The sequence below is a fragment of the Dryas octopetala genome, chromosome 8 (assembly GCF_963921425.1).
Source record: "Dryas octopetala chromosome 8, drDryOcto1.1, whole genome shotgun sequence".
Classification (NCBI taxonomy): Eukaryota; Viridiplantae; Streptophyta; class Magnoliopsida; order Rosales; family Rosaceae; genus Dryas; species Dryas octopetala.
Window position 1 is genome coordinate 17426556 of NC_141373.1, and position 72089 is coordinate 17498644.

The window sequence follows — 72089 nt, forward strand, 5'->3', positions numbered from 1 at the left end:
TCCAAATTCTTCTAGAAGATTCTCTCAAGATTCTTTTTTCCATTTTTTCCATTTTTAGCTCAGAATTGCTCCATTTGGCTCATTTCTTCATCAAAGCTTCATTTAACTTACAAAACACAAAACAAAACCAAAATACACAAAAATGTCGAGTTCTTGCACTCTAGGTTAGGGAGTTAGTATCATAAAATGATGCAAAATGAACACTCAACACACCCCCAAACTTAGACTTTGTTAGTCCTCGAGCAAAGAAAAGACTCAAAGACTCGAAAACAAACTAAACTTTCCCAACAAATGATTTCATGAGTATAGCCACCAATGACATAGTAAAGTAAGACATTTATAACATTCATTCTTCAAATTATAATACTGCTTCAAACAACATACCTCACTTCTACATTGTGCATATAGGTCATCCTCAACATAAACCCAAGTGTTAGATAAGCAAGCAATAGATCAACATATACAAAATAGGTTCAACTCCAATCCTCACCAAGACATTCTCTCAACAATAAAGCACTCAAGAATTGGGTCGATTTGTGCACTCAAAGGTATATGTGAGAGAAGTTATGTAATCAAAAGCAGAATGCTCACATATTAGCATGAAAGAAAGGCACATTTGAAAGAAAATATGATCTCATGAAAGGAATATCAAAATACTTGAAATGGAATCAATAACCATATGCTCCTCTCTCATCTAGACTCCACATTAGGAACTACACTTCTCCTAAGATCAAATAGGACTTTTACAAAGGGTTATAATGTAGGCTTAGGTAAAGGTATGATATTGAAATGAAACGGATAAGCAAAGGGCTACAAACTATGGAATTGCAAATCAAAACACACTTAGAGGCATACCTTGCATAGTTGCACATCATAGCTTGAACTTTGAACACTTTTGCACAATACATTTTTTTTTTCTTTGAAACCGTCCCATCTTTCTTTCTTTTTTCTTCTTTTCATATCTTTTTTTTTCTTTTTTTTTCTTTTCTAGGGTACGGCATAAACATTTTTTTTTTTTCAACCAAATTCATAAATTTAATCACTACAACATGTTGATGCAAATTCTCGTAAGGTAGATGCAACAACTTAGATAAGCTGATCTGGCTGATCAGGTGCTTTGCTGGATGATGAAGTGGATACTGGTTGAGATTTTCCTGTAGACAAAAACAAGATCAAAGGAGATGGACCGGTGTGGTACCAGCCAAACACACTCCGATGATGAAATCAGTGGTGGTGTTTGATGGAGGATGAGGAAGAACAAAGGAAGAACTTGGGAGAATGGGAAGAATAAGGCAAATGTTCTGGGTTATTCTCAGCAAGTTGGGTAAGCTCTTTGGTGAGTGGGAATTTTGGTGTAAGTGTTTTTGGGTAGATGCGTAGATTGCTAGATGCCTCATTTTGTGCATATGTGGTGCCTTATATAGGCAAAGGAAGACTTAATGAATAAGTTACCTGCATGTGAATGAGTGGTTGCCAGAGATCCACGCACCTGGTCAGACCTAGTTGCATGTTCAGCTGCTTACTTCCTCAGCATTTAATGTTGCATTGAATGCTTCATTAAATGCAAGGTTGGAAGGTTCAGGCAAACTGCTCCAGTAGTCATGAATGCAGACTGGATATTCTATCTGTCAGAAGATTGTGTCAGGTGCATTCAAGTGTGGCGGTTCGTCCCAGCGTGATCTTCCTGGGAATGGCGGCGGAGAACCGAGCCGAGCCGATACGAACACATGTTCTCATGCGAAGACACGAAGTCCATGTGTGGTCGGATCGGACATGGGATTCCAGGCCGAGCCGGTCCCATAGATTGGGGTCTTTCCGAGCCCTAACTGGTCGACGCTAGAACTCGGAAGGAGACCATCTCCTGTGCCGAGCCGAGCCGAACCGGGATGATCGTGGGAAGATGGACACTCGATCCCTTAGAAGATCATCGGTTCGGCTCGGACCGAACATGGAGGGCCCGGTGTGGAGATCCGGTCCGAGCTGGCAGAGGCGATGCTGAGTGATGGTGACGTGGAGGTCAAAGTTTGACCACTGAGAGTCAACTCCGAGGTGGATGTTGACCAGCCACGTGTCGAGCTGTGATTGGCTGTTCGGATCGATGTGGATTTTTCCCACAAACACAACACAAAAGGGCTTTTATAGCACTCAAAAAACGCTATAAAAGCCCTTTTATAACGTTTTCCAAAACGCTATGACAGCCGACGCAATAATAGATCAAAGGCCTATTATAGCATTTTTGGAATGCTATCAAAAAGGACTATTCTATAGCGTTTTAGAAACGCTATCATACTGCTCTTTCATTATAAATGCTATCATACTACTTTTTCATAGCATTTCTAAAATGCTATAATTAAATGATTATATAACTATCCAAAAATGCTATCATATGTGCTGTTAGTGTTTAGAATACTATTATAGTTCTTTTCATAGCTTTTAGGTAGCATTTTTTCAATGTCATTTTTTTGTTTGCTTTTAAGAGTAAATTATATAATGCTGTCAATAGTAAATGGTAAGACACATCTCATTAAATGATCCTCAAAAGAATCAATTAAATATATTACACAAGGCTCCATAAGTACAATAATGTCTTATTTTTTCCCTATATAATAGTAATGCATATATTAGGCCCCTACAGTAACAAACACAACTAAATCAATTTGATACTTCTCATAAGCAAGCATCCAATTCCAATAGCTGAGTGTCCCTAAGCTGCCAAAAGAAAAGACCAATTATAAGAAACTAATAAAACAAAATTACACTAATAAAAAATCATAATGGGTAATTGAGCTAGCATACAAGAAGAACACCAAAAGTCAAGTACTTGAGTTAGCTAAATCAAAACAAGTGCTTGAGCTAGCTAAATCAACACATGTTATATCAATTCACATTATCCCTCCGTATTAGCATATCTAGATCCCTCCATATTAGCATATCTAGATATTGTGTAAGAAATCAAAACCAAACAAACGAACTGTGTTGGTCCATATCTACTTCATATATATTTAATTAACTAGTAGAATATTTTCCAATTTGGCCAAGCTTCAATTTCATACACAAGGTTCACTAAATGATAAATATATATATATATAACATATTTGGAAGACATTCAAATGACTAATGTACTTTCCAAGGTAGATAAAACAACCCATTATTTTTTCCCCACAAAAAAACTGCATTGAAAAGTCAGATTCGACAAGGCAGCATCCAAACAAGGGACAATACATAGGTCACACCCCAGGATGCACCTCCATATTCACCCCAAGACATTATAGGACATATTATTAGAGTAAAGCTAGAGAAAAATACAGTAAAGAGAAAAACAGTTACTCCTTGTTTTTCATTAATCCATCCAATTGTCATAATCTGTTAAGTAATAAAATAAGTTTTAGAGTACATGTATTTTTTACTTAATAATCATATGTCACTGTATTTGGTAGGGCATATGATGCAGGACAATCAGAGACAGAAAGAGCTAAGCATTCTTTAATAGATTGCAACATAAATGCAGGACAAATCAACTCAAAGAATGTTTGTAAAAACTTAGCAGTAATTAGGGATGTTTTAATCAAGATATAAGCATGATAGTGAACCATATGATGAATTGCAAAACATTTCCACCTCCGCAAATAGATCCATTTGACAGGATTTATAGTGTATTGATACAAATCTTAAAGGTTGCAAAATTAATATACAACAGGAAAGAACATGTATGTGTGTTGGTGTGTAGTAGAAGCAAGGAAAAGATATATACCGCCCACTTATCCACCAAACATAAACCTGAGGCAGTTTTTCTTGTCTTTAAAATACATTAAGGGCTTGCAGGATCTGTCATTGCCTGCAGGCAACACAAATGATGAAATCTCTCCCTTTACACATCCAGCAAACATATTATAATAATACATATTTAATAGGCATAGCATGACTCAAGTTATTAATCTCTCCTCTTCATTATTTTACAGCTTGGCATAGTTTCAGAGAGAGAGAGAGAGAGAGAGAGAGAGCACATATATAGTTTCTACTCAATTAATACACAACCAAACACAACAGACATGCTTAGCATAACAGATAATGGAATTTATTACCATGCAAGAAATATTAATTGGTCTTATTCAGGGAATCATTAATTTGGTGGATTGACTCCCCTACTTGGGTTTTCAAATTTAAGACACTGATATTAGATAAAATTAAGAGCATGGCATGAAGCGATGTCACCCATTTTTCAGAGAGTTGTGCATTTGAAACAAGTCCAATGAAAATTAAAGACAATTACAATACAGAACTTGTTTCTGTTAGCAATTAATCCTATAGTACAAGTACAACATAAAATCCGGATGTCAAGGTAGGACAGGAAGTTCCACCTTGTCAAAGGAAAAGAAACTCACCCACCCCTGCTCCACATTACAGAACTTCAAAGGAATGCTCCCACATTGCCTCTTGAGAGCTTCAAGGTCTGCTTTTGAGGGTGGATGGCCACAAAAAGAGAAGTTTACATAAGAATGAGACACTCAGATCAATTAATAGAACAAAGAATTTGATTTAGTACGTAGTTAGATAGAAGAAAAATTTTTATGGATTCTAAGCTCCAACTCAAAATAAACTACCAATACATATAAGCAAAACCTTGGCTAAAGAATTGTCTCCATACATATAAGCATGAGGTTGTGAATTCTCAAATTTAAGATCTCCAAATAATGATTGCAAAATGAGTGACTAAAGAAAAAAAAAGTTAAGAGAATTGATGCCTTCTGCTGCACAAAAAGATTTATTAACAATTATTTCTCCAAAAAGAAACTCCATCACAGCAATACATAGTGTTTGGTGCCTCACTAAATTGCAACTTAACATGTTTTTCTAGTTAAAAAGGAAAAATTATGTTAATTACTCACAAAATAAGATTTTGAAATAATTAAAGACTAAAACCCAAATAATAGACTATCAACATTGACAATTATAAAAAATGGGGGACTCTTAATCTATACACTATTCTTAGCAAAAAATAAAAAATTATACAATATATATTACCAAATCATAATGATTAGTCTTTGTACATTTTGTAAATTAACCTCTTGGATTTCATCTTACACAAAATGTCTCTAGGCCCTTACATGCAATGCAGGTACAGTTATATTAATGGTCATCTTTAATTATAATGATTCATTGCATAACTAAAATGAGAACAATGTTGATGAGAAAGGAAAAAAGATTTCTCTTTGATGTATTCTAAATAAGGCATCTTTGTTTATTTGTCCCTCGAAATGTGGATTATACGGCAGGTTCCAAGCTTGGTTTTATTTTTAAATTGAAGGATATTTTTATTGAAAAAAAAAAATTAAAAATAGTTACAATCAGATTAAAGTTGTTGTTTAATCTATACAGGAGCTTTCCACACCCTAATAGTCTTTGGATTATTGACAGAGTAGGCATATCTTATGACAATGAGGATTGATATCTAAAAGAAAAAAATCAATTACAGCTAATCAAGAATAAAATCAATTCAAGTAAATTGTGGCAGCCGTTTCTTCCAACTCAATGGTAATCTCAATCCTCAATCTCAACAAATGAATTGGTGATAGTGACAAAAAGTATTGTTCACAAATTTCAATCAAATTTAAACACATTAAATTTATAAGCACATGTAACAGCAGAAGGAAACAAAAGAACCATCGTTTGAATTAGGACCTGGGATTATTGTATTCAGTTCAAGCTTTAGCCAAAGCCTCTGCAAATGCAAACTGACTGCCTACAGCCCTATTAGGAACCCTTTTCGAATCTAATCCAAGAAATACTCCATAGTGATAAATCCTACAAGTCACAAGGAATGAATGTCATAGACCCAAACCCCATTAGACTAATAAATCCCCTCAACCCTCCCTCATTAAACAAGTTAATTTCCAGACTTGATCCTAAAAGAGTACCTCCTATCTCATATCCAAAACTTGTCATAACAACATTCAGCTCCCACAAAATTTCTACTTTATATTAATTTTTCATAAATGAATTACTTTTTGCTTTGCATTAATTTTACAGCAGCCAATTAGTTTCTACTTTACACTAATTTTTCATCAGCCACACAAAACGTAAAAACCTCAAACAAGCATAAAATATAATAATCCATCAGTCCCACAACAACCATAGATTGCAAAAACACAAAACTGAAATTTATGTATTCAGAAATTAAGATGAATCATCCACCCATTAAAATTCCAGATACCCATTTCTCCAATCAAAGAGTTAAACTAGTTACCTCAAACCCCAAACAATGTAGCAGAGTTAAGCCTCTCTAAAGCAAAATTGACTCTACAGCACACGATTTTCCCCAAAACCCACTAACCCTAAAATCAAAGAATGGGCTTACCCATGGACGTGGTAGTAAGAGAGAGAGAGAGAGAGAGATATTAGAGGAAGATTGATAATAGACTTACCCATGGAAACGAGCAGATTAGAGAAAGATGCTCGATCGGTGGTGGTTGGCGGCAGATTGGAGGAATACGACATCAGTCGAAGCTTTTTCTCTTCCTCTTCGTCTCCAAACCGATTGATTTGAGAGCGAAAAGGCTCGGAGGGGGAGAGAGAGAGAGAGAGAGAGAGAGAGAGAGAGAGAGAGAGAGAGAGAGATCGCGTACAAACGCAGCCGGAGAGAGAGAAAGAGAGCGAGAGAGAGACAGAGAGAAAGAAGGAGAAGGAACGTTCTGTCTTGGAAGAAGAACCTGCGTGAATTTATTTTAGCCTAAAACTTCTTACAGCGTTTTTAAATCAATATGCAGTAATTATGTTACTTTTGATAACAGTTTGAAAAAAATGCTATAGTAATATGCTATAATATATACATTTTGTTGTAGTGAATGCAAAACCATAAATAAGGGTAAACTGGTGAAGGGATGTAACTCCTCCAAACTTAGGGTTTAGGTATATAGTATGGGTAAACAAAGAAAAACTATAAGGCTCAAAAGGGGTAACTAGGGATAAAACACAAAAGTTGGCTTTTTACCTATAGGTAAAACAAACATGGCCTAAAATCATCTCTTAAGATTCATGTGTTGTAAAAATGCTTTGCATAGAATAAACAAGAAGTTCTAGCTTGTCGATTCATAAAGTTGTAAATTTCAAGCATTTGATCAAAAGAATGAATAATGAGATCACACAACAACTTAAATGACAAAGAAAGAATACAGTGATGTACAAAACCAAGTGTGGTTTCGTAGGTCATGGTAAGAAAGACATGGTAAATCACTTAAAACGTGCCCATTTGGCAAGAAAGACATGGTAAATCACTTTCTCATGTTAGAATTTGCGTTTTAGACCTATTGAACCACATTTGGTGTTGAGAACGCACGAAAGGATCATTTCGGTGCATACTTGGTCCAATTTTGTCCTAATTGCACCAAACCGTTCACGGTTGGTAAGAAAGACATGGGGAATCACTTTCTCAAGTTAGGATTTGCGTTCTTGACCTATTAAACCACATTTGGTGTTGAGAATGCACGAAATGGCCATTTAGATGCATACTTGGTCCAATTTCGTCCAAATTGCACCAAAACATTCCCGGTTGGAAAAAAAGACATGAGGAAGCAATTTCTCATGTTAGTAATAGCATTCTTGAAGATATTGAACCACATTTGGTGTTCAAAACGCATGAAAAGGTCATTTTGATGCATACTTGGTCCAATTTCTTTCAAATTGCACCAAAACGTTCTCGGTTGGAAAGAAAGACATGGGGAAGCACTTTCTCAAGTGAGGATTAGTGGTATAGACATATTGAACCACATTTGGTGTTAACAACGCACGAAAAGGTCATTTCGGTGCATACTTGGTCAGCTTTCGTCCTAATTGCTCTAAAACGTGCCCATTTGGCAAGAAAGACATGGGGAAACACTTTCTCATATTAGGATTAGCGTTTTAGACCTATTGGACCATATTTTGTGTTGAAAACGCACGAAAAGGTCATTTCGGTGCATACTTGGTCCAATTTCATCCTAATTGCACAAAAACGTTCATGGTTGGTAAGAAAGACATGAGGAATCACTTTCTCAAGTTAGTGTTAGTGTTCTTGACCTATTGAACCTTATTTGGTGTTGAGAATGCACGAAATGGTCATTTCAATGCATAGTTGGTCCAATTTCTTCCAAATTACATCAAAACGTTCCCGGTTGACAAGAAAGACATGGGGAAGCACTTTCTTATGTTAGGATTAGCATTCTAAAAGTATTGAATCACATTTGGTGTTAACAAGGCACGAAAAGGTCATTTTGGTGCAAACTTGGTCCAATTTCGTGCTAATTGCTCTAAAACGTGCCCATTTGGCAAGAACGACATGGAGAAGCACTTTCTCATGTTAGGATTTGCGTTCTTGATCTAATGAACCACATTTGGTGTTGGGAATGCACGAAAAGGCCATTTCGATGCATACTGGGTCCAATTTCATCCTAAGTGTACCAAAACGTTCCCGGTTGGCAAGAAAGACATGGGGAAGCAATTTCTCATGTTAGGATTAGCGTTCAGGACCTATTAAACCACATTTGGTGCAAAAAAAAAGCACGAAACGATCATTTCAGTGCATACTTGATCAAATTTCATGCTAATTGCACCAAAATGTTCCCGGTTGGAAATAGCATGGGTAAGCAATTTCTCACGTTAGGATTAGCGTTCTTGACTTATTGAACCATATTTGGTGTTGAGAGAGCACGAAAACGTCATTTTGGTGCATACTTGGTCCAATTTCTTCCAAGTTGCTCCAAAACGTTCCTGGTTCGCAAGAAAGACATGGGGAAGCACTTTCTTATGTTAGGATTAGTGTTCTTAATCGATTGAACCACATTTGTTGTTAAGAACGCACAAAAACGTCATTTCGGTGCAGACTTGGTCCAATTTCGTCTTAATTGCACCAAAATGTTCCCGGTTGGCTAGAAAGGCATGGAGAAGCACTTTCTCATGTTAGGACTAACGTTCTTGAACTATTGAACTAAATTTTTTGTCATAGTTGGTCCAATTTCTTCCAAATTACACCAAAACATTCTTGATTGGCAAGAAACACATGGAAAATTACTTTCTAAATTTAGGATTCGCGTTGTAGACCTACTGATGAGTGTGCATTTTGCATCATTTGATGATGCTAATTCTCTAACCTCTAGAACTCAAGACTTTTGTGTATGTTGTCATGTTTTTGTGTTTTTAGGTCAAATGAAGCATAAATAGGAAAAAGGAGCAAATGGAGCCATTTTGGGACATTTCCTGGTCAGACTAGGAAAAGAGCAGAAATCCTAGTCAAGAGGAAACATGAAGCCTAGAACCATCATTGTCAAGCCAGAAATGAGAAATCCTAATTGGAACAAGAATTCCTAGTTGAATTAGGAAATACCAGGGAAATGAGTCCTAATTATGCTAGGAATCACTAGGGCAATATGGTCATTATGAGAAGTTGAAATGGACAAGGAATCCTACATCTACGAGGAATCTTAGTGGGACTAGAAAATGTTGGTGAAAGTCAACTGAATCAAGTCAAGGTTCCATAAGCTTCTAAAAAGTATTGGACATCCATGGAATCAAGTGGGGTGAAGAAATGAATTTGAATCCAAGAGGGAGAGAGGGGCGAAATTGGAAGTCAAAGTCAATGATCAAGGGTCAACTATGCCATGTCATGAAGTCAAATAGGCGATGGCCTAGGAGAAGTCAAAGGGACAAGATGGTGAGGTGGCAGCCCATGCACACATGCATGCAGCCATGCGCCAACCCTAGCAGCCCATGCACAAGCCATGCAGCCTTAAAGCCCATCACGCCAAGTCTACAGTGGTAGCCCATGCGCATGTTTAAGTGAAACCCTAAAGGGCCATGTGCATGTGCATGTCACTTAAGTACATCTCATTCTCTCATAATTCAGGGATCCATTAGTTCACAAAATTTAGAAAGAAAGAGAGCAGCCGAAAGAGAGAGAGAGAGAGAGAGAGAGAGAGAGGGAGAGGGTGGCATGACAAGAGAGAGAAAGAGAGACCCCTGTGCCGCAAGCCCTAGCTCACCTTGCCGTGAGTCTCTTTTGCTTGTGTAGGTCTCTCTCTTCTCCTCTTCCTTGCCACAGCCCCCTCCCTTTGTGATGTTGATTTTTTTTTTTTGGAATTCTTGTTTCTTTTGTTTGATTCTAGTTAATTAGTTTAGTTAATTTGATTTTCATTATGGATTGAGATTTTATTTATATATTTCAGTTTTGTTTCTCCATTTAAATTATGTAGTAGTTTATGCTATCTTGCATGTTTAGCCATAGGTTGATTTTCAAATATGCCATGCTCTAAGAAATCGTTTATCCGTCTCTTGATGATTTGATTTAATGTTTGCACTTATCAAATTCTATTTATTTATTAGAACCCGCTTGCTAGCGGTATGCACTCTTTGACTGATCACCTTAGGGTAATTGTATCTAATTTATTTGTTAGCTTTAGATGTGAAATAGTCAAAGACACTAAATCATAAGTAACAAGGGAATAAAAAATTATTCTTGGTAATGGTTTTGTAGGACCTCTACAAGGAAATAATCAAAGCTTGTATGTTGTGCATGTTTGACGTTCTCATAATTCTTAATGACTCTTGCATGGGTAACAGCTGCCTTAGTTTATTACTAGGGAACATGTAAGTTAACTGAGTAAGGGAGGCCTAAGAAGCTCTTAATTATGTCTTAGGGGAACAATTGCGAGAAAGTAACTAGCCAAACCTTTTTAGGAGTCAAACTTTAATATGTTGTGTTTAAATTGATTTATTATTAGCCTTGGATGATTAGAGTATGCTTATTTGAATTGATGGCTGAATGCTTAACATTTCAAGATAGAGTAGTGTGTGCATGCGTGTGTTTCCAACTCCCAAACCCCCTGTTTAGTTATTCTAATTGATGAATTAAATTGATTTGTTGTTTATTAACCATTCTATGTGGGATCGACCTCGTGCTTGTATGCTTTGCTACTGTTGCGATTCGTTCACTTGCGAGTTGTTGAGTGTCCAATTTGCATCATTTTATGATACTAATTCCCTAACCTAGGGTGCAAGAACTCGATATTTTAGGTCTTGTTAGTTTGTTTTAGTGTTTTGTAGGTCAAATGAAGCAATGATGGAGAAAGAAGCTAAATGAGGCTATTTTGAGCTAAAAATGGAAAAAATGAGAAAAAGAATCTTGAGGAAATCTTCTAGAAGGATCTAGAATCTAGAAGGAATCTTTGAAGAATCTTAGACAAAATCTTTTGGGGAATCTTTTTGGTCAAGGTTGACTTTTGGTCAAAGTTAAAGGTCAATGGTCAACTATGCCACATCATCACATGACATGGACCACACATGCAGCCCATGCACTATGGGCCATGCGCATAACCCTAGCCCAAAGGACCAAGGCCATGCGCCTATTGCTGGCCCAAATGGAGGAAGCCCAAGTTGGGTTATCCAAGGTCCAAGAGCCCAAGTGTATGCCGCACCCACTCAGCTGATCCAAGGCCCAAGGAATGAATCCTTCATGCTTAAGGAAAATCTCACAAGATTCAGTCAATGATCACAAGGAATCCTAGTTGAAGAAGAAGTCAAAACCCTGGAAACTGGACACTAAATTTCGACAGTGATTCTGTATCTCTACAGATCGAATCAGGTATCATGCCATATATGGTTGGAAAGCTACGGATGTTAGCTTCGCAGGGAATTTTACGGATTTCGATTCCAAGTTGTGTAGCTCAAGATATAGCTATTTTAGTGGAGGTAGCGCAGAAGTTCCGCGAGCTGAAAAGGGAGTTACGCCCAAAAAGAGCCCAAATCAGCCCAAAGCCCAACTCTTTGCTGAAAACCCTAGCCTTGTAGGACAAGGAAAGCTTCACCTCCTCACTCCTATATAAGGGCCCCATTCTCTCATAATTCAGAACTCAATTTAATTTTAGCTTTGCAATACTTTTCAGATTTCTAGAGAGAGAGTAGTCGACATTAAGAGAGAGAAGAAGAGAGCCACTTTGCCGCAAGCCCTAGCTAACCCTAGCCGTCTCTCTCTTTCTCCTTCTTGTGCCGCAGCCCTCTCTATGTTTTTTCTTAATTTTCTATTATTTCAGTTGTTTAATTAGTTTAGTTATTTGTTCGACAATGGATTGAGAATTTATATATGTTATGTTTCTTTTGTTTCTCAATTTATTTATGAGTTAGTTTGATTGTTCTTGCATGTTAAGATTATGATGATATCCATATTATTTGATTCAATGTTGATTTATGGTTAATGAAATAAAGCCATGTGATTTTATGTGAAGTTTGCATGTGATTAATTCCTATTGTCTTGTTAAATTGATTCTAGTTGTTTTCATTCTTTGGCTGGCCACCTTAGGTATGTTTGCATCTAGTAAATGTTATGAAATTGAAAGATGATAATCAAGCTAATCAATTCAGTAGGTAACAAGAAGATAACCCAAGAACTTATCTTTGATAAATAGGTTTCATAGATGTCACCTAGATCGATAATCAAGATTCTATCATGCTCTATGTGTTTGCTGTTTCATAAGTTCTTAATGACTCTTGCATGGTTAACAGCTTAGGTAGACGATAATCAAGCTTCCTAGGAACATGTGAGTTAACTAGGTTAAGTAGCGATAATCAAGCTCTTAATTTATGAATAAGGAAAACATAGTTAGAGAGTGTCCGATAATCAAGGCCTTTCGGCTAGTGTTGATTGTTTTCTTAGAACAAATTAAATAACTCAATTCTAAGTATACTCGCAAGTGCACGAATCGCATCAATAGAAAAGCATGTAAATACGAGGTCGATCCCACGAGGAATGGTTAAATACACATCAAATCAATTTGATCTATCCACTAACACACACACGATATGGGAGGTTGTAAGTTGTGAAACGCACGCACACCACCAAACACTTGCACACACCCGATTGTCTTGCAATGCTAAGATATCCGAATCCATCACATATTAAAAGATAACAACTATTATGGTGACATGCAATTCAATGTAAACACACATAATTAAGTTTGCTAGCCGAAAGGCCTTGATTATCGGACACTCTCTAACTATGTTTTCCTTATTCATAAATCAAGAGCTTGATTATCGCTACTTAACCTAGTTAACTCACATGTTCCTAGGAAGCTTGATTATCGTCTACCTAAACTGTTAACCATGTAAGAGTCATTAAGAACTTACGAAAACAGCAAACACATAGAGCATGATAGAATCTTGATTATCGATCTAGATGACATCTATGAAACCTATTTATCAAAGATAAGTTCTTAGGTTATCTTCTTGTTACCTACTGAATTGATTAGCTTGATTATCACCTTTCAATTTCATAACAATTACTAGATGCAAACATACCTAAGGTGGCCAGCCAAAGAATGAAAACAACTAGAATCAATTTAACAAGACAATAGGAATTAATCACATGCAAACTTCACATAAAATCACATGGCTTTATTTCATTAACCATAAATCAACATTGAATCAAATAATATGGATATCATCATAATCTTAACATGCAAGAACAATCAAACTAACTGATAAATAAGTTGAGAAACAAAATAAACATAACATATATAAATTCTCAATCCATTGTTGAACAAATAACAAAACTAATTAAACAATTGAAATAACAGAAAATTAAGAAAAAGCATAGAGAGGGCTGCGGCACAAGAAGGAGAAAGAGAGAGACCACACAAGCTATTCCTCACGGCTAGGGTTAGCTATGGCTTGCGGCAAAGTGGCTCTCTTCTTCTCTCTCTTAATGTCGACTACTCTCTCTCTAGAAATCTGAAAAGTATTGCAAAACTAAAATTAAATTGTGTTTTCGAATTATGGGAGAATGGGGTCCTTATATAGGAGTGAGGAGGTGAAGCTTTCCTTTTCCCAAAAGGCTAGGGTTTTCTAATTTTCGGCCAAAAGTGGGCCTTGGGCTTATTTGGGCTCTTTTTGGGCGTAACTCCCTTTTCAGCTCGCGGAACTGCTGCGCTACCTTCACTAAAACGGCTATATCTTGAGTTATGCAACTCGGAATCGAAATCCGTAAAATTCCCTGCGAAGGTAACATCCGTAGCTTTCCAACCATATATGGCATGGCACCTGATTCGATCTGTAGAGGTACAGAATCACTGTCGAAATTCAAGTTCAATTTCCTAGGGTTTTGACTTCTTCTTCAACTAGGATTCCTTGTGATCTTTGACTGAATCTTGTGAGATTTTCCTTGAGCATGAAGGATTCATTCGTTGGGCCTTGGATTAGCTGAGTGGGTGCGGCATAGGCTTGGGCTCTTGGACCTTTGAATGGCACCACTTCGGCTTCCTCCATTTGGGCTAGCAATAGGCGCATGGCCTTGGTCCTTTGGGCTAGGGTTATGCGCATGGCCCTTAGTGCATGGGCTGCATGTGTGGTCCATGTCATGTGATGATGTGGCACGGTTGACCATTGACTTTGACCTTTGACCTTTGACTTTGACCAAAAGTCAACCTTGACCAAAAAGATTCTCCAAAAGATTTTGTCTAAGATTCTTCAAAGATTCCTTCCAGATTCCAGATCCTTCTAGAAGATTCCCTCAAGATTCTTTTTCTCATTTTTTCCATTTTTAGCTCAAAATAGCCTCATTTAGCTTCTTTCTCCATCATTGCTTCATTTAACCTACAAAACACTAAAACAAACTAACAAGACCTAAAATATCGAGTTCTTGCACTCTAGGTTAGGGAATTAATATCACAAAATGATGCAAATTGGACACTCAACACACCCCCAAACTTAGACTTTGCTAGACCTCGAGCAAGCAAAATAAAGAAAAGACTAAAAACTGACCCAACAAACTTTCCCAACAAATGATTTCATGAGTTTAGCCACCAATAATCATAGCAAAGCAAGGCATATAGGTTATGTAATCTTCTAATTCTAATACTGCTTCAACAACATACCTCACTCCTCTATTGTACATATAGACTATCCTTAACATAAACCCAAGTGTTAGATAAACAAGACTAAATGAACATAAACAACATAGATTGCACTCCAATCCTCACTAAGGCATACTCTCAACAATAAAGCACTCAGAAATTGGGTTGAATTGTGCACTCAAAATTATATGTGAGAGAATTTATGTAAACAAAAACAAATAGCTCACATATTGGCATTAAATAAAGGCACATTTGAAAGGAAGCAATGATCTCATGAAAGGAATATCAAAAACTTGAAATAGAATCAATCACTATAGGCTTCTCTTTCATCTAGACTCCACATTTTATACTACATTTCCCTTAAAATCAGATAGGGCTTTACTAAAGGTTGTAACGTAGGCTTATGGTAGGGATATGATATTGAAATGAAAGGATAATACAAAGGCTACAAACTATGGTTTTGCAACACAAAATAACACTTTCGAGGCATACCTTGCATATTTGCACTTCATAGCTTGAGCTTTAAACATTTGAGCACCTTTCATCATCATTTTTCTTTTCTTTTGAAACCGTCCCTTCTTTCTTTTTCTTTTTTTTCTTTTTTTTTTCGAAACTCTTCTTTTTTAGTTTTTCTTGGGTACGGCATACATTCTTTTCAGCACATTTCTCTTTCTTTTTGCTTTCAAGCTATACTTCAACATTTATTTTCAACCTCAAAGCCATAAAATCAATGCAAAACCATAGATAAAAGGTAAACAGGGTAGGGGTGTAACTCCCCCAAACTTAGGGTTAGGTATATAATGTGGATAACAAAGAAAAATGCTATAAGGCTCAAAAGGGGTAACTAGGGATAAAACACAAAAGGTTGACTTTTGGCTCTAGGTAACACAAACAAGGCCTAAAATCATCTCCTAAGATCTATGTAGTTATAGACATGTTTTGCATAAAATAAGAGAGAAGTTCTAGTTCAATGATTCAAATCATGTGTATTTCAAGCATTTGAACAAACGAATGAACAATGAGATCAAACAACGACTTAAATGACAAGAAAGGATTAGAGTATGTATAAACACACTCAAGAATTGAAGTACAGGGCTCAATAGCTCACTTAGGTCATATAAGTCTCCTCTATCATGCATATGTATCTCTAGTCATGCAAATCACAACTTAAGCTTATGAAAACAAGGCTTAATTACAAAGAATCATGAAATAGGTTATGAATCAACATTAGAAAAACAAGAACACATAACCTATATAATGAATGCTAAACATGCTTTTCAATGGCTATAAACAATTCATCAACTTGTTGGGGACTCTAAAACTGAAAGACTCAAAAAAACTTTATTTTAAAAACAATGTTGCAATAAAATTCTAAGGATCAATTACCTCATAAAGATGTAATGACACTTAGATGATTGCATTTTGATATGGGTTTGCCACCCTAATTGAAAACAAAAAAAAAATATATATTTTTTAAATTGCTCTAGAGGACCGGTCCTTAAAGGAGAGGACCGGACCTCCAGAGAGCATGGCTCTAGGAAGTGCACAGAAGGACCGGTCCCCAATGAGAAAGGACCGGACCTCTAGAAGCGAAGCTCCATTCCAGCTACAGAGAGGACCGGTCCTCACCTTTGAGGACCGGACCTCCAGAGAGGTCATCTTCTTCCAGCAGTGCAGAGGACCGGACCTCCAAGGAGAGGACCGAACCTCTGGGCCAAAATTTTGAAATTTTTTTCTAAAACCCTAGAAATCTAAGAACAAAAATGAAAGAACTTGCCTTTCCCCCCAAACTTAAATGACACATTGCCCTCAATGTGAAAGAAATAACATCCATGCATGCTCAATTAAGTGAAGGAAATAAAAAATATCCATAAACACACCAAAAAGAAATTAAAATTGCAATTGTCTCATAAAGCAAAGATAGATAGAAATTTGTTACTTGCATAAGCAAGCAATCGGCCTTCCTCTAGCTGCAAAGTCTCCTCGATCTCCTAGACTCGGCTTCTCCTCTTCTCTTCAAAAACTTGGGTTGCCTCCCAATCAGCGCTTGATTTTACGTCTTCAGCCAGACGTTGCCAATTCTACTACTCGCGTCCTCTCTTCCTTTTTCCTCCATTGGCCCTTGGTGTTATCAACCTCAAAATACTTGAAAATTTTCATTAACTCCTCTTTGTCTTCATCATACTCAACAAGGTCAGCATTTTGTGGGAGATCTTCAGTGACTTGAAACGCTTCAACTCGACCCAAGTGAGTAAAACACATCATCATAGTCTTTGACCTAAACTCCATCCCATTAGTGCATAGAAACGGCCTTCCAAGTATAAGTGAAGTGTCGCTTGCGATCCTTGGCACATCTAGCACCACAAAATCAGTAGGAGTAAGAAATCCTTTGCATTTGACTAACACGTCCACAAGAAAACCCACGGGCATAGCAGTAGTTGAGTTCCCAAAACCAATTTCAGCGTTAAAGTCTTGCAAATCAGCCTCTCTAAATCCAAGCTCACGGAACACACTCAAGGGCATGATATTGATTGCAGACCCATCATCCATCAAAGCCTTCTTGATCTCAAACTTCCCTATATTGCAAGATATGATGAATGGCCCAGGATTCTTCTTCTTCCTTGGGAGGTGAGTGAACAAATAATGCTTAATCTGATCTGAAACTTGCACTCCCTCATCTCTTACTCCTTTCTCAATTATTTTCAGCTCTTGCAAGGTTGATGGAAACTTATTGACATATTTTGGCATAGGGGGTGGCTCGGACTCACTTGAGTATTCCTCAACCATGCTTGGGTCCTCCTCCTCATCATCATCAGAAATCTCAATTACTTCTCTAGTTTCAATGACTTGGATTCTCCTTCCCCTCTTGACCTTCCTTGTAGTCCTAGTTATTGCATTGACATACTCAGCTCCTTTAGGATTGACTACCGGTTGGCTAGGTAACTTGCCTTGCTCTCTTTGCCCCAAAGCATTAGCAATCTGTCCCAATTGCACCTCCAAACTCGCAATAACCTTAGAGTTGGCTTGAAGTTGTTGCTCAGTCCTCTGCATAAAAGTACTAGTGCTTTGAGCAAGGGCTGTAGTACTTTGAGCAATTTGAGCAATTTTATCCTCCAAAGAAGTCCTATCGGCATTAGGGTGCACATAGGGCCGAAAACTCTGATTACCATTCCCTTGTTGCCCACTATTGCTTCCACTTGCTTGTTGACCATTATTGCTCCACCTAAAATTGGGATGGTTCCTCCATCCAGGATTGTAAGAATTTGAATATGGATCGTTCAGCTCCCTTTTGAAGTTCCCAACTTGATTCACTTGCTCCATGTTACACTCTTGATCATTCTCACTTACTTTCTCTTGTGCAAGGGCCAAATGCTTAACTATTGTCTTGATTTCGGCAATCTCCTTTTCTATGGCATTTGGTACAGCTGCAACCCCATACACTCCTCTTTTTGACGTTCCCCTAGTGCGATTAAAGTTCCATTGCTGCGAATTCAGTGCCAATGACTCAAATAATTCCTTAGCCTCCTCGTTGGTCTTGGCCATAAATGATCCTCCACATGCGGCATCAACCATTGATTGGTCCCTCTCCAACAATCCTTGATAAAAGCAACTCATCAAGTACCATGGCTCAAAGTTATGATGGGGACAAATATTCAGAAACTCATTGAAGCACTCCCATGTCTCATGAAACGGTTCATCAGCCCTTTGTACAAACCCAAGAATTCTTTCCTAATCTCATTCGTCTTGGCAGCGGGAAAGAACTTCTTCAAGAACTTGTCAGAAAGGTCATCCCATGTCGAGATGGATGCACTTGGAAGCGAAAATAACCACTTCTTGGCCTTGTCCTTCAACGAAAACGGAAACAACCTAAGGCGATACTGATTCTCATCAATCCCCCTATGCTTGGCAGTCTCACTCACCCCTCGGAATTCCTTCAAGTGGTGGATTGGATCCTCCCCATCTAGTCCATGAAAGCTCGGCAAGAGATGGATTGTCCCACTCTTGATCTCAAAATCATTGGTCACGGGAGCATAGCTGATGAGTGTTCATTTTACGCTATTTTATGATACTAACTCCCTAACCTAGAGTGTTAGAACTCGATCTTTTTGTGTCTGTTGTCTTGTTTTTATGTTTTTAGGTCGAATGAAGCATAAATAGGAAATAGGAGCAGATGAAGCCGTTTTGGGACATTTCCTGGTCAAACTAGGAAAATGGGTCAATTCCTGGTCAAACCAGGAAAAGAGCTGAAATCCTAGTCAAATGAGGATTCCTAGTCACACTAGGAAACATCAAGTCCAGAACCATCATTGTCGAGCCAGAAATGAGAAATCTTGATTGGAACAGGAATTCCTGGTTGAACTAGGAAACCTAACCCTACTAGGGAAAAGAGTCCTAATGACACTAGGAGACTCCAGGGGCAATATGGTCATTACGAGAAGTCAAAATGGATAAGGAATCTTTCATTTACAAGAAATCCTAGTTGGATTAGGAAATGTTGGTCAAAGTCAACTCAATCAAGTCAAGGTTCCAGAAGCTTCTAGAAGGTGGTGGACATCCATGTAATCAAATGGAGGGAAGAAATGAATTCGAATCCAAGAAGGAGAGAGGGGTAAAATTGGAAGTCAAAGTCAATGGTCAAGGGTCAACCATATCATGTCATGAAGTCAATTGGGCTTTGGGCCTAGGTGAAGTCGAAATCCACAAGAATGGTGAGGTGGCAGCCCAACACATTATTTGCATGCTTGCAGCCCGTTCAGCCCAAGTCATACAGCCATGCGCAAGCCATGCATTCCTAAAACCCATCACGTCACTTGCTTGTTGCAGCCAGCCCATGTTTTTTTAAAGGAAACCCTAGCCCATCACGCCTACAAAGAGAAAGCCCAAGGAATCCTAGCTGAAAAAGAAGTCAAAACCCTGAAAAATAGAGCACCAATTTCGACAGCAATTCTTTAATTCTCCAGAACGAATCAGGTAGCATGCCATATATGGTTGGAAATATACGGATGTTAGCTTCGCAGGGAATTTTACGGATTTCCATTCTGAGTTTTCTAGCTCAAGATATGGTCGTTTTAGTGGAGGTAGCGCAGCAGTTCCGCGAGCTGAAAACGGAGTTACGCCCAAAAAGAGTCCAAATCAGCCCAAGGCCCATGTTTGGCCGAAAATTATAAGTCTTGGTGTGCAAAGAATGCACTTATCCCACATTGAAGAGAAAGAGAAATCTCAGCCCCACTCTCCTATATAAATACATCTTTATAACTCAAGGAGAGGGAACTCTCTCTGAAATTTCAGAAACCCTAGCCTAGTCTCTCTCTCTTCTTGCCGCACACCCTAGCCTCCTTTCTTTCTCTTTCTTTTCTCACGCACCCTAGGAACCCTAGCAGCCCCCATTATTTCTCTTCCCTTGCCACAGCCACCATCATCTCTCTTTCTTTATTTTTCTGCTGAACCGAAGGAGGAGGAAGAAGTCGAGCTGCTGCCACCTTGTGCCGCCGCTGCCACCTTGTGCCGCTGCCACCTTGTGCCGCTGCTGCCACCTTGTGCCGCCGCTGTTGCCACTCTCTAGGGATGTTCTTTTATTTTTGTTTTGGTATTCTTATTTCTTTTGTTTGATTCTAGTTTTTAATTGTTTTGTTTAATTAGTTTGCTTTCCAACATGGATTGGGAATTTATTTATATTATTATGATTTTCTTTTCTATTTTAATTATGTAGGTTTATTTATTCTATCTTGCATGTTAGTTGTAGGTTGATTATTGGATTTGCATGCTTTAACAAATCGTTTATCCGTCTCTTGGTCTGTTAGTTTGATGTTTGCACGTATTAAATTTCCACTATCTATTAGAACCCGTCACTAGTTGTTTGCATCCTTTGACTGGCCACCTTAGGGTAATTGCATCTAGTTTAATTGTTAGGTTTAGCTGTGAAATAGTCAAAGACACTAAACCACAAGTAACAAGGGAATAAGGGATTATTCTTGGTAGTGGGGTTGGGCGACCTCTATAAGGAAATAGTCAAAGCTTATATGTTGTGCATGTTTGACGTTCTCATAAAACTTAATGACTCCTGCATGGGTAACAGCTGCCTTAGCTTGAACTAGGGAACATGTAGGTTAACTGGCTAAGGAAGGCCCAAGAAGCTCTTAGTTTATGCATTAAGAGAACAATTGCGAGAAAGTAACTAGCCAAACCTTTTTAGCAGTCAAACTTTAATATGTTGTGTTCAAATTAACTGTCATTAGCCTTGGATGGTTATTGCATGCGTATCTGATTTGAAACTGAAAACTTAACATTGCAAGATAGAATAAAGGGTGTGTGCGTGTGGTGATGTGTGCGTGTGTTTCCATCTTCCAAAACCCCCCATTTAGTTATTCTATTGATTAATTGAATTGATTTGTTGTGTATTAACCATTCCCTGTGGGATCGACCTCGTGCTTGTACGCTTTGCTACTGATGCGATTCGTGCACTTGCGAGTAAACTTAGAATGAGATAATTGTTTATTTTGTTCTAAGAAAACATTCAACAATAGCTAATGCATGACGGCTGCGTGGGCAGAGATGGTGATGAAAAGTAACTCAAAGGGCGGCTTGGGTTGACTTCCTCCTCATTGTGATCAGCCATGTCTTCCGAATCTGAACTGACAATACTAGGGCTACATACACGCTTTCTTGATGCTATGAGAGCTTGTGCTAGGGCTTCTTCGTATCTACTTTCAAAGTTAGAACTCATAAACAAGTACCTACACAAGGACAGCCACGAATTAGTATATAAAGAAAAACACTTGTGAAGAAATTGGCATTTATTAAATCCTAAAAAAAACTAACATAAAGAAAATCCTATTCTAACTTAATTACAATGACAAATCAAACTAATTCAATGATATTTAGCACCATTCCCCGGCAACGGCGCCAAAAACTTGTTGATTGTTTTCTTAGAACAAATTAAATAACTCAATTCTAAGTATACTCGCAAGTGCACGAATCGTATCAATAGCAAAGCATGTAAATACGAGGTCGATCCCACGAGGAATGGTTAAATACACATCAAATCAATTTGATCTATCCACTAACACACACACACGATATGGGGGGTTGTAAGTTGTGAAACGCACGCACACCACCAAACACACGCACACACCCGATTGTCTTGCAATGCTAAGATATCCGAATCCATCACATATTAAAAGATAACAACTATTATGGTGACATGCTATTCAATGTAAACACACATAATTAAGTTTTCTAGCCGAAAGGCCTTGATTATCGGACACTCTCTAACTATGTTTTCCTTATTCATAAATCAACAGCTTGATTATCGCTACTTAACCTAGTTAACTCACATGTTCCTAGGAAGCTTGATTATCGTCTACCTAAACTGTTAACCATGTAAGAGTCATTAAGGACTTACGAAAACAGCAAACACATAGAGCATGATAGAATCTTGATTATCGATCTAGATGACATCTATGAAACCTATTTATCAAAGATAAGTGACAGGACCGCCCCCGGATTCCACCCTGAAACCCGGAGAGGTCCTGCGGGAATCCAAATTCAAGGAAAATCCTACCGAAAATTCGGCAGAACCTCCCCTGAAAATGGACTAACCCAGAAATTTCAAACCTGTAGAAAAGCACTTCTAATCATCAACCACCTCTACCACAACCAAATAGGGTCTCAGACCCAACATTTTAAAATAGAAACCATTTTACAAAGCTAGAATAACGCCTACAGGGTTGGAGTAAGGATATGGACGCAAATGCCTCGACGTTATTGGCTCGACCTCCACCAAAGCTACTACCTGGGGGGAACAATGTAAGACAAAACAAAGAAACTGTGAGATAGGCTCAGTGAGTGGACAGTTAAACGGAAATGAAAATCATAGTTTGAATACTTTTTTCAGAAAAACCCTTTTAACCACATTTAACGCTTAAACCTTACGATGTCCTTTGAAATCCCCCAAATTTTTAAAATCATAAAGTTTATTTAAACTTAAGAAATCCCATAAAACAATATATATTTCTTAAAACAAACAAACTAAAAAAAACATCGTAACAACAACCTTGATAAAATTCAAAAGAATCCCTCATTTAAAATCATATTTAATAATTTCTGAAAATAACCAAATTCATTTTCCACCATGCTATATACCCTGAATAATCCTGGCCATACACCTGTGCGGAATTCCTGCATCGCACAGGCAGGCAATATCCTGGCCATACACACGCGTGGAGTGAAATCCAACACGTGCAGGCAATATCCTGGCCATACACACGCGTGGAGTAAATGTAAGACCCCGTATTTTTCAAAGATTTATTTTAAATGTTTTGAGAATTTATTTTAAGGATTTTGGGAGTTTATTTAGAATTTAAAGAGGTTTTGGATTAATTTTTAAAATTTTGTGTTAAATTGGGCGCGACAAAAAGTTGACTTTTAAAACTAGTGGCCTTTTGCCTTGGACTTTGGGCACGTTGGAAAGGTTTCGATCCCACGAGTTCGTAGACACGCGGCATGCATCGATTGGAGTTATGGTTTGAAAGTTACGAGCTTTTGAAGTAAAGGGCAAATTTGTAATTTTTACGAAAGTGGTTTAAAAACCCAAAATTTCAGATTTTTATAACAAACACTCTCTCTCTCTCCGCGCGTCTGCCTCTCTCTCGCCCCTCACCCTCGCCGTTCCTGCCACCGGCGCGTGTCGGCGCGTCCGGCGGCAGTTGGGCTGGGTGTTTAGCCCATGCTGCTCGCCTCCCTCCTCTCTCTCTCCCAGTGGCCTTCATTTTTCCGGCCGATCATCCACGACGGAGAAACGACGCAAAACAGGGCCGAGCCTCTCGTCGGCGATCTCGCATTTTCCGGCCAAATCGCGGCGCTGGACCACCTGGGTTCTCTTTCCCAGGCCACAGCGAGTCTCCCAGTGTTTACCCCATGCTCCGATGACCTCAAACGGCGGTGGATCGAAGATGGTTGTCCGATCGTCTTCTCCGGCCAGTTTCGGCCATTTCCGGCGAGAATTGGCTGTCGACCCAGGTATCGTTTTGGCTCCTCTCGACGTCTCCTTCGTGTCTGAGTACTTAGTTTGACCCATTTGTGATTCGATTTCGATGCCCCTATTTTGCAGCCGCGGCCACTGTAGCTCCGCCTTGTGTGGCGGCGACTTTGGTGGTTTTTCTCGATCGTTGTGCCTCTTCGGAAACTCCTGGAGTCTTTTCAAGGTTCGTCGTTGTTTTTGGTGTGAATTTGTGTGTTGTTTGGGGTGGGGCAGCCACCGTGTGTGGTGGCGGCCGCCCGTTTCGGTCGTTCAGTGGCCCAATTGTGTTTCTGAATTGTATTTATGGATTGCCTGGTCTTAACAGGTACACGGGCTTGGGAAATCTCATTCCCGATGCCGTTATGTTGCCGGATTTGAGATCCGAGCAAAGGAGCCAAGAAGGGCGTTTCGGTCTTTTCGCGTGGTTAGACTGTGAGTGAAATTAGATAGTCTATTTCGTTGCTTTGTGTGCTTGTGTGCATTTGTTTGCTAGGATTTGATTTGACTAGGACTGGGTAAGTCTAGGCTTGAATCTTGAGGATGGAATTGATGAATGATTTATGCATTGAGGTTATGAGTTAGGATGTGAACGATTCGAGATTGAGGTTAATAGTTGACGTTTAGGCAATTGATTTGCCAGAATGAGGATTATTATTTATTGATGGGATTTAAGATGTGAATTTGAGGAACTATATTTATCTTGATGCTTGAATATTTGTTGATGAATTTGTGATGTGATTGAGTAATTATGGATACTCTTGTGGATTATTTTGAGTATGGAAATTGAGGATATTATTAAGGTTAATTATTTCGTTATTTCACTCATACGAGCTCTAGTGAGCTTACCGGGTTATTTGTTCGAATGACCCGGTGTACCATGGATATGGTGCAGTGTGGTTATTGGTGTTTTGCAGGTTAAGCAGGCTGAGGAGGCAGTGAGGAGAAGACGAGGCAGTGGGACTTATTTTAATTTTGATTTAACTGATTTTATACAGTCAATTTTACATAAATGTTTTGGGCTCACACTCTGATTTATTAACGTATTTATTTATTATATTAAGTGCATGGCTCATTCTTTGAAAAGAGGTTTAAATGTCAAGGTTTCAGTGCATTTATGGGCCCGAGGTTCGGGGTGTTACAGTAAATCCAACACGTGCAGGCAATATCCTGGCCATACACACGTGTGAATAAATCAGCACGTGCAGGCAATCCTGGTCATACGTGCACGCAGAGCAGCCCCCAAAGGGCGAGGCATCCCGACACACGGCCCAAAGCCTATATGTGCATCGTGATGGGTCCCAAAGACCTATTAAATCTGATAACCTGTAGGGTACTGCAAAGGGTGGTTTTGAAAACCAATAACTCAAAAACACATAATGCAAATCTCAAATCCTTTAATTTTTCTTCCAAAACTCTTCTTAACAAAACCAAACTCATCAACTCGCTAAAACTAGTATGAAAATATATGGTTTTAAAACTTATTTATGAACACAGTTGAAATTCGAAATCCATCACCATTGATCAAATCCCAAATTAAAATCAACATCACGGAATAATTAAAATGATACAATTTTCATTACTTATTAAGGATTAAACAACCAACTCAAAGATTTTTATTTCTCAAACAATAATTAGAAATCAAGTATAAATTAAATTATAAACTTCCATAAACATTTTCAAAAATAAAAGTTAGTCCACTCACAGTGGTAGCCCTAGCTTCGATCCTCCGCCGGATCGTCACGAACCACGGTCGTGTCGCCTATAACACAACGATAAAATATGAAATTAGTCTCGACTCCAATACGTTTAGAGTGTGTATAAAACCTAAGCGTCCCACCCGACTCTCGCTTAAACAACAATTAATAACTACTCTTCTTAATCCATTAACGTCCTCTCATTTCCCTGAAAACTTCCCGGCTCAACTCAACATCACCCACACTTCCCAAAACCAGTCATAAACTTAAAAAGGAACCTGCGTATGGCTTATCTCGATCAGGGAAATCGTCCTAGAGTGATTTCAGTATCAGCGAAGTCTCAAATTACAGTCCGAAACACCTTTCGGTTTCTCCAATCACTTCCAACATAACCAAGTCCAACAACCAATCTAAAATAGGCTCTAAGATAAACATACATCCAAAAGGTGACTGTAGGGGTCGAGGTCACCACGGGTGCCGCCCAAAGCGGCGGCTCTAAAACCAATTTAACCTAAAATGCCCTTTTTCCCTTAAACCCACACAAAAATCTCAAGGATTTGAGGTGAAAAATTGACTGAAAATGAAGAGGAAGGCCGGCGGTCTGTGTGGCTTTTCTGAGCAGAACCAGCGTGCAGGGGGGCTGGGTTGGCTGGAGGAAGGCCGGGCTGAGCTAGTCGGCGTCGGGGGAAGCTCGCCGGAGGTTGGCGACTGCGAGGGGAGGCCGGAGTTGATGGCCGGTGCTCCGCACAGAGGGAGAGAGTAGAGAGAGAACACGGGGAGAGTGAGAACGAAGAGAGAGAGTAGGCTGGAATGGGGTGGTCGGCGCCTGGGGGTGTGCTCGCCGGAGGTCGAGGCCGGCAGGGTGGCCGCCGATGGTGAGTGGGGGTGGCTGGGGTCGTGGCGCAGAGGAAGGTGCAGGGGGTGGAGAGTGGGTACCGGGGAGAGAGAGAGAAATAAAGGGAGAGAGATGTTTGTAGAAGATTCTAGAGAGTGAGAGAAAAATCAGAAAAATTTTCTGATTTTTGGGTATTTAAAACCCACTTTTATAAATTTACAAAATTGCCCCTCACTTCACATGTCCGTATCTTTCAGACCGTAACTTGAATTGGCGCGTGCCGCGTGTCTATGAAATCGTGAGTCCGAAACCTATCTAACGGACCCGAAGTCAAAATCGAATTCTCATTCTTTTTAAAAGTCAACTTTTGGTCAAGCTTAAATTAAAACAAAAATAAATAAATCAAAACCCTTTTTATTTTCCAAATAAATATCAAAATCTTTAAAATTCAATTCCACATCCTTAAAAAATCTCTTAAAACATATTTAAATAAAAATTTAAATTTCTAGTGAAAATTTGGGTCGGGTTGTTACAACCTTCCCCCCTTAAAAAAATTTCGTCCTCGAAATTTAGTAGAAAACTTAAATTTAAGTGAATTGTAGTTGCAACTTCTCATCACCCATCAAATCAAACCTCCTTTTAGCAACCATAAGTAAAAAAAATATGCGTGACTTTGGCATTTCCTTCCGTTTCAAGAAAACCAAGGAGATTTAAACTCAGGAAATCGCTCCATAACGAACCTAAATAATTTAAGCCTCAAAATAAAAACTTGAAAATGTGATAGAAATGCCAAACCCTAAATAAAGTTTTCAAGAATAAAATCATTACGAAGTAAATTAATTTAAAACCTTTAAATCATTTGAAAACCACTCTAACTCACGAATCGAGAAAGTTCATCTTTTATCGTCAATCAAAACGAGAATACGTGATACGCAAAGTGTGTGTGTGTCCCATAGTCTATAAAAATATTGTATTATGCCCAGAGATGGATAACGTACCCATGATGACATCCGGTGAAGCCAAAGCGTCCTGCTGCGTCACGGTGAAGACTCTGCCCTGGACTCTGGGGCGTCCTGGCTGACCCCTCTGTTGTCCTCCACCTCTACTGCCATGGCTGGACTGGGCACCATTACTAGACGTAGCACCCGCAGTCTCCACTGCTCTCTGTCCCTGAATTTGGGCCCTTAAAGTCTGTCCCTGATGGGGGGCCGATCCCGAAGATCCTCCATCACCCGATTGTAGCATCGAGCACTCCCTCATAAAATGGCCCGTCTGTCCACAATGATAACACCCAGGGCTGCCCATATGACACATCCCATCGTGATATCTGCCATAAGAACTACACAGAGGACGACCTGTCCCACGAATCCGACTACCCTGAGATCCACTCAATCGTGCTGTGCTACGAGCTGAGCTACCCGCTGACTAATAACCGGAATTATGACTGTGTCCAGAACCTCGACTACCCCCTGAGTCATGTCTAGCTCCTCTGAAACCACCACTACCTGAAGAACCTGAACTGAAACTGCCTCTCTTGGATGGTCCCTGACTAGGGCCACCCATCGAGGTACTCTGAAAATGACGACGCCTCGCCTCGCCTTTACTCCGATCAGATAAAGACCTTTCGACCCTCATAGCAGCATCTCTCAAAGAACTAAAGGTGGAGTGGTTAGCTGCGGTAACCACCGTGCGAATAGAGTCTCTCAGACCCTCCTCAAATCTCGAGCATCTATCCGCCTCGTCTGCCACAAGTGCTGGGCAAAACCTGGAAAGCTCAGTAAACTTTCTCTCATATTCCGCTACTGACATAGATCCCTGTCTAAGCCTCAGGAATTCGGCTCTCTTCTCATCACAATAAACCCGCGAATAGTACTTCTCGTAACAGACTCTTCTAAATCTGTCCCAAGTGATCTCCGCCGCGGTGAGTCCTAAACGCTCGGAATCCCACCAATGATAAGCGTCACCCACTAGCAAGAAAGTAGCCAAGACTAACTTCCGGTCATCGGGGCATCCCATGACCTCAAATATCCTCTCGAGTTGTATCATCCACTCGTTAGCCTCACTGGGATCCGAAGTACCTGAAAAATTTGAGGCCCCGAGCTTACGGGCATGCTCAATGCTGTACTCTCCCTCAGGAAACGCCCTAGTACGAACAGCAGTAGTCACTGCCTCGGCTAACCTATCAATAGACTGCTCGAAACCTTGTGTCGTCTCATCGACACCTTCTGTTACCCTATGGTGGGTCCCCGGTGGTCGGCCACGTCGTCGAGGAGGCATAATACCTATAAGAAAATCAAACTCTTATCAATAATGGGGATGCACATTCAGTGCAGAATTGAGGAATCTAAAACCTAATGCTCTGATACCAAGTTGACAGGACCGCCCCCGGATTCCAACCTGAAACCCGGAGAGGTCCTGCGGGAATCCAAATTCAAGGAAAATCCTACCGAAAATTCGGCAGAACCTCCCCTGAAAATGGACTAACCCAGAAATTTCAAACCTGTAGAAAAGCACTTCTAATCATCAACCACCTCTACCACAACCAAATAGGGTCTCAGACCCAACATTTTAAAATAGAAACCATTTTACAAAGCTAGAATAACGCCTACAGGGTTGGAGTAAGGATATGGACGCAAATGCCTCGACGTTATTGGCTCGACCTCCACCAAAGCTACTACCTGGGGGGAACAATGTAAGACAAAACAAAGAAACTGTGAGATAGGCTCAGTGAGTGGACAGTTAAACGGAAATGAAAATCATAGTTTGAATACTTTTTTCAGAAAAACCCTTTTAACCACATTTAACGCTTAAACCTTACGATGTCCTTTGAAATCCCCCAAATTTTTAAAATCATAAAGTTTATTTAAACTTAAGAAATCCCATAAAACAATATATATTTCTTAAAACAAACAAACTAAAAAAAACATCGTAACAACAACCTTGATAAAATTCAAAAGAATCCCTCATTTAAAATCATATTTAATAATTTCTGAAAATAACCAAATTCATTTTCCACCATGCTATATACCCTGAATAATCCTGGCCATACACCTGTGCGGAATTCCTGCATCGCACAGGCAGGCAATATCCTGGCCATACACACGCGTGGAGTGAAATCCAACACGTGCAGGCAATATCCTGGCCATACACACGCGTGGAGTAAATCCAACACGTGCAGGCAATATCCTGGCCATACACACGTGTGAATAAATCAGCACGTGCAGGCAATCCTGGTCATACGTGCACGCAGAGCAGCCCCCAAAGGGCGAGGCATCCCGACACACGGCCCAAAGCCTATATGTGCATCGTGATGGGTCCCAAAGACCTATTAAATCTGATAACCTGTAGGGTACTGCAAAGGGTGGTTTTGAAAACCAATAACTCAAAAATACATAATGCAAATCTCAAATCCTTTAATTTTTCTTCCAAAACTCTTCTTAACAAAACCAAACTCATCAACTCGCTAAAACTAGTATGAAAATATATGGTTTTAAAACTTATTTATGAACACAGTTGAAATTCGAAATCCATCACCATTGATCAAATCCCAAATTAAAATCAACATCACGGAATAATTAAAATGATACAATTTTCATTACTTATTAAGGATTAAACAACCAACTCAAAGATTTTTATTTCTCAAACAATAATTAGAAATCAAGTATAAATTAAATTATAAACTTCCATAAACATTTTCAAAAATAAAAGTTAGTCCACTCACAGTGGTAGCCCTAGCTTCGATCCTCCGCCGGATCGTCACGAACCACGGTCGTGTCGCCTATAACACAACGATAAAATATGAAATTAGTCTCGACTCCAATACGTTTAGAGTGTGTATAAAACCTAAGCGTCCCACCCGACTCTCGCTTAAACAACAATTAATAACTACTCTTCTTAATCCATTAACGTCCTCTCATTTCCCTGAAAACTTCCCGGCTCAACTCAACATCACCCACACTTCCCAAAACCAGTCATAAACTTAAAAAGGAACCTGCGTATGGCTTATCTCGATCAGGGAAATCGTCCTAGAGTGATTTCAGTATCAGCGAAGTCTCAAATTACAGTCCGAAACACCTTTCGGTTTCTCCAATCACTTCCAACATAACCAAGTCCAACAACCAATCTAAAATAGGCTCTAAGATAAACATACATCCAAAAGGTGACTGTAGGGGTCGAGGTCACCACGGGTGCCGCCCAAAGCGGCGGCTCTAAAACCAATTTAGCCTAAAATGCCCTTTTTCCCTTAAACCCACACAAAAATCTCAAGGATTTGAGGTGAAAAATTGACTGAAAATGAAGAGGAAGGCCGGCGGTCTGTGTGGCTTTTCTGAGCAGAACCAGCGTGCAGGGGGGCTGGGTTGGCTGGAGGAAGGCCGGGCTGAGCTAGTCGGCGTCGGGGGAAGCTTGCCGGAGGTTGGCGACTGCGAGGGGAGGCCGGAGTTGATGGCCGGTGCTCCGCACAGAGGGAGAGAGTAGAGAGAGAACACGGGGAGAGTGAGAACGAAGAGAGAGAGTAGGCTGGAATGGGGTGGTCGGCGCCTGGGGGTGTGCTCGCCGGAGGTCGAGGCCGGCAGGGTGGCCGCCGATGGTGAGTGGGGGTGGCTGGGGTCGTGGCGCAGAGGAAGGTGCAGGGGGTGGAGAGTGGGTACCGGGGAGAGAGAGAGAAATAAAGGGAGAGAGATGTTTGTAGAAGATTCTAGAGAGTGAGAGAAAAATCAGAAAAATTTTCTGATTTTTGGGTATTTAAAACCCACTTTTATAAATTTACAAAATTGCCCCTCACTTCACATGTCTGTATCTTTCAGACCGTAACTCGAATTGGCGCGTGCCGCGTGTCTATGAAATCGTGAGTCCGAAACCTATCTAACGGACCCGAAGTCAAAATCGAATTCCCATTCTTTTTAAAAGTCAACTTTTGGTCAAGCTTAAATTAAAACAAAAATAAATAAATCAAAACTTTAAATCAAAACCCTTTTTATTTTCCAAATAAATATCAAAATCTTTAAAATTCAATTCCACATCCTTAAAAAATCTCTTAAAACATATTTAAATAAAAATTTAAATTTCTAGTGAAAATTTGGGTCGGGTTGTTACAATAAGTTCTTAGGTTATCTTCTTGTTACGTACTGAATTGATTAGCTTGATTATCACCTTTCAATTTCATAACAATTACTAGATGAAAACATACCTAAGGTGGCCAGCCAAAGAATGAAAACAACTAGAATCAATTTAACAAGACAATAGGAATTAATCACATGCAAACTTCACATAAAATCACATGGCTTTATTTCATTAACCATAAATCAACATTGAATCAAATTATATGGATATCATCATAATCTTAACATGCAAGAACAATCAAACTAACTCATAAATAAGTTGAGAAACAAAAGAAACATAACATATATAAATTCCCAATCCATTGTTGAACAAATAACAAAACTAATTAAACAATTGAAATAACAGAAAATTAAGAAAAAGCATAGAGAGGGCTGCGGCACAAGAAGGAGAAAGAGAGAGACCACACAAGCTATTCCTCACGGATAGGGTTAGCTAGGGCTTGCGGCAAAGTGGCTCTCTTCTTCTCTCTCTTAATGTCAACTACTCTCTCTCTAGAAATCTGAAAAGTATTGCAAAACTAAAATTAAATTGTGTTTTCGAATTATGGGAGAATGGGGTCCTTATATAGGAGTGAGGAGGTGAAGCTTTCCTTGTCCCACAAGGCTAGGGTTTTCTAATTTTTGGCCAAAAGTGGGCCTTGGGCTGATTTGGGCTCTTTTTGGGCGTAACTCCCTTTTCAGCTCGCGAAACTGCAGCGTAACTCGGAATCGAAATCCGTAAAATTCCCTGCGAAGGTAACATCCGTAGATTTCCAACCATATATGGCATGGCACCTGATTCGATCTGTAGAGGTACAGAATCACTGTCGAAATTCAAGTTCAATTTCCCAGGGTTCGACTTCTTCTTCAACTAGGATTCCTTGTGATCTTTGACTGAATCTTGTGAGATTTTCCTTGAGCATGAAGGATTCATTCGTTGGGCCTTGAATCAGCTGAGTGGGTGCGGCATAGGCTTGGGCTCTTGGACCTTTGAATGGCACCACTTAGGCTTCCTCCATTTGGGCTAGCAATAGGCGCATGGCCTTGGTCCTTTGGGCTAGGGTTATGCGCATGGCCCTTAGTGCATGGGCTGCATGTGTGGTCTATGTCATGTGATGATGTGGCATGGTTGACCATTGACTTTGACCTTTGACCTTTGACTTTGACCAAAAGTCAACCTTGACCAAAAAGATTCTTCAAAAGATTCTGTCTAAGATTCTTCAAAGATTCCTTCCAGATTCCAGATCCTTCTAGAAGATTCCCTCAAGATTCTTTTTCTCATTTTTTCCATTTTTAGCTCAAAATAGCCTCATTTAGTTTCTCTCTCCATCATTGCTTCATTTAACCTACAAAACACTAAAACAAACTAACAAGACCTAAAATATCGAGTTCTTGCACTCTAGGTTAGGGAATTAATATCATAAAATGATGCAAATTGGACACTCAACAGCTAGCAAACTTAATTATGTGTGTTTACATTGAATTGCATATCACCATAATAGTTGTTATCTTTTAATATGCGATGGATTCAGATATCTTAGCATTGCAAGACAATCGGGTGTGTGCGTGTGTTTGGTGGTGTGCGTGTGTTTCACAACTTACAACCCCCCATATCGTGTGTGTGTGTTAGTGGATAGATCAAATTGATTTGATGTGTATTTAACCATTTCTCGTGGGATCGACCTCGTATTTACATGCTTTGCTACTGATGCGATTCGTGCACTTGCGAGTATACTTAGAATTGAGTTATTTAATTTGTTCTAAGAAAACAATCAACACGAGTATACTTAGAATAGAATACATTTTTATTTTGTTCTAAAAAAACAATCAACACCTACTGAACCACATTTGGTGTTAACAACGCATGAAAACGCTTTTTCAGTGTATACTTGGTCAAATTTTGTTCTAATTGCTCTAAAACGTGACCAGTTGGCAAGAAAGACATGAGGAAGCACTTTCGCATGTTAGGATTAGCTTTGTTGACCTATTGAGCCACATTTGGTGTTGGGAATGCACGAAAATGTCATTTCGCTGCATATTTGGTCCAATTTTGTTCTAATTGCACCAAAACGTTCATGGTTGGCAAGAAAGACAAGGGGAAGCACTTTCTCATGTTAGGATTAGCGTTTTTAACCTATTGAACCACATTTCGTGTTGAGAACGCACAAAAAGGTCATTTCGGCGCATACTTCACTACTACAAAAAGGTGCATTCTTGGCGGACAATGCTGGCGGATTAGAGGTGTCCGCCACAAATGCTTAAGCATTCCTGGCGGACGATATTATCCGCCAGGATTAATCAATTATGGCGGTTTATTCCGCCAGTATTGATCAATACTGGCGGACCAATCCGCCAGAATTGATTAATCCTGGCGGTCCAAACCGCCAGGATTGAGTGCTTAACCTAATCCCTCTTTCTTCTTCTCTTTTCTTTTCTCTTCTTCCTCGCGCCGCATTTCCTCCTTCTTCCTCTTCTTCTCTTTCCCTTCTCTTCTTCCTAGCTCGCGCCGATTCCTTCATCTCCTCCATCTCCTCCATCTTTCTTCTTCCTTCACCTGCCACCACCGCGCTCAGCTGCAGCTCCACGTCCACGCTCCCCACCAAGCTCCGGTAATCTCTCTCTCTCTTTCTCTCTTATTTCTGATTTTATTTTCAGATTTTGTTAATTAAGTTTGTTTTATAATTTGTTAGGTTTATCCAAATCTTCTCAAATTTCTTGTCTCAGAGGCCAAGATCCACTTCATTCTTGAATTCTTTGGGGGTATGCCGAATTTGATAAGTGGTGATATATGTGATTTTTTGTATATTTAATTTGATATGCCGAATTTGATAAGTGGTTATATTTAATTTAGGGTTTTGTATATCCATTTTCATTATTGTTATATATGGGATTTTTTGTGTTTTTTTTTTGCAGGCCAGATAAGTGGTGATTTTGGTGCAGCAAGATTTAAGTGTTGATTTGGATTTTGCAGCAAGGTTTTTCTATGACTAGCTTGGATGTTTTTTTTTTATATGTTGATGTGTTGAAATATGTTAATATATGTTAGATATGTTAAAAATTATATATGCTTGATTTAATTGATATATATATCTATATGTTAGATTTGTGTTCATTTTTTGCATTGTATGTTAGTGTCAATATATTATTAGGGTAGGGAGTATAATATTAATTATTTAGCTAACATACAATTATTAGGATAGTATATATAAAAAATGTTAGTATTATGTTAGTGTTCATGTATCAATGTTAAAAATAAAAATAATAGGAGAAATAAAAAAATTCAAATTTTTGGTTAAATAGATAAATAAAAATATAACATATTAGTGAACTTAATTTATTCATTTGTTCTATTTCAAATTAAAAATAAAATTGACTGAAAATTTGTAAAATTTGGGTTAATTAGATAAATAAGTATAGAACAACTTATTTGTAGATATAATTTATTTGTTACAGTTCAAATAAAAAAAAAAGGTTAAGTAGATTAACAAACATACAACTTATTTGTGAATATTTTGTGAATTTAATTTATTTGTTTGACATATATAAATAATCATAAATTATTATTGAATATTTTTTGAATTTAATCTAATAGGTATGAATAGGTACGCCTACATGATAGGGATTGAAAGATTGTAGGCGTCAGGGTCTAGAGTTTTCATCTAAGAGGTAAAGCATGGATAGGACTTGGTTGACGATTCCGCGACAGTTAGAGGCATACGTAGATGGAATTAATTTTTTTTTGGACCAAGCAGCTGCGAATGGTGTTGGGCCAGATAAATTCAAATGTCCGTGTAAAAAATGTTGCAATAGATATATTTTTGGAAGACAAACTATTGTGGATCATCTTGTTTGGCATGATATGGATAAAGATTACAAAAAAGCTTGGTGGCGGCATCATGGGGAGCCTAATATTGGAGAGCCAAATTTAAGGGAGATAGAAGATGACGTAGGAGGAGAGATGGATGGTATGCATGATTTTCTTAATGACATATTTGTTCAACCAGTAACGGAAGAAGAGGTTGGGTTATCGACACAACCTACTATCGTGGATGGGCGTCCAGCAGAGGCCGAAAGTTTTTTCAAGTTGCTTGAAGAGGCAGATCAAGAGTTGTATCCTGGTTGTCAAGAGTTTAAGAAATTGGAGGCCGTTGTAAGATTGTACCAGATCAAGTGTTTAGGGAGTTTGCCGGACAGTTTATTCACTACATTACTAGAGTTGGTTAAAAGAATGTTGCCTGATGGAGATTGTTTGCCTGACTCGTGTTATAAGGCAAAGAAACTTATAAATGGGTTGGGTCTCACATATGAGAAGATTGATGCCTGTCCCAATGATTGCATGATATATTGGAAAGACACCTCAAAATTGACTGCATGTTCGGTTTGTGGCAAATCAAGATATAAAGATAACAAAGGAGATGATACTTCTAGAAAGAAAGTCTCAGCTAAGGTTATGTGGTACTTCCCTTTAAAATCGAGATTGAAGAGGTTTTATATGTCGAAGCATATTGCTGAACATATGAGGTGGCATGCAACTAAATGTCCCAAGGATGGGTTTATGAGACATCCGTCAGATTCTCCAGCATGGAAGCATTTAGATAATTTGTACCCTGACTTTGCGTCAGAAATTCGAAATGTGCGTTTAGGGCTGGCAAGTGATGGATTCAATCCTTTTGGCCATATGAGCAATGCCCATAGCACATGGCCTGTGGTGCTTTCTGTTTACAATTTGCCTCCATGGATGTGTATGAAGCAACCAAATTTATTATTGTCCTTGTTGATTCCAGGACCGAGAAGTCCTGGAAATGACATTGATGTGTATTTGCGACCATTAATTGATGAGTTGAATGAGTTGTGGGAGGTTGGCACTACCACGTACGATGTATTTTCAAACCAAACTTTTACGATGAAGGCTGCTGTGTTATGGACCATTAGTGATTTTCCAGCTTATGGAATGTTGTCTGAATGGAGTACGAAGGGATATAAAGCATGTCCGCATTGCATGGATGATAATGTATCTGAACATTTGCCTGTGAGTCGTAAGATTTGTTATTTGGGGCATCGAAGATTTTTACTAATTGGGCATAGGTTTCGAAGGGAACAAGCAGCATTTAATGGTCATCGAGAAGATCGTCAGGCACCAAGACAGTTGAATGGGTTACAATGTCTTGAACAACTATCTAGTTTGAGGTTTACTTTTGGAAAGCATGACCAAAATGCTCCTGTTGGACAAAGAAGACGAAGGCCTTCAATTTCTAGAAGTAATAACGGTCAGTGGAGAAAGAAAAGCATATTTTTTGAACTACCCTATTGGAGGCATCTTTTGATCAGACATAATCTCGATGTCATGCATATTGAAAAGAATGTATGTGATAATGTGGTTGGAACATTGTTGGATATTGCGAAGAGGACAAAGGATGGATTGGCTGCACGTGCAGATCTTGAAGTTTTGAATATAAGACATAGTCAACACCCTCGTAGAGAAGGAGATAAAACATTTTTGCCCCCGGCAATATTCACATTGAGCAAAGAAGAAAAAACCTCATTTTGCAAAGTGTTGTCTACTATTCGGGTTCCTGATGGGTATTCAGCAAATTTGTCTCGATGTGTGAATGTGAATGAGAGGAAAATAAATGGGTTGAAAAGTCACGATTGTCATGTTCTAATGCAACAATTACTCCCGCTTGCGATACGTGGTGTGTTACCCAAATCTGTCACTATGGTTTTACTAGAGTTGAGTGCTATCTTTAGACAGTTGTGTAGCAAGAAGGAAACTGAGGCAGCATTCAATCAACTAAACTCTAGAATTGCATTGACCTTATGTCAGATGGAGAAGATTTTCCCTCCTTCATTTTTTGATGTCATGGTGCATCTCCCAATTCACTTGGCAAATGAAGCTGCTATTGCAGGACCAGTTCAATATAGATGGATGTATCCAATTGAACGGTAATGGTCATTTCCTTATGCTTAATTTGCATTAATTTTAGTTTTGATTTTTTAATATTTTTTTTTCATGTTGAATATTTAAGGTATTTGCAAACATTGAAGCGGTATGTGTGAAATAAGAGTCGTCCTGAAGGTTCTATTGCTGAAGGGTATTTGGTTGATGAGGGTTTATCTTTCTGTTCCATGTACCTTAGAGATGTTGATACTCGTCGTAATCGTAAAGGTCGAAATGCAGATGGTATTGGACGTGGAATATGTGGGGGGTTATCAATTTTTGACTCCACAGGCCAATATTTAGGTTCAGGTGAAAATGTGGAGCTTGATCTAAATGATAGGAATCGATGCCACAGATACATTCTTGATAATTGTGATGAAGTGATCCCTTTTAGAAGGCAACATGAGGACTTTTTGAGAGATAAACATCGAAGGGAAAGGTTCACTAGGCGACAAATCATGGAGATAAGTAAGAAGGAATTTCCTGAATGGTTCAAGAAACATGTAAGAATTCAATTACTAAGTTTCTGCATCATGTCGCTAATATTAGTTTTTACCTAATGTTTCTACATCATCTTTTTCACAGATTAATGCAAGGTTTTATGCTAATGATCCGTTAATATCCGACGACTTGCATTGGCTTGCTAATCCTCCTCGCACACTTGTGACGAAATACAAAAGCCACGTTATTAATGGTTTTAGATTTCGAATAAAATCGGTGGATGATAAGCATAAGAATCAAAATTGTGGTGTATTTGTACCTGCAAATATTCCGGGTGGTGTTGGGCAAGTTAATTGCTATGGTGTTGTCACAGATATGTTTCTGGTTAGATATCGTGGTCCTACCGAGGCAGAAGATATGGGTCGTTGTGTGATGTTGTTTAAGTGTGATTGGGTTGATAGTGGAAGTCCTAGGGGTATGAAGACAAATCAATATGGTTTTACCTTGGTGAACTTCAATCGATTGAGATTTAGGGATGACCCTTTCATACTGGCTTCACAAGCAATGCAAGTATTTTATGTTGCAGATTTGATTGAAACAGATTGCATGTAGTGGTCCGAACGCATCCGAGAGATTTTTTTGATGTATTAGAGGATAAAGACACAATTGATGATTATGCCATACCAAATCTGGATGATCGGGTACTTGACAATGAAGATATGCAAACAAGGGTTGGCGTGGAAGAGACACCTTTTGATGAAGCATTACCTTTGCCCACTGAATTGGTTAATTCAATTGCTGACAATGAGCTTGATGATGATATGGATGCTTAAATTATTATTATTATTATTTTTTTTTTGGTGTTGTTTTGTAATTAAGAACTCTTATGTAATATTTTTTTATTAGTGAAATTTTTTTGTGCTGGACTAGGTCCCGTGGTTTTTACCTTTCGAGGGTTTTCCACGTTAAAATATATTTGTGTGTTTATATATTGGTTTTATAGCAATTTAATTTAATTTAATTAATTAATATTTATGTAGTATGTATTTGGTGGTGTATATATATATATATATATGGTTAATTATAATTTATTTAGATGAGTGATAATGAAGAACATATGGACGAGCACCACGATGAGCAAGTTGAGACTAGTTCAAATGGTAAGCTATAGTTTGTTTATATAAAGTTTTTATTTATTCTATTATTTACAATATTTTTGTCATTCATGTATATTAATTTGGATTAATATGTAGCAATGCCTCAAAGGAGAAGACGTGGTCCTGGAAAGATTAAGTGGGCTGGTAAAGATCATAGGGGCAAAGAGTATTGTGAATTTAGTACGAGCGGGAAGTGTATTTCCCAAAACAGTATAGAGTTTTCGAAATTTATATCTTCTGAAGTAAAAGATCCCAATAATGTTCCTCTAGTGCATGATTGGAGATTGGTTGATGAAGAAACAAAGAACACTTTGTGGGACAGAATACGGGTATCAATTTATTTTTTTAAAATGATATTAAAAGTAAAAATGCCTATAAATATTTACTTATAATTGTTTTTTGTATGGATGTAGGGCACTATCACTTTTCGTGATGAGGATTTGGTAAAAATGCCCGTGATTAAGACCATGACTTTGCACATTGCTGAACATGCTTATAAAGAGTACAGAGCATATTTGAAAGGGAAGTACTACACTGGCAGGACAGGTCAGCGGCGGGTGAGATGTCCCAATAATGTAGATCCTGTGCAGTGGGCAAAGATGGTGGAACATTGGGATAACCCAAAAACTCAGGTGACAACTTTTAATCAAATATTTAATAATACTAGTATGTGCAATTATAACTAATTTATATTCTGTTTGACCTTTTAGGAGATTGCTGAGAAAAATAAAGCTAATCGTGCTCAACAAACGATGAGCCATACATCAGGATCGTGGACATTTGAACGTCTTCGTGAAGATTATGTGAGTATAGTTAATTTTTTTTCATCTTATTGAGTTACAATTTTATTTAATTAGGGCACATAAATATATTCTAAATTATTTTTTTTAATGGTTTAAATTTTTAGAAGAAGAAGCATGGAGTTGAACCCGATCCTGTTACTTTCTTTCGTGTCACCCACACGGGCAAAGACAATAGTTGGATTGATGTGCCATCGGAGGAGAGAGGGGTAAGTATTATACTAGTTTGTTTTTTTTTTTTTTTTTTCTATAATGTGTATTATATGTTCTGTTGATGTGTTTTCTTAGAACAAAATAAACATCTATTTCATTCCAAGTATACTCGCAAGTGCACGAATCGCATCAGTAGCAAAGCGTACAAGCACGAGGTCGATCCCACAGGGAATGGTTAATAAACAACAAATCAATGCAATTAATCACTAGAATAACTAAATGGGGGGTTTTGGAAAGATGGAACACACGCACACATCACCACACGCACACACACTTTATTCTATCTTGCAATGTTAAGTTTTCGGTTTCAAATCAGATAAGCATGCAATAACCATCCAAGGCTAATGACAGTTAATTTGAACACAACATATTAAAGTTTGACAGCTAAAAAGGTTTGGCTAGTTACTTTCTCGCCATTGTTCTCCTAATGCATAAACTAAGAGCTTCTTGGGCCTTCCTTAGCTAGTTAACCTACATGTTCCCTAGTTCAAGCTAAGGCAGCTGTTACCCATGCAGAAGTCATTAAGTTTTATGAGAACGTCAAACATGCACAACATATAAGCTTTGACTATTTCCTTATAGAGGTCGCCCAACCCCACTACCAAGAATAATCCCTTATTCCCTTGTTACTTGTGGTTTAGTGTCTTTGACTATTTCACAGCTAAACCTAACAGATAAACTAGATGCAATTACCCTAAGATGGCCAGTCAAAGGATGCAAACAACTAGTGACGGGGGTTCTAATAGATAGTGGAAATTTAATACGTGCAAACATCAAACTAACAGACCAAGAGACGGATAAACGATTTGTTAAAGCATACGAATCCATTAATCGACCTACAACTAACATGCAAGATAGAATAACTAACCTACATAATTAAATAAAACAAATAAAAGTAAAACAGCAACCAATAAATAAAATCCCAATTCATGCTTGTTAACGGAAATCAGAAACGCAAAATTAAAGAAATTAAAAGCATAAACAAATGGAACTTAGCAACATGAATTGAAAGCAATAAAGAGATAACTAAATAAAATCAGATTGCAAAGATTAAATAACAATTAATTAAAATCAGAACCAAAGCTATAAACTAATTAAATTCAGAAACTTAAATTAAATAAATTCAGAAACCAATATCCAACATTAAATCTGAAACTAGAATGAAAAAGAAAACAAAAATCAGAGGTGCAAGCACATGGGGGCTGCGGCAAGGAGGGAGGAAGAAGGAGGCACCTAGCACAAGCAATTGGCTCACGGCAAGGTGAGCTTGGGCTTGCGGCAGCAGGTGGTCCTTCCCTCTCACTTGTCACGCCACCCTCTCTCTAAGTCTCTCTCTGAATTTGGCTCACCTTACAAGAGAAATAAAAGCTGAAAATAAAACCCTAAAACAGAAAAATAAAACTAGGAGGGGGAGAGAGTGATTTCGGCTGGAGGAGGAGAAAAAGTGTTGTTCTCTAAAAGTCTGAATGAGGGGATTTAAATAGGAGAAGCCTTCCTTGAGAGGCAAGGAAGAGCAAGTTGCGGCTGGCTAGGGTTTGCTCTCCTAGTGCCTTGCGGCTTCAGCTAGGGTTAGCTGATCAGGCCTTGGCGTGATGGGCTGCTCCCTTTTGGGCTTGAGTGGCTCACGCCTAGCCTAGCTAGGGTCCCTCCTTGGTGTTTGGGCTGGTAGTCTTGGGCTTTGGGCTTGCATGTTGGGCTTCCATGTTGGGCTTCAGTAGCTTGCACAAGATGGGCTAGGGTTTCACTCCATGGGCTTCCACCTTGGGCTTGTCACCTTGGGCTTGCGCATGGCCCCTTGTCTTGCTAGGGTTTGCATGGCATGCATGCGCATGCATGGGCTGCCATCTTCCTCCTTGCGTGTGGCTTTTGGGCTGCTAGGGTTTGGGCCCATGCATGTGCATGCATGGCCCACTTGGTTCGGCATCCCTAGGGCCCATGGGCCCTCCACTTTTGACTTCCCATTTTGCCCCTCATTTCCATTTGAATTCAAATTCATTTCTTCCCTCCATTCATTTCCATGGATTTCCACCACCTTCTGGAAGCTTCTGGAACCTTGAAAAACATTTCCTGGTGCAACTAGGATTTCTTGAAAATGAGAGATTCCTTATCCATTTCGACTTCTCGTAATGACCATATTGCCCCTGGGGTCTCCTAGTGTCACTAGGACTCCTTTCCCTAGTTGGGTTAGGTTTCCTAGTTCAACCAGGAATTCCTGTTCGAATCAGGATTTCACATTTCTGGCTCCGCAATGATGGTTCTGGACTTGATGTTTCCTAGTGTGACTAGGAATCCTCATTTGACTAGGATTTCTGCACTTTTTCTGGTTTGACCAGGATTTCACTCGTTTTCCTGGTTTGACCAGGAATTGTCCCAAAATGGCTCTATTTGCTTCTTTTTCTCATTTCTGCTTCATTTGACCTGAAAACACAAAAACAAGACAAGAAACACAAAATAACGAGTTCTAATACTCTAGGTTAAGGAATTAGTATCATAAAGTGATGCAAAATGCACACTCATCACACCCCCAAACTTAGATTTTGCTAGTCCTCGAGCAAATAAAGGAAAGAAAAGACTCAAGACTGACTCCAACATCCCAACAACTGAATTCATGCGCATAACCATTAATCACATAAGAAAGCAAGGCATATAAATGGCATTCTTCAAATTCTAATAACATTTCAAATAACATACCTCGCTCCTCCATTGTCATATAGGCCATCCTTGACACAAATCCAAGTTTTAGACAAACAAGACTAAATCAATACATACATAACAGATTCAACTCCAATCCTCACTATGGCATACTCTCAATGATAAACACTCAAGAATTGGGTTGATATGTGCACTCAAAAGTATATGTGAGAGGAATTATGTAACAAAAACAATTAGCTCACATATGTACATGAAATAAAGGCACATTTTAGAAAGAATACTGATCTCATGAAAGGAATACAAATGCTTGAAATAGAATCAATAGCCATAGGCTCCCTTCTTAAATAGACTCCACATAAGTATAATACACACTCTTGAGATCAGCTAGGACTTTAATAGGGTTATAATGAAGGCTTAGGCTAGGATAGGGTACTGAAATGAAAAGGAAACACAAAGGGCTAATTTCATGGAATTGCAAGCACCAATAGAACATTCTGAGGTACACTTTGCTTCTTTGCACTTCATAGCTTACTTTGAACTCTTTTTGCTCACTTTTTTTTTTTTTTTTTTTTTTTGAAACCGTCCCATCTCTTTTCTTTGATTTCTTTTCTTTTTCTTTTCTTTGGGCACGGCATACATACTTTTTTGACACATTTTTGTATAAGCTATGCATTTTCACTTCTTTTTCACCTCAATCAACATATAAACAACTTGCAACACCATAAAGGGGTAAAACGGTTGAAAGGGGTGGTACACCCCCAAACTTAGGGTTTGGTATGGGGTAACAAAGAAAACGGCTTAAAAGGCTCAAAATGGGTAACTAAGGATAAAACATGTAATGGGTAGGCTTTCAGGCTATGGGGTACACAAACAGGGCCTAAATTCATTTCTCAAGAGTTATGCAAATACGGCATGATTTGTGTACACAAGAAAAGAGTTCTAGCTCATTGATTCAAGATTATGCATATTCCAAGCAAATGACCAAATGAAAGACAATGAGATCAAAACAACGACTTATATGACAATGATAGAATCAGAGTGGCGCGCAACACTCAAGAATTGAAGAACAGGGCTCAAAAGCTCACTTAGGTCATGCAAGTCTACTCTATTATGCATATAATCATTAGTAATGCTAATCACAACCTAAATTCATATCAACAAGGCCAAATGACATAGAATTGCAAGATATGTTATGGAACACTATTAGAATGAAAAGAACACCAAATATACACACAATACTAAAACATGCTCATAACAATCATGCACACTCAAATCAATTAGTTGGGGACTCAAAACGACCTGAAACAACCAAAATGACTCAAAAAACTTTTTGTTTTTAAAACAATGTCGCACACTTCAAAAGAATCACATCCATCACTAACGTGAATGAGATCTAATGAAAACGTGCATTTTGATGTGGGTTTTGACACCCTAAGTTTAAAAACAAAAGAAAAAGTTTTTTCCTAACCTAAAAACACTAAAAACGAAATTTTTTTTTTCTTTTTCTAAAAACACTCAAAAACACTTAAAACACTCTAAACACTTGTTCTAACCTAAAAACACTAACAAATGACAATTGCTTTTCCCCCCACACTTGAATGATACATTGCCCTCAATGTATATGAAATAAATGCAAGAATGATCAAATTAAGCGAAACAGGAAATTGCAAACATCCAAAACCAAATAAACACACCAAAATGAAAAATTGTCTTATGAAGCGAAATAAAGAAACTGTTTACTTGCGTATGCAAGCGTAGACACTCCAAGGGTAGGCGCGGCCTCCTTGGTCCTCAATGACTCCTCCTTCATTATTCGAAACAAAAACTTGGGTTGCCTCCCAATAAGCGCTTGTTTTTCTGTCTTCAGCCTGACATTGCCATCTCCTTTACTTGCGTCCTTTCCTCTTCCTCTTGCCATTGCTACTCTCGGCATTCCCTAGGAACGAACTGAGGAAGCTCTCCATCTCGGACTTCTCCTCTCCATAAAAAGTGACCTCCTCGTTTTCTGGCATCTCGGAAGTGAGCACATACAGCTCTCGCTTTGTGTAGTGCCGAATTGTCATGGCGCTCTCCAATGCTTTGTACTCCATGTTAGAGGTGCACAAAAATGGTCTTCCAAGAATAATAGAGACATCGCCCGGAATTGTCGGCACATCTAGCACTATGAAATCAGAGGGGATTAGTAATTTACGACATTTAACCAAAACATCCACAAGCATACCACAAGCTTTTTGGGCTGAAGAGTTGGCGAAGCGAATGTCCACATCAAATGGTTGCAAATCAGCCTCCTTAAATCCAAGCCTCTCGAACACAACCAGCGGCATGACATTGATAGCTGAACCACTGTCAACTAAGGCATTGGCGATCTTATGCTCCCCTATGCTGCATGGTATGACCAACGAGCCCGGATCCTTCTTCTTGCTTGGAAAAGATGCAAAGAGATAACCACAAATCTCCCTAGGAACATTGTGACTATGCCCTTGCTCCTCAACCTTCTTCTCAATAGACTTCAATTCCCTCATGGTTGCTGGAAATTTGGTGATGTCAATGTCCGGAATGAGGGGAATCACACGTGTATCAGCTTCCTCTTCAATCATTTCTGGATCCTCCTCTTCCTCACTATCACTGATCTCAATCACTTCCTTCACTTTCTTAGTCTTGACCACTCTAACTCTTTTTCTTGCAGTAGTCCTCAAAATAGCATTTACATGCTCCTCATTCTTCGGGTTGACGATGGGCTGACTTGGCAACTTCCCCTTCTCTCTCTGACCCAAAGTAGTGGCAATCTGACCCATTTGACTCTCCAAGTGTGCAATAGCCTTCGAATTGGCTTGCATCTGCTGCTCGGTACGGTTCATGAAGGCATTGGTGCTTTGGGCAAGGGAAGTGGTGCTTTGAGCAATCTGAGCAATCTTGTCCTCCAAACTAGACCTCTCGGCATTAGGGTGCACATATGGCTTGTTGGTGCTCCCACTAGCTTGCTGTCCATTGTTGTTGCTCCACCTGAAATTCGGGTTGTTCTTCCATCCAGGGTTATAAGTGTTAGAAAATGGATCATATGGCACCCTAGGATAATTCCCAACCTGGTTTACTTGTTCCACGTCACCCCCTTGTCCTTGCGCACTCATCATCTTCTCTTGAGCCAAAGATAACTTCTGCACCATAGTCTTGATTTCCATAATCTGTCCCTCCATGGTGTTTGGCACATCAGCTACCTCATACAACCCTCTCTTTGGTCCTCCTCTTGCACGATTGGAATCCCATTGTTGAGAACTCAAAGAAAGCGACTCAAACAATTCTGTAGCCTCATCCTCCGTTTTGGACATGAATGCACCACCACATGCCGAATCCACCTTGGCTTGGTCTCTCTCCAACAATCCCTGATAAAAACAGCAAATCACATACCAAGGAGATAAGTTATGGTGTGGGCAGCTAGTAAGTAACTCATTGAATCTGTCCCAAGTCTTATGGAATGGTTCGTCCGCCTTTTGCACAAATCCAAGGATCTTCTTCCGAATCGAATTAGTCTTGGAAATGGAATAGAACTTGTTCAAAAACTTGCTCGAAAGATCATCCCATGTCGAAATGGAACCACTGGGCAGCGAATACAACCACCTCTTTGCCTTGTCCTTAAGCGCAAAAGGAAACATCCTCAAACGGTACTGATCGGCATTCAGGCCCCTCAATTGTGCGGCTTCACAAACCCCGAAAAACTCCTTCAAAAAGTGGATCGGATCCTCCCCATTCAGCCCATGGTAACTCGGCAACAAATGAATCTGACCACTCTTGATTTCGAAATCAGTGGCTATGGTGGCATACCGAATGCACGATGGTTGAGTGGGCAGCGAAGGTGCTGAAAAATGGCTCAGGGGCTGCGGCACTATCTCGTTCGCTTCAGCCATGTCGACACTCTCAGTCTCTTCACTACTCGAATCTGATGCACTAGGTTGCGGGCTGACTTGTGATGCACCTAAAGCTTCGTCCTTGAGCCTCTCCAACCTAGCAACAAGCTCAGGGTTCATAAAACACACCTAATCAAGAGAAAAACACACAATCAGTAGAAAGAATGCATATAAAGGCATGGCATTTATTAAAAACTAAAAATTAACAAAAACTGAAATCTAGGTAATATAACCTAATTCTAATGACTAATTACACCAATTCATTGATATTAGACACCATTCCCCGGCAACGGCGCCAAAAACTTGTTGATGTGTTTTCTTAGAACAAAATAAACATCTATTTCATTCCAAGTATACTCGCAAGTGCACGAATCGCATCAGTAGCAAAGCGTACAAGCACGAGGTCGATCCCACAGGGAATGGTTAATAAACAACAAATCAATGCAATTAATCACTAGAATAACTAAATGGGGGGTTTTGGAAAGATGGAACACACGCACACATCACCACACGCACACACACTTTATTCTATCTTGCAATGTTAAGTTTTCGGTTTCAAATCAGATAAGCATGCAATAACCATCCAAGGCTAATGACAGTTAATTTGAACACAACATATTAAAGTTTGACAGCTAAAAAGGTTTGGCTAGTTACTTTCTCGCCATTGTTCTCCTAATGCATAAACTAAGAGCTTCTTGGGCCTTCCTTAGCTAGTTAACCTACATGTTCCCTAGTTCAAGCTAAGGCAGCTGTTACCCATGCAGGAGTCATTAAGTTTTATGAGAACGTCAAACATGCACAACATATAAGCTTTGACTATTTCCTTATAGAGGTCGCCCAACCCCACTACCAAGAATAATCCCTTATTCCCTTGTTACTTGTGGTTTAGTGTCTTTGACTATTTCACAGCTAAACCTAACAGATAAACTAGATGCAATTACCCTAAGGTGGCCAGTCAAAGGATGCAAACAACTAGTGACGGGGGTTCTAATAGATAGTGGAAATTTAATACGTGCAAACATCAAACTAACAGACCAAGAGACGGATAAACGATTTGTTAAAGCATACGAATCCATTAATCGACCTACAACTAACATGCAAGATAGAATAACTAACCTACATAATTAAATAAAACAAATAAAAGTAAAACAGCAACCAATAAATAAAATCCCAATTCATGCTTGTTAACGGAAATCAGAAACGCAAAATTAAAGAAATTAAAAGCATAAACAAATGGAACTTAGCAACATGAATTGAAAGCAATAAAGAGATAACTAAATAAAATCAGATTGCAAAGATTAAATAACAATTAATTAAAATCAGAACCAAAGCTATAAACTAATTAAATTCAGAAACTTAAATTAAATAAATTCAGAAACCAATATCCAACATTAAATCTGAAACTAGAATGAAAAAGAAAACAAAAATCAGAGGTGCAAGCACATGGGGGCTGCGGCAAGGAGGGAGGAAGAAGGAGGCACCTAGCACAAGCAATTGGCTCACGGCAAGGTGAGCTTGGGCTTGCGGCAGCAGGTGGTCCTTCCCTCTCACTTGTCACGCCACCCTCTCTCTAAGTCTCTCTCTGAATTTGGCTCACCTTACAAGAGAAATAAAAGCTGAAAATAAAACCCTAAAACAGAAAAATAAAACTAGGAGGGGGAGAGAGTGATTTCGGCTGGAGGAGGAGAAAAAGTGTTGTTCTCTAAAAGTCTGAATGAGGGGATTTAAATAGGAGAAGCCTTCCTTGAGAGGCAAGGAAGAGCAAGTTGCGGCTGGCTAGGGTTTGCTCTCCTAGTGCCTTGCGGCTTCAGCTAGGGTTAGCTGATCAGGCCTTGGCGTGATGGGCTGCTCCCTTTTGGGCTTGAGTGGCTCACGCCTAGCCTAGCTAGGGTCCCTCCTTGGTGTTTGGGCTGGTAGTCTTGGGCTTTGGGCTTGCATGTTGGGCTTCCATGTTGGGCTTCAGTAGCTTGCACAAGATGGGCTAGGGTTTCACTCCATGGGCTTCCACCTTGGGCTTGTCACCTTGGGCTTGCGCATGGCCCCTTGTCTTGCTAGGGTTTGCATGGCATGCATGCGCATGCATGGGCTGCCATCTTCCTCCTTGCGTGTGGCTTTTGGGCTGCTAGGGTTTGAGCCCATGCATGTGCATGCATGGCCCACTTGGTTCGGCATCCCTAGGGCCCATGGGCCCTCCACTTTTGACTTCCCATTTTGCCCCTCATTTCCATTTGAATTCAAATTCATTTCTTCTCTCCATTCATTTCCATGGATTTCCACCACCTTCTGGAAGCTTCTGGAACCTTGAAAAACATTTCCTGGTGCAACTAGGATTTCTTGAAAATGAGAGATTCCTTATCCATTTCGACTTCTCGTAATGACCATATTGCCCCTGGGGTCTCCTAGTGTCACTAGGACTCCTTTCCCTAGTTGGGTTAGGTTTCCTAGTTCAACCAGGAATTCCTGTTCGAATCAGGATTTCACATTTCTGGCTCCGCAATGATGGTTCTGGACTTGATGTTTCCTAGTGTGACTAGGAATCCTCATTTGACTAGGATTTCTGCAATTTTCCTGGTTTGACCAGGATTTCACTCGTTTTCCTGGTTTGACCAGGAATTGTCCCAAAATGGCTCTATTTGCTTCTTTTTCTCATTTCTGCTTCATTTGACCTGAAAACACAAAAACAAGACAAGAAACACAAAATAACGAGTTCTAACACTCTAGGTTAAGGAATTAGTATCATAAAGTGATGCAAAATGCACACTCATCATGTTCTTAAATTTTACTTACAAATTTATCTAAATATTTGTTTATTAGATGTCCATGGAGAATTCTGTTGAGTCACGGGTTGAGTCTGGAGCGGATGACACTTCTGATCTTCGCACAGAAGTGTATGTTGAGGAGATGGGTCCTGAGAGGAAAAATAGAGTTCGGCTCTATGGACATGGGGTGACACCTGAAATGGTGCCTTATGCTAGGGCTCAATCTAGTAGTTCTTCTCGGAGATCATCAAAGACAAGAGAAGCACTTTTGGAGGCACAGTGCCTCGAATATATGACGAAGCAGGAGGCTATGCAAGCTAAGCAGGATGCCCAAGAGGAGGCAATTGAGCTGTTAAAGACTCAGCTACAGCAGCAGCAGCAGCAGCAGCAATTGCAGCAGCAACAGATGATGATGTTTATGCAGCAACAACAGCAAGTGATGATGCAGCCACAGACACACCCGCAGAGCTCGCATCCACAACAGCCTTCTAGCCAGAGTCAGCCTCCACATTCTCCCTATGGAATGTTCTCGATGCATCCTATGTACCAGATGCCATTTATGCCTCAGTCACCTTTGCAGATGCCTATGTATCGGCCAGAGGTACCTTCTCAGCCATCTCCTGGTGGGTCACATCATTCTACGGGTGTTGGATTTTCCGGATTGCTTTCCGGCAATTTAGGTGATGATGAATTTATGAGACAGTTTGGTCCACAGGGAGGATCAGGGTCACATTCAGCTTCTGGTTCGGGTTCTGCTGCTGGACTTGAGTAGATTATTTTTGTTTGCCTACTTTATCATATCTCTATTGATGAAACAATATTATTTGACATGTATTGTTAGTTGAAAGATTTTATCTTTATTAGTATATAATTATTATTTGAAATGTTTTATATTACTTAATTTATTTTATATTAATTATTTCAAGTATAATTTTATTTTTTTTTATTTATATTCAGTAATCCTGGCGGTTGTATCCGCCAGGATAGAATTTTTCTAATATATTTTCTTATCAATGCCGGCGGATATATCCGCCACGAATTAATTAATGCCGGCGGATATATCCGCCACGACTTAATTAATGCCGGCGGATATATCCGCCACGACTTGATTAATCCCGGCGGATATATCCGCCACGAATTAAGTAATGCCGGCGGATATATCCGCCAGGAAAAGTTGAATGCCTTGTCAGCGTTAAATGATATTCCTGGCGGATTTAGACATCTGTCCGCCAGGAAAAGTGTTTTGCCTGCGGTTTTAATCCTGGCGGAGACCTTATCCGCCACTGTTATATAATCCTGGCGGATTTGGCTATTTGTCCGCCAGCAAATTGTTATTCCTGGCGATTTAGTTCCGCCAGGAATAAGTACTTTTGTAGTAGTGCTTCCTCCAATTTCGTCCTAGTTGGCAAGAAAGACATAGGGAAGCACTTTCTCATGTTAGAATTACGGTTCTTGACCTATTGTACCACATTTGGTTTTAAAAATGCACGAAAAGGTCATTTCGGAGCATACTTGGTCCAATTTCTTCCAAATTGCACCAAAACTTTCCCGGTTGGCAAGAAAGACATGGGGAAGCACTTTCTCAAGTTAGGATTAGTGTTTTAAATCTATTAAACCACATTTGGTATTGAGAACGCATGAAAAAGTCATTTTGGTGCGTACTTGGTCTAATTTCGTCCTAGTTGCACCAAAACATTCACGGTTGGCAAGAAAGACATGATGAAGCACTTTCTCATGTTAGAATTAGCGTTCTTCATCTATTGAACCACATTTGGTACTATGAACGCACGAAAACGTTTTTGATGCATACTTGGTCCTATTTCATCCAAATTGCACCAAAACGTTTCCAGTTGTCCAGAAAAACATGGGGAAGAACTTTCTCTAATTAGGATTAGCGTTCTAGACCTAATAAACTACATTTGGTGTTGAGAGTGCACGAAAAGGTCATTTCGGTGCATACTTGGTCCAATTTCGTCCTACTTGAAACAAAAACGTTCCCAGTTGGCTAAAAAGACGTGGGGAAACACTTTCTCATGCCAAGATTAGCGTTTTTGTCCTATTGAACCACATTTGCTGATGAGAATGCACGAAAACGTAATTTTGGTGGATACTTAATCCAATTTTGTCCTAATTGCACTAAAATGTTCTCGGTTGGCAAGAAAGACATGGAGAAGCACTTTCTCATTTAGGATTAGCGTATTAGACCTATTGATCCACATTTGCTGTTGAGAACGCACGAAAAGGGCATTTCGATGCGTACTAGGTCCAATTTCGTCCATACTGCCCCAAAACATTCACGGTTCGCAAGAAAGAAATGGTGAAACACTTTCTCATGTTAGGATCAACGTTCTTGACCTATTGGACTACATTTGGTGTTAAGAACTCACAAAAACGTTATTTCAATGCATACTTGGTCCAATTTCGTCCAAATTGCAATAAAACGTTTCCGGTTGTCCAGAAAGACATGGGGAAGAACTTTCTCCAGTTAGGATTAGCGTTCTAGACCTATTAAACTACATTTGGCGTTGAGAATTGTTTGTTAAATTTTAATACTCGCAGTGCACGAATCTATATATAATATAGATGGCAAGAAGGTCGATCCCACGAGGACTATTGATGATCTTTAAATGATAATCCAAATGCTAAAAAGAAACAAGAAAATAAGACACAAGTGGCTGTCCAAGTTGTTACGCCTAGGGCAGCTACTTACTTGAAATGAAACACACACACACGAGTTGGAGGGGGTTTGTATGACTTGAAAACAGCAAATTAAACCTACTTTAAAGACTAAGATGCTCAACTAGCAGAGAGTATGAAAACAACAAGTTATCTTGTGAAAATAGATTGATGATGATACTAGGACTCTAGGATTTTACCACTAGACCTCATATTCATTGTCATGGTGCAATTTCTGAAACCTTTAATTCCTATTGATGAATGCATTCACATATTCACCTATGGCATAGCATGAAATGCATGATTCCCCAAATGTACAAACTAGTGCATGGCGTCTACCCTAGTTTGGTACCCTAAATGCAACATAGGCATGGCATCTACCTAAGAATGCAGCAAGGTCCATTAACACACAAATGAGATTATGAATGCAAATAAAACCCTAAGGCATGGCGTCTACCTAGGTGCTTTAGTGATGATTCCACACAATCAGAATTCAGCCAATTACTAAATCCTAAGTTGTTTATACTTGTATTAGGAGCTGATTGGTTGTCCTCACCCTAAATTGATTAAATTCTAGATGCAATAACCCTAGGTGATCAATCAAGGATTATAAACATATAGAGAACAATGATAAAAGTGAAATCAAAATCATCAAATCAATGGAATTAAATAAACAACAACTACATCACCAATCCACTGAATATTCGGCCTAGGGTTGAACCCTAGGCCCTAGAAAACGTGATTAGTTTATGCTAGAAAACAATAACATCCAAGAAATCATGTTTATCATCTCCAAATTACAAGAAAAGAGAAGAAGAAAAGCCAAAACCCTAGGAGAGCTCACGCCTCCAAGCTGCAGCCCCTCTCTCTTTTTCTGATTTTCTTCTCCAAGTTTTCGAACCCCAAATATCATAGAATAAGATGCATATATAGCAGTCAGAGAGAAATCTTTGTGAGGCAAGCTTATGAGGGTGTGCGGCAGCTAGGGTTAGGAAACCTAGGGTGTGCGGCATGGGCTTGGTGTAGGGCCCTAGGGTTTCATTGCACATGTGCGCATGGTGTAGCTGACCCCTATAGGCTTGCATGTAGCTGATTTCCTCCCCTAATAAGCTTCCAATAAATCAGAAATTAAAAGGAGATAAATAAGGTAATTAAAAATCTGATGTTTAGAGCCCAATTAGGAAGGATAATCCTTGCAAGGTGCGGCCAGCCTTTCACTTAGCACACATGCCACTTCTCATGTGGTTTGGACTGGGCTTCTACTTCTTTCATGCTCTTGGACCCTCTCTTGGTCTTGGGCTTCTCTTTAAACATCAAATACTCATTTAAGCTCAAAATGGGCTGATTTGCATCCATTTGTTACCTATGGGCTTTCCACCTACAAAAGAGAGAAACACAATTAAATAACACAAAATATAGGGACTAAGTACTAAATACATGAAGATAGAGGGCCTAAAATGCACACATTTAAGGACCCAACAAGAATGCACGAAAAGGTCATTTCGGTGCATAGTTAGTGCAATTTCTTCCTACTTGAAACCAAAACGTTCCCAAATGGTAAGAAAGACATGGGGAAGCACTTTCTCTTGTTAGTGATGAGTGTTCATTTTGCATCAGGCTGGGGAACAGTTAACGGCTGAGGAGTGCAAGGAGAAGCGCCAAGGTCATTTTTATGATCATTTTCTAAAGAGTCAACCGTTCAAATTCTATGATAGTACTGAAGCTGATCAGACTAAAGCGGAAGTTTGGATCCAGAATGTTAAAAAGAAGTTGGATTCAATCAATGCCCCTTCTAAGTATCAAGTTTGGCTACCTACTCATGTCTTGGAAGGAGAAGTCGACTGTTGGTGGAGAACCATTTGTGATCAAGTGGGAGATGTTACTGCAATTACTTGGAGCAATTTGTGGAACATTTCTATGATCGATACTTTCCTCCAGCGTTGCAACAGAGTAAGTTTGGTGAATTTATGATTCTAGAGCAAGGTAACATGACTGTTGGTGAGTATGTAAATAAGTTTACTGAACTTGGACGTTTTGCCAAGGCGATTGTGAATGATGAGAATACAAAGGCTGTAGGTTCTTTCAAGGTCTTAAATTTGGAATCAGAAAATTTATTGTTGGTCATGGAACTAAGACTTATAAGGACATTGTTGAGTCTGCTTATGAGATTGAGCAGGAGTATTTGAACAATCAGAAGAGATAGACTTCATCTGGGAAGTTTGGTGAAAAGAAAAGGAAGTCTAATCAGGGAAATGACTCATCTTTTGGGAGTGGTACTAAGAAGAGGTCAGGACCACTTATCTGTTTTGGCTGTGGAGAAGAGGTACATTTCGAGAGCCAGTGTTGGGAGAGTTGCAGCTCCACATAAGAGGTTTGGATCAATTATTTGCTTTGGTTGAGGAGAGGAAAGACATTTCAGAAACCAATGTCCTAAGAGGGGAGCAACTGGACAATCTTTGGCTCCGCAACAGCAGCAGCAACAACCACAGACATCATCTACTAGACCTCAATAACAACCGCAAGCATCTCAGCAAGTTAGTCAAGGAAGTCAAGGTAGAGGACGACCCCAGCAAGCTAGGAGTGGTGGCAGAGTTTTTGCTTTAAGTGAAAGCAGTGGGAAAGCTACACTTGACGGTACGATTCTTTTATCCAATACTGAAGTTAAGATTTTGTTTGATACTGGTGCATCACACTCCTTTATATCTGTTTGGTTTGCTAGAGCTTTAGGATTAAGCTCTGAACTTTTGAAGAAACCTTTAAAATTCAGTGCTCCCATAAGAACATGAATCACTATAGATAGAATCTTTAAAGCTTGTCAATTGGTGATATAAAACCAAGTTTTAACTGCTGATTTGTTTCCATTGAAAATGGATTGTTATGACTTGATTTTGGGAATGGATTGGTTACAAGTTAAGCAAGCCAGGATTGATTGTGAGAAAAGTTCGATCATTGTAGTTACACCTGAAGGAGGAGTGGTAGTCATAAGGTTGAATGAGCATTTTACTTCCTTAAGCCCGTTGTGGAAAACTTGTTTTGAAAACAAAAGAGTTTTGTTGTGCTATGCCTTTATAGCATCAACGAAAGTGAAGGATGGTGAAAAGAAAGTGATACTAGTAGTAGATGATTATTCTGAAGTGTCTCCCGAAGAATTGCCAGGTATCCCACCGCAGAGGAAAATAGAGTTTAGGATTGACTTGGTACCTGGTACCCAACCTATTTTGATTCCACCTTATCGAATGGCATCCGCTGAGATGGAAGAGTTAAGAGTACAATTGGAGGATTTGTGAAGGAAAGGATTCATTCGAGAAAGTACATCACCTTGGGGAGCTCCAGTTTTGTTTGTTAAGAAGCATGATGGTTCATTGCATTTGTGTGTGGACTATCGGAAGTTGAATAGTGTTACTATCAAGAATAGATACCCTTTGCCAAGGATTGATGAGTTATTTGATCAACTCAGTGAAGCTAAGCATTTTTCGAAGATTGATTTGCAATCTGGCTATCATCAGCTTCAAGTTCGAGAAGAGGATATACCAAAGACTACTTTTCATACTTGATATGGACACTATGAGTTTGTAGTAATGCCATTTGGATTGACGAACGCACCAGCAGCATTCATGGACTTGATGAACATGATTTTTCGACCTTACTTGGATAAGTTTGTTATAATCTTCATTGATGATATTCTCATTTACTCAAGGACTCAAGAAGAACATGAAGAGCATTTGAGGATTGTTTTGAAGACTCTGTTAGAGAAGCAACTCTATGCCAAGTGATGAGTGTTCATTTTACGCTATTTTATGATACTAACTCCCTAACCTAGAGTGTTAGAACTCGATCTTTTTGTGTATGTTGTCTTGTTTTTGTGTTTTTAGGTCGAATGAAGCATAAATAGGAAATATGAGCAAATGGAGCCGTTTTGGGACATTTCCTGGTCAAACTAGGAAAATGGTCAATTCCTGGTCAAACCAGGAAAAGAGCTGAAATCCTAGTCAAATGAGGATTCCTAGTCACACTAGGAAACATCAAGTCCAGAACCATCATTGTCGAGCCAGAAATGAGAAATCCTAATTGGAACAGGAATTCCTGGTTGAACTAGGAAACCTAACCCTACTAGGGAAAGGAGTCCTAATGACACTAGGAGACTCCAAGGGCAATATGGTCATTACGAGAAGTCAAAATGGATAAGGAATCTTTCATTTACAAGAAATCCTAGTTGGACTAGGAAAGGATGGTCAAAGTCAACTCAATCAAGTCAAGGTTCCAGAAGCTTCTAGAAGGTGGTGGACATCCATGTAATCAGATGGAGGAATGAATTCAAATCCAAGAGGGAGAGAGGGGTAAAATTGGAAGTCAAAGTCAATGGTCAAGGGTCAACCATATCATGTCATAAAGTCAATTGGGCTTTGGGCCTAGGTGAAGTCGAAATCCACAAGAATGGTGAGGTGGCAGCCCATGCATGCATGCGCATGCCATGCAAGCCATGCGCCAACTCTAGAGCCCAAGCCATGCAAGCCATGCATCCCTAAAGCCCATCACGCCACTTGCTTGTTGCAGCCAGCCCATGTTCTTTTAAAGGAAACCCTAGCCCATCACGCCTACAAAGAGAAAGCCCAAGGAATCCTAGCTGAAAAAGAAGTCAAAACCCTGGAAAATAGAGCACCAATTTCGACAGCAATTCTTTAATTCTCCAGAACGAATCAGGTAGCATGCCATATATGGTTGGAAAGATACGGATGTTAGCTTCTCAGGGAATTTTACGGATTTCTATTCCGAGTTTTCTAACTCAAGATATGGTCATTTTAGTGGAAGTAGCGCAGCAGTTCCGCGAGCTGAAAACGGAGTTACGCCCAAAAAGAGCCCAAATCAGCCCAAGGCCCATGTTTGGCCGAAAATTATAAGTCTTGGTGTGCAAGGAATGCACTTACCCTACATTGAAGAAAAAGAGAAATCTCAGCCCCACTCTCCTCTATAAATATATCTTTATAACTCAAAGAGAGGGAGCTCTCTCTGAAATTTCAGAAACCCTAGCCTAGTCTCTCTCTTTTCTTGCCGCACACCCTAGCCTCCTTTCTCTCTCTTTCTTTTCTCACGCACCCTAGGAACCCTAGCAGCCCCCATTATTTCTCTTCCCTTGCCGCAGCCACCATCATCTTTCTTTCTTTATTTTTCTGCTGAACTGAAGGAGGAGGAAGAAGTCGAGCTGCTGCCACCTTGTGCCGCTGCTGCCACCTTGTGCCGCCGCTGCCACCACTCTCTAGGGATGTTCTTTTATTTTTGTTTTGAAATTCTTATTTCTTTTGTTTGATTCTAGTTTTTAATTGTTTTGTTTAATTAGTTTGCTTTTCAACATGGATTGAGAATTTATTTATATTATTATGATTTTATTTTCTATTTTAATTATGTAGGTTTATTTATTCTATCTTGCATGTTAGTTGTAGATTGATTATTGGATTTGCATGCTTTAACAAATCGTTTATCCGTCTCTTGGTCTGTTAGTTTGATGTTTGCACGTATTAAATTTCCACTATCTATTAGAACCCGTCACTAGTTGTTTGCATCCTTTGACTGGCCACCTTAGGGTAATTGCATCTAGTTTATTTGTTAGGTTTAGCTGTGAAATAGTCAAAGACACTAAACCACAAGTAACAAAGGAATAAGGGATTATTCTTGGTAGTAGGGTTGGGCGACCTCTATAAAGAAATAGTCAAAGCTTATATGTTGTGCATGTTTGACGTTCTCATAAAACTTAATGACTCCTGCATGGGTAACAGCTGCCTTAGCTTGAACTAGGGAACATGTAGGTTAACTGGCTAAGGAAGGCCCAAGAAGCTCTTAGTTTATGCATTAGGAGAACAATTGCGAGAAAGTAACTAGCCAAACCTTTTTAGCAGTCAAACTTTAATATGTTGTGTTCAAATTAACTGTCATTAGCCTTGGATGGTTATTGCATGCTTATCTGATTTGAAACCGAAAACTTAACATTGCAAGATAGAATAAAGGGTGTGTGCGTGTGGTGATGTGTGCGTGTGTTTCCATCTTCCAAAACCCCCCATTTAGTTATTCTAGTGATTAATTGCATTGATTTGTTGTTTATTAACCATTCCCTGTGGGATCGACCTCGTGCTTGTACGCTTTGCTACTGATGCGATTCGTGCACTTGCGAGTATACTTAGAATGAGATAATTGTTTATTTTGTTCTAAGAAAACACACATCAACAGATAGCAGCTAGGGTTAGAGCTTGTGGGTTTGCGGCAAGGGCTTGGCCTTTTTGGGCTTTAGTGACTCACGCAAGTCAGCTAGGGTTCCTCTTCCATGCGCATGGGCTGCTGGTCTTGGGCTATGGACTTGGTGCATTGGGCTTGCACAATGTGGGCTAGGGTTTCACTCCATGGGCTATCACCTTGAGGCTTGCACATTGGGCTTGCATGTTGGGATGAAGTGGCTTGCATGGCATGCATGCGCATGCATGGGCTGCCACCTTGGACCTTGCGCATAGGGCTTGGGCTACTTAGGTTTGGCGCATGCATGCATGCATGGCCCACCTTGACTTCGGCATCCCATAGGCCCATGGCCCATTTGACTTGTTGACTTGTCATCTTTGACCCTTGACCATTCACTTTGACTTCCCATTTTTCCCCTCATTTTCATTTGAATTCAAATTCATTTCTTCTCTCTATTCATTTCCATAGATGTCCACCACCTTCTAGAAGCTTTTGGAACCTTGACTTGGTAGAGTTGACTTTGACCAACATTTCCTAGTGCAACTAGGATTCCTTATCCATTTCGACTTCTCGTAATGACCATATTGCCCCTGGGGTCTCCTAGTGTCCATTAGTACTCCTTTCCCTAGTCGGGTTAGGTTTCCTAGTTCAACCAGGATTTCCTGTTTCAATCAGGATTTCCTGTTTCAATCAGGATTTCTCATTTCTGGCTCCGCAATGATGGTTCTGGACTTGATGTTTCCTAGTGTGACTAGGAATCCTCATTTGACTAGGATTTCTGCACTTTTCCTAGTTTGACCAAGATTTCACTCGTTTTCCTAGTTTGACCAGGAAATGTCCCAAAATGGCTCCATTTGCTTCCTTTTCATATTTCTGCTTCATTTGACCTGAAAATACAAAAATAAGATAAGAAACACAAAATATCGAGCTCTAACACTCTAGGTTAAGGAATTAGTATCATAAAGTGATGCAAACTGCACACTCATCACTTGCTCATGTTACGATTAGCGTTCTAGACCTACTGAACCACATTTGGGGTTAAGAACGCACAAGAACGTCATTACGGTGCATACTTGGTTTAATTTCATCCTAATTGCTCCAAAACTGGCACATTTTTCAAGAAAGGCATAGGGAAGAACTTGTTGATGTTAGGACTACAGGTCTAGACATAATGAACCACCTTTGGGGTGAAGAAGGCACGAAAATGTCATTTCAGTGCATACTTGGCCCAATTTCATCTTAATTTCTCCAAAACGTGCCCAGTTAGTAAGAAAATCAAGGGAAAGCACTTTCTCATATTAGGATTAGTGGTCAATACCTATTGAACCACATTTTGTGTTAAGAACGCATTAAAACGTCATTTTGATGCATACCTTGTCCAATTTAGTCCAAATTGCACTAAAACGTTCCCGGTTGGTAAGAAAGAAAAGGGGAAGAACTTTCTCATGTTAGGATTAGCGTTCTAGACCTCTTAAACCACATTTGTGGTTAAGAACACCCAAAAACGTTATTTCGTCCTAATTGCTCGAAAACTTGCCCGTTTGGCAAGAAAGACATGAAGAAGCACTTTCTCAAGTTAGGATTAGCGTTCTAGACCAATTGACCCACAATTAGAGTTCAGAGCGCACAAAAACGTCATTTCAGTGCATACTTGGTCCAATTTCGTCCTAATTGCTCCAAAACGTGCCCATTTAGAAAGAAAAAAAATAGGGAAGCACTTTCAAATGTTAGGATTAGGGTTCTAGATCTATTGAACCAAAATTAGATTTAAGAACGCACGAAAACCTCTTTTTGGTGCATACTTGGTCCAATTTCGTCCAAATTTTTCCAAGCTTACCCATTTGGCAAGAAAGGCATGGGAGTAGTTTCTCATGTTTGGATTAGCGTTCTACACCTATTGAACCACATATGGTGTTAAGAACGCACGAAAACATCATTTGGGTGCATACCTGTTCCAATTTTGTCCTAGTTGCCCTAGAACGTGCCCATTTGGAAAGAAAGACAGGGGGAAACACTTTCTCATGTTAGGATTAGCGTTCTACATCAATTTAACCACAATTAGATTTAAGAACGTCCGAAAACGTCATTTTGGTGCATACTTGGTCCAATTTCGTCCTAATTTTTCCAAACTTGCCCACTTGACAAGAAATACATGGGGAAACACTTTCTCATGTTTGGATTAGTGTTCTACACCTATTGAACCACATTTGGTGTTAAGAACGCACAAAAACCTCATTTCGGTGCATACTTTGTCTAATTTAGTTCATATTGCTCCAAAACGTTGCCAGTTGGCAACAAAGATATGGGGAAACACTTTCTCATGTTAGCATTTGCGTTCTAGATCTATTAAACTACATTTGATATTAAGAACGCACGAAAACGTCCTTTCGGTGCATACTTTGTCCAATTTCATCCTAATTGCTACAAAATGTTCCCGATTGGTAAGCAAGACATGGGGAAGCACTTTATCATGTTAGGATTTACGTTTTAGACCTATTGAATCACATTTGGTATTAAGAACGCACGAAAATATCCTTTCGGAGCATACTTCATCCAATTTCATCCTAATTGCCACAAAATGTGCCCATTTGGCAAGAAAAACTTGGGGAAACACTTTCTCAAGTTAGGATTAGCGTTCTAGACCTATTCAACCACATTTGCTGTTGAGAACGCAGGAAAACATGATTTTGGTGTGAGCTTGGTCCAATTTCGTCCAAATTACACAAAAACGTTGACGGTGGGCAATATAGACATTGAGAAACACTTTCTCAGGTTAGGATTAGCATTCTAAATCTATTGACCCACATTTGATTTTAAGAAAGCATGAAAACATCATTTCGGTGCATACTTGTTCCAATTTTGTCCTAATTGCCAGAAAACGTGCCCATATGGAAAAAAAAAAAGACCTAGGGAAGCACTTTCTTATGTTAGGACTAGCGTTTTAGACTAATGGAACCACATTTTGAGTTAACAACGCACGAAAAAGTCATTTTCGTGCATACATGGTCAATTTTCGTCCTAATTACTCCAAAACGTGCCCATTTGGCAAAAAAGACATAGGAAGCACTTTCTCATGTTAGGATTGGCGTTCTAGACCTATTGACATAGGAAAGCATTTTCTCAAGTTATGGATTAGCGTAATAGACATATTAAACCACATTTTGTGTTAAGAACGCACGAAAATGTAATTTTGACTCTTACTTGGTCCAATTTCATCCAAATTGCCCCAAAAGATTCCCAATTGGAGAGAAAGACATGGAGAAGCACTTTCTCATTTTAGGATTAGCCTTCTAGACTTATTGAACTACATTTGGTGTTAAGAACGCACAAAAACATCATTTCGGTGCATACTTGGTCCGATTTCTTCCAAATTGCACAAAAATGTTCCCGGCTCGCAAGAAAGATATGATGAAGCACTTTCTCATATTAGGAATAGCGTTCTAGACCTATTGACCCATATTTGGTGTTAAGAGCGCACAAAAACGTCATTTTGGTGCCTACTTGGTCCAATTTCATCCTAATTGCTCGAAAACATGCCCATTTGGCATGAAAAACATATGGAAGAACTTTCTCATGTTAGGACTGGTGTTCTAGACCACTTGGTTCAATTTCGTCCAAATTACACCAAAACGTTGACGGTGGGCAATATAGACATCGAGAAACACTTTCTCATGTTAGGATTAGCATTCTAGATCTATTGACCCATATTTGATTTTAAGAACGCATGAAAACATCATTTCGGTGCATACTTATTCCCATTTTTTCCTAATTGCTCGAAAACGTGTCCATATGGAAAAAAATAAAAAAAAAAGACGTGGGGAAGCACTTTCTCATGTTAGGATTAGCGTTTTAGACCAATGGAACCACATTTCGAGTTAACAACGCACGAAAAAGTCATTTTCATGCATACACGGTCAATTTTCGTCCTAATTGCTCCAAAACGTGCCCATTTGGCAAAAAAGACATAGGAAGCACTTTCTCATGTTAGGATTGGCGTTCTAGACCTATTGACATAGGAAAGCATTTTCTCAAGTTATGGATTAGTGTAATAGACATATTAAACCACATTTTGTGTTAAGAACGCACGAAAATGTAATTTTGATTCTTACTTGGTCCAATTTTGTCCAAATTGCCCCAAAAGATTCCCAATTGGAGAGTAAGACATGGATGTTGATTGTGTTTTCTTAGAATAAAACAAACAATTATCTCATTCTAAGTTTACTCGCAAGTGCACGAATCGCATCAGTAGCAAAGCGTACAAGCACGAGGTCGATCCCATAGGGAATGGTTAATATACAATAAATCAATGCAATTAATCACTAGAATAACTAAATGGGGGGTTTTTAAAGATGGAAACACACGCACACATCACCACACGCATACACCCTTTATTCTATCTTGCAATGTTAAGTTTTCGGTTTCAAATCAGATAAGCATGCAATAACCATCTAAGGCTAATGACAGTTAATTTGAACACAACATATTAAAGTTTGACTGCTAAAAAGGTTTGGCTAGTTACTTTCTCGCAATTGTTCTCCTAATGCATAAACTAAGAGCTTCTTGGGCCTTCCTTAGCCAGTTAACCTACATGTTCCCTAGTTCAAGCTAAGGCAGCTGTTACCCATGCAGGAGTCATAAAGTTTTATGAGAACGTCAAACATGCACAACATATAAGCTTTGACTATTTCCTTATAGAGGTCGCCCAACCCCACTACCAAGAATAATCCCTTATTCCCTTGTTACTTGTGGTTTAGTGTCTTTGACTATTTCACAGCTAAACCTAACAAATAAACTAGATGCAATTACCCTAAGGTGGCCAGTCAAAGGATGCAAACAACTAGTGACGGGTTCTAATAGATAGTGGAAATTTAATACATGCAAACATCAAACTAACAGACCAAGAGACGGATAAACGATTTGTTAGAACATGCAAATCCATTAATCGACCTACGACTAACATGCAAGATAGAATAACTAACCTACATATTGAAATTAAATAAAACAAAACAGAAACAATAAACAAAGTCCCAATTCATGCTTGCTAAAGGAAATCAGAAACGCAAAACTAAAAGCATAAACTAAACAACTAAATTAAATTGCATAAACTAAAAGAAATCAGAACCATGCACTAAATAATTCAGAATCATAAACTAATTAATTTCAGTAGCATAAACCAACAATAAAATAGAAAACTAGAAGGAAAAAGAAACAAAATCAGAGGTGCAAACACTAGGGTGGCTGCGGCAAGGAGAGAGGAAGAAGGAGGCACCTAGCAAGCAGGAGGAACTCACGGCAAGGTGAGCTAGGGCTTGCGGCAGCAGGCTGGTCCTTCTCTCTCTCACTTGTCACGCCACCTTCTCTCTCTAGAACCCTCTGAATTCGGCTCTCTCTCACTTTCTCTAACTTCTGAAAATAAAAACCTAAAATTGAAAATTAAACTAACAGGAGGCAAGAATGTAGGGTTCTGAAGTACATGATATATTTATAGAGGTGCAATCCTTGAGAGGCAAGGAGAAGGTGACTTGCGGCAGCAGCTAGGGTTAGGTGCATCAGGCCTTGCGGCATGGGCTGCTCCTTTTGGGCTTGAGTGGCGCATGCAAGTTAGCTAGGCCTTCTTCCTTGCGCATGGGCTGCTGGTCTTGGACCTTGATGTGCTTTGGGCTCACATGTGTTGGGCTGAAGTGGCTTGCACAAGATGGGCTAGGGTTTCACTCCATGGACTTCCACCTTGGGCTTGCATCTTGGGCTTGCGCATGGGCTCTTTGGCTGCTAGGGTTTGCATGGCATGCATGCGCATGCATGGGCTGCCATCTTCCTCCTTGCGCATGGTCTTTGGGCTGCTAGGGTTTGGGCCCATGCATGTGCATGCATGGCCCATCTTGGTTCGGCATCCCTAGGGCCCATGGGCCCTCCACTTTTGACTTCCCATTTTGCCCCTCATTTCCATTTGAATTCAAATTCATTTCTTCCCTCCATTCATTTCCATGGATGTCCACCACCTTCTGGAAGCTTTTGGAACCTTGACCAACATTTCCTGGTGCAACTAGGATTCCTTGAAAATGAGAGATTCCTTATCCATTTCGACTTCTCGTAATGACCATATTGCCCCTGGGGTCTCCTAGTGTCATTAGGACTCATTTCCCTAGTTGGGTTAGGTTTCCTAGTTCAACCAGGATTTCCTGTTCGAATCAGGATTTCACATTTCTGGCTCCGCAATCATGGTTCTGGACTTAATGTTTCCTAGTGTGACTAGGAATCCTCATTTGACTAGGATTTCTGCACTTTTCTTGGTTTGACCAGGATTTCACTCGTTTTCCTGGTTTGACCAGGAAATGTCCCAAAATGGCTCCATTTGCTTCTTTTTCTCATTTCTGCTTCATTTGACCTGAAAACACAAAAACAAGACAAGAAACACAAAATATCGAGTTCTAACACTCTAGGTTAAGGAATTAGTATCATAAAGTGATGCAAAATGCACACTCATCAATGGAGAAGTACTTTCTCATTTTAGGATTAGCGTTCTAGACTTATTGAACCACATTTGGTGTTAAGAACGCACAAATACATCATTTCGGTGCATACTTGGTCCGATTTCTTCCAAATTGCACAAAAATGTTCGCGGCTGGCAAGAAAGATATGGTGAAGCACTTTCTCATATTAGGAATAGCGTTCTAGACCTATTGACCCATATTTGGTGTTAAGAGCGCACAAAAACGTCATTTTGGTGCCTACTTGGTCTAATTTCGTCCTAGTTGCTCGAAAACATGCCCATTTGGCATGAAAGACATACAAAAGCACTTTCTCATGTTAGGACTGGTGTTCTAGACCACTTGGTCCAATTTCATCCAAATTACATCAAAACGTTGACGGTGGGCAATATAGACATCGAGAAACACTTTCTCTAGTTAAGATTAGCATTCTAGATCTATTGACCCATATTTGATTTTAAGAACGCATGAAAACATCATTTCGGTACATACTTGTTCCAATTTTGTCCTAATTGCTCGAAAACGTGCCCATGTTAAGATTAGCGTTTTAGACCAATGGAACATTTGGAGTTAACAACGCACGAAAAAGTCATTTTCATGAATACATGGTCAATTTTCGTCCTAATTGCTCCAAAATGTGCCCATTTGGCAAAAAAGACATGGGAAGCACTTTCTCATGCTAGGATTGTTGTTCTAGACCTATTGAGATGGGAAAGCATTTTCTCAAGTTAGGGATTGGCGTTATAGACCTATTAAACCAAATTTTGTGTTAAGAACGCACGAAAATGTAATTTTGATACTTACTTGGTCCAATTTCGTCCAAATTGCACCAAAACATTCTCAATTGGAGAGAAAGACATGGATAAGCACTTTCTCATTTTAGGATTAGCATTCTAGACTTATTGAACCACATTTCGTGTTAAGAACGCACAAAAACATCATTTCGGTGCATACTTGGTCCGATTTCTTCCAAATTACACAAAAATGTTCCCGGCTGGCAAGAAAGATATGGTGAAGCACTTTCTCATATTAGGATTAGCATTTTTGACCTATTGACCCATATTTGGTGCCTACTTGGTCCAATTTCGTCCCAATTGCTCGAAAACATGCCTATTTCGCATGAAAGACATAGGGAAGCACTTTCTCATGTTAGGACTGGTGTTCTAGACCTATTGAACCACATTTTGGTTAAGAACGCACGAAAACGTTTTTTCTACGCATACTTGGTCTAATTTCGTCCAAATTGCACCAAAACATCTCAATTGGAGAGAAAGACATGGAGAAGCACTCTCTCATTTTAGAGTTAGCGTTCTAGACCGATTAAATCACATTTGGTGTTAAGAAGCACGAAAACGTCATTTCGGTGCATGCTTAGTTCAATTTTGTCCTGATTTCTCCAAAACGTGCCCATTTTGTAAGAAAGATATGGGGAACCACTTGCTCATGTTAGCATTACCATTCTAGACTTATTGAACCACATTTGGGTTTCCTATGCAGGAAAATTTCATTTAGTGCATACTTGGCCCAATTTCATCCTAATTGCTCCAAAACGTGCCCATTTAGGAGGAAGGACATGGGGAAGTACTTTCTTATGTTAGGATTAGCGTTCTAGACCTATTGACCCATATTTGGTGTTAAGAGCGTACAAAACGAAATTTTGGTGCCTACTTGGTCCAATTTTGTCCTAATTGCTCAAAAACAGGCCTATTTGGCATGAAAGACATGGTGAAACACTTTCTCATGTTATGATTGTAGTTATAGACCTATTGAACCACATTTAGGGTTAAGAACGCACGAAAACGTTTTTTATGTGCATACTTGGTCTAATTTCGTCCAAATTGCACCAAAATATTCCCCTATTGGAAAGAAAGACATGGGGAAGCACTTAGCGTTCTAGACCCATATTTAGTGTTAAGAGTGCACAAAAACGTCCTTTTGGTGCGTACTTGGTCCAATTTTGTCCTAATTGCTCAAAAACATGCCCATTTGGCATGAAAGACATGGAGAAGCTCTTTCTCATGTTAGGTTTGGCATTCTAGACCTATTGAACCACATTTTGGGTTAAGAACATACAAAAACGTTTTTTCTGTGCATACTTTGTCTGATTTAGTCCAAATTGTACCAAAACGTCCCCAGTTGGCAAGAAAGACATGTGGAAGCACTTTCTCATGTTAGTATTAGTGTTCTAGACCTATTAAACCACATTTGGTGTTAAAAACTTACGAAAACGTCATTTCAATGCATACTTGATCCAATTTCGTCCTAATTGCTCCAAAACATGGAAATTTGGCAAGAAAGACATGGGGAAGCACTTCTACTTATTACGATTAGCGTTCTTGACCTATTGAATCACATTTGATGTTAACAATGCACGAAAACATCATTTCTTTGGATACTTAATCCAATTACAATCTAATTGCTCCCAAACGTTCCCATTTTGCAAGAAAGATATGGGGAAGCACTTTATTATGTTAGGATTAGTGTTCTAGACCTATTAAACCACATTTGGTGTTAAAAACGTACGCAAACGTCATTTCAATGCATACTTGGTCGAATTTCGTTCAAATTGCTCCAAAATGTGGCCATTTGGCAAGAAAGACATCGAGAAACACTTTCTCATGTTAGGATTAGCATTCTAGATTTATTGACCCACATTTGATTTTAAGAACGCATGAAAACATCATTTCGGTGCATACTTGTTCCAATTTTGTCCTAATTGCACCAAAATGTTCCCGTTTGCAAAGAAAGACAAGGGGAAGCACTTTCTCATGTTAGGATTAGCGTTTTGGACCTATTGAACCACATTTGGTGTTAAAAACACACAAAAACGTGATTTCGGTTCATACCTGGTCTAGTTTCGTGCATATTGCACCAAAATGTTCCCGGTTGGCAAGAAAGACATGGGGAAACACTTTCTCAAGTTAGGATTAGCGTTATAGACATATTGACCTGCATTTGGTATTAAGAACGCACAAAAATGTCATTTCGGTGCAAACTTTGTCCAATTTTGCCCTAATTGCTTGAAAACGTTCCCATTTAGCAAGAAAGACATGTAGAAGCACTTTCTCATATTAGGATTAGCTTTCTAGACCACTTGAATCACATTTAGTGTTAAGAACGCACAAAAACGTCATTTCGGTGCATACTTAGTCAACTTTCATCCATATTGCTCCAAAACGTTGCCAGTTGGCAATAAAGATATGGGGAAACTGTAACGACCCGACCCAAAGTTGACTTTTAAAAATAATGGACTTTCGTCTTTGACTTTGGGCACGTTGGAACGGTCTCGAGTCCACGAGTTCGTAGACACGCGGCACGCGTCAATCGGAGCTACGGTTTGAAAGATACGGGCTTTTGAAGCGAGTGGCAAACTTGTAATTTTTACGAAAGGGGGTTTTAAAAACCCAAAAAGTCAGATTTTTGTTCACTCTCTCTCTCTCTCTCCTCTCTCCCCGTGCCTGTCTCTCTCGCCCCTCACCCTCGCCGCGCCTGTCACCGGCACGTGACGGTGCGTCCGACGGCGGCTGGGCTCAGGTTTTGGCCTGCCGCCATCGCCTCCCTCCCCTCTCTCTCGCGGTGGTCTCCGTTTTTCCAGCCGATCACCCATGACGGAGAAACGACGTGAAACGGGGACGAGCCACCCCGCCGGCGATCTGCGTTTTCCGACGGAGTTGCGGCGCCGGACCACCTGGGTTCTCTTCCCCAGGCCACGGCGAGTCTCCCAGTGGTTACCCCATGCTCCGATGACCTCAAACGGCGGCAGATCGAAGATGGTTGTCCGATCGTCTTCTCCGACCAGTTTCGGCCATTTCCGGCGAGATTTGGCCGTCGGTCCAGTTGTCAAAAATGATCTTCGAGGTACGGGCTATCTTTCCCCTAAGGTGTGTTTTCCCAATTTTGAGAAATTGAAAATTTGATTTTAGGGTGTTTGTTATATTTCGAATTTCTTGAAATTGGACTTGAATTTGAATTGTTTTTGTGCAATTGAAGGTTTTATTATGCAATTGGGATTATTTGGAGCTGAATTTGGGTATTTCTAGGTTTGTGCCGCCGCTGCCACCGTCGGCCCCGCCCCTCGTGGCGGCGGGTTGTATGGTTTCTTGTATTTTTCCACTCCCTTAGAGTTCTAGTAGCTTAATTCTAGGTTCGGTGACTATCTAGGGTTATTTTTGTGTGTTGTTTATGGCCGGGCAGCCACCGTGTGTGGTGGTTGGCCGCTCGTTTCGGTTGTTAAACAGCTAGTTAAAGAATCTATTGTATATTGTTGGTTGTCTGGTCTTAACAGGTACATGGGCCCGGGAAATCTCATTCCCGATGCCGTTATGCTGCCGGATTTGGTATCCGAGCAATGGCCCCTGTGAAGGGTATTTCGGTCTTTTACGTAGTTAAATTGTGAGTGAAATGTATCGAACTTTTAATGTAGAGTACCGTTAATAAATCGTCGGTTTTGTGTGATTTGATGCTTTATGTTAAAGGAAGCCAAGTATAGGGTTCAGACCATGAGAAGGAATTGACGAAGATTGAGACTAAAGGATTAAGTGAGGATTAAGCAATTATCATACAATAGACTGTGAGTAGGAATGACAAACAAGTGAGGAAGGGGTCGTGAGTAGGAATCAATTTCGGAAAGGTTTCAGTATAGTTCAGGGTAGACTGTGAGTGGATCCTTGGTTTTCGAAATGTTTTGTACATTTTATAATTTAACTCTTTTCTTGATTTATTTGAGTATAGACAGTTTTCTGGAAAAGGTTTTGGTATTATTTTGGGGAATTTTTATTAATGAATTTCTGTCCTTTAGAAAATGAGTTTGATCGAGCAGCTTTCACAAGTTGAGAATAATTTTATTTAAGCGGATTTATGGAAAGATTTAAATTTCAGTTTTTATCTGGAGGAGTAGTTTTTGAGAGTTGGTTGATTGAGATATATAGAAGCGGTTTCAAACCGCCATACTAGTACCCCCTTCAGCAGGTATGTATTGCTCTGCACTCGCCTAGAGATGACTCGGCGGTGTACGACCAGCACGCAGGTATATATTGCTCTGCACTCGCCTAGAGATGACTCGGCGGTGTACGACCAGCACTCGCTCTGCACTTGCCTAGTTGGCAGTGTACGACCAGCGCTCGCTCTGCACTTGCCTAGTTGGAGGTGTATGACTAGCATGACATTTGCTCTGCACTTGCCTAACCGGCGGTGTATGACCAGCATCAAAGCAGGTATAGATTTGCTCTGCACTTGCCTAGAGATGACTCGGCAGTGTATGACCAGCAGTTCCCCGGGTACTAGTGTGGCGTGAGATTTCAGTTTGTGGAGCATTTTGCGAAATGAAATTACATCAGTAAATATTTTAAATGACAGTTTCAGTAGAGCATTGTGTTTTTATTTCAGTTATTTTAACAGTTTTACAACTTGAAAATATTATTTATTTTTCAGAGTTCGAATTACAGTTTTGAGATGACTTAAAAATGGATTTGAAAGAAGAGATGGATTTGTGAAATAGTTTTAAAGTTGGAGGGTTTCAAAGAGCGTCGTGAGTGAAATTGGATAGATGTTTGTTTGTACCGTGGGTTGTATGGCCTTTGTTCGTTAGGACTTGGGCTGGTTAGAACTTGGTAAGGTTTAGGCTTGAAGCTTGAGAAGGGAAGCGAGGGTGATTATGCCGTGAGGTTATTAATTAGGATGTGAATGTTTGAGGTTGATGTTGAGGTTAATAGTTAAAGATTAGGCAATTGATTTGCCAAAATATTTTATTATTATTATTAATAAGATTTGATGTGCATATGAGGAGTTTTTGATTATCTTGATACTTGGATGATTGGTGGTGGAATGTTTTGTAATTAAGTAATTATGGATATTTTGTGGATTATTTTTGAGTTTGGGGATTGAGAAAATCATTGGGGACAATTATTATTATGTCATTTCACACATACGAGCTCTAGTGAGCTTATCGGGTTTGTTGTATAACCCGGTACACCATGGATGTGGTGTAGGATTTGTGTTTTGGAGGTTAAGCAGACTGAGGAAGCAGTGGAGGGGGAGACGAGGTAATGGGACCCAGAAAGATTTATTTAATTGTTTTTACTCAGTGGTCTGTTTAAAATGTTTTTGACAGAATTATATTTACTTATGTTGTTGTGCATGGCTCAAAGTAAGAGAAAACAGATTTAACAGTTTGATGTTCAGTATTTTCATGGGCCCGAGGTTCGGGGCGTTTCAGAAACACTTTTTCATGTTAGCATTTGCGTTGTAGATCTATTAAACAACATTGATATTAAGAACGCACGAAAACGTCCTTTCAGTGCATACTTGGTCCAATTTCAACCTAATTGCTATAAAACGTTCCCGATTGGCAAGAAAGACATGGGGAAGCACTTTCTCATGTTTGGATTTGCGTTTTAGACCTATTGAATCACATTTGGTATTAAGAACGCACGAAAACGTCCTTTCGGTGCATACTTAGTCAAATTTCGTCCATATTGCTCCAAAAAGTTGCCGGTTGGCAACAAAGACATGGGGAAACACTTTCTCATGTTAGCATTTGCATTCTAGATCTATTGAACCACATTTGATATTAAGAACGCACGAAAACGTCCTTTCGGTGCATACTTGGTCAAATTTCATCCTAATTGCTACAAAACGTTCCCGATTGGCAAGAAAGACATGGGGAAACACTTTCTCATGTTAGGATTTGCGTTTTAGACCTATTGAATCACATTTGGTATTAAGATCGCACGAAAATATCCTTTCGGTGCATACTTGTTCCAATTTCATCCTAACTGCCACAAAATATGCCCATTCGGCAAGAAAAACTTGGGGAAACACTTTTTCATGTTAGCATTAGCGTTCTAGACCTATTCAACCACAATTGCTGTTGAGAACGCAGAAAAACGTGATTTTGGAGTGAACTTGGTCCAATTTCATCCAAATTACACCAAAACGTTGACGGTGGGCAATATAGACATCGAGAAACACTTTCTCATGTTAGGATTAGCATTCTAGATCTATTGACCCACATTTGATTTTAAGAACGCATGAAAACATCATTTCGGTGCATACTTGTTCCAATTTTGTCCTAATTGCTCGAAAACGTGCCCATATGGAAAAAAAAAAAAAAAAAAGACTTGGGGAAGTACTTTCTCATGTTAGGATTAGCGTTTTAGACCAATGGAACCACATTTGGAGTTAACAACGCACGAAAAAGTCATTTTCGTGCATACATGGTCAATTTTCGTCCTAATTGCTCCAAAACGTGCCCATTTGGCAAAAAAGACATGTGAAGCACTTTCTGATGTTAGGATTGGCGTTCTAGACCTATTGACATGGGAAA

At 39.5% G+C, this 72089-nt stretch overlaps 2 protein-coding genes, 2 long non-coding RNA genes, 1 other non-coding gene and 1 pseudogene across 5 annotated transcripts; 4 read left to right on the forward strand and 2 right to left on the reverse strand.

Annotated features, from left to right (window-relative positions):
• Positions 1 to 2513: 2513 nt before the first annotated feature.
• Positions 2514 to 6695, reverse strand: LOC147277698 (uncharacterized). Its single transcript, XR_015124051.1, has 4 exons — positions 6423 to 6695; positions 4383 to 4450; positions 3752 to 3835; positions 2514 to 2709 (listed from the first exon to the last, which is right to left on the reverse strand). It is a non-coding gene; the product is annotated as an uncharacterized LOC147277698 (long non-coding RNA).
• Positions 6696 to 16931: 10236 nt separating this feature from the next.
• LOC147277699 (uncharacterized) lies at positions 16932 to 18443 on the reverse strand. Its single transcript, XM_086255696.1, has one exon. It carries the CDS (start codon positions 18441 to 18443, stop codon positions 16932 to 16934), a length of 1512 nt encoding a protein of 503 aa, XP_086111822.1.
• Positions 18444 to 18501: 58 nt separating this feature from the next.
• Positions 18502 to 18607, forward strand: LOC147277700 (small nucleolar RNA R71). Its single transcript, XR_015124127.1, has one exon. It is a non-coding gene; the product is annotated as a small nucleolar RNA R71 (small nucleolar RNA).
• Positions 18608 to 34045: 15438 nt separating this feature from the next.
• On the forward strand, positions 34046 to 34484 carry LOC147277701 (uncharacterized). Its single transcript, XR_015123747.1, has 3 exons — positions 34046 to 34126; positions 34208 to 34277; positions 34431 to 34484. It is a non-coding gene; the product is annotated as an uncharacterized LOC147277701 (long non-coding RNA).
• Positions 34485 to 35190: 706 nt separating this feature from the next.
• Positions 35191 to 38729, forward strand: LOC147277702 (uncharacterized; annotated as a pseudogene).
• Positions 38730 to 38992: 263 nt separating this feature from the next.
• LOC147277703 (uncharacterized) lies at positions 38993 to 50151 on the forward strand. Its single transcript, XM_086255697.1, has 6 exons — positions 38993 to 39056; positions 39150 to 39382; positions 39467 to 39685; positions 39764 to 39856; positions 39961 to 40062; positions 49435 to 50151. The coding sequence occupies exons 1-6, from the start codon at positions 38993 to 38995 to the stop codon at positions 50149 to 50151; spliced, it is 1428 nt and encodes a 475-aa protein (XP_086111823.1).
• Positions 50152 to 72089: the final 21938 nt, after the last annotated feature.

Bases quoted from the DNA above. Each gene is read 5' to 3' on its own strand.
- LOC147277699 (XM_086255696.1), bottom strand. From the start codon at position 18,443: ATGGTTGATGCCGCATGTGGAGGATCATTTATGGCCAAGACCAACGAG.
- LOC147277703 (XM_086255697.1), top strand. From the start codon at position 38,993: ATGAGTGATAATGAAGAACATATGGACGAGCACCACGATGAGCAAGTT. The intron at 39,057-39,149 runs GTAAGCTATAGT...ATTAATATGTAG, and splicing joins AGTTGAGACTAGTTCAAATG to CAATGCCTCAAAGGAGAAGA. The intron at 39,383-39,466 runs GTATCAATTTAT...GTATGGATGTAG, and splicing joins CTTTGTGGGACAGAATACGG to GGCACTATCACTTTTCGTGA.